Source organism: Phoenix dactylifera, unplaced genomic scaffold (genome assembly GCF_009389715.1).
Source record: "Phoenix dactylifera cultivar Barhee BC4 unplaced genomic scaffold, palm_55x_up_171113_PBpolish2nd_filt_p 000654F, whole genome shotgun sequence".
In the NCBI taxonomy this organism is placed as follows: Eukaryota; Viridiplantae; Streptophyta; class Magnoliopsida; order Arecales; family Arecaceae; genus Phoenix; species Phoenix dactylifera.
The window spans coordinates 15,819-87,907 of NW_024068044.1; the positions used below are offsets into that span (position 1 = coordinate 15,819).

Sequence of the window (72,089 nt, forward strand, 5' to 3'; positions counted from 1 at the left end):
GACGCCAGAGGACGCCTAGCTGCCGAAGGATCGTTCGCGCCCCAAAGGCGAATCGACGCCATTAAGGAAGGATGTCCGCCGAAATCCGCAGACTGCCAGATCAGCGACAACCGCCATACGCCATAAAGAAGGCGGGGAGCTCGGAGCGCGCGCGCCTTTCCGAGGGATGGCAGCAATCTCGAAGCGTCACTCCCTTCACCCGTTCCCTCCTGGTTCCAGGCTCGGAAGTGGGGGGCTATTATTACGGGGGAACTTAGCCACCATGCCCCACGTGACCGGCACGCGCGCCCAGGAAGACTACGGCTGCCCCTTGATCCAGCAATCCGACCTCGGGTCGGATATCTTCGGCTCCGCAGCCCGACCCCGACTACGGCTGCCCCTTGATCCAGCAATCCGACCTCGGGTCGGATATCTTCGGCTCCGCAGCCCGACCCCGAGTCGGCTGCTCCTTGATCCAGCAATCCGACCTCGGGTCGGCAATCTCTTGACAACAACAGACTGTTCCCCTGAGGCACGCCGCGGCCCCCTGCTCCACTACTCCCTGCAACGGCCGAATCCGGCGCTGCCCACGATCCCCTGTAACAGCCGTACAAAGCGGAGCTCCACTACGCCCTGCCATGGCCGTACCCAGCACTGCCCCACGACGCCCAGTAACGGCCACGTCAGTGGCAACCCCATCGTGCCACACGATGACCAATCCCCAGAAAAACCCCCCAGCCTGATATATATGGGGCTGGGGGGGGAAGGGGGAGAGTAAGAAAGATTTTCCAGAGTATCATCTTACCTGCTACCTCTCCTTCTCCTTCTCCTTCGATCTCCCCTGACTTGATCGTCGGAGGGCCCCCACTACCCTGGTAGTGGTGCGAGGCTTGCTTGCAGGTTTTCCGGCGGAGGGCGGAGCGCAACCAAAGCAATTCAAAGGGAACCCCGTTCACACCGCTGTGCCAATCGTTCTCGGTTTGGACCCCCAGCAACAATAAGATATGACAATAGTTGAATATTGAGTCATTTTACTCAAGAGATTGCCTAAATATAAGCAAGCACATATCACTTGAACTAAAGAAATAGTTTCATTAACGAAGATGGTTCAAGGACAAGCATGTGAGGCACTAGGAAGATTTATCAAGGTTAAATCAGTTTCTTATTTTCTAAATCAATTTAGTTTAGATTTTATTTGCTTAAGATAATTATCAACAAGACATGCTAGCTAAGTCTTAATCAACTTATCTTAAACAGTTGTTTCTTTCAAATTCAGATTATGATTTATTTGTTATCAATAAAATACGATTCATTAAAGTTAGAATGAAGTCTTTCATAAGGTCACATAATGAGCATACAATCTGGTCTACTAGCTGTGTGATAAAATAATTATTCTATCATACTTCAATACAGCTTTAAAACAATAGATCTACTTTGCTCATCCTTTTCAAATTCTACAAGATGGGGTCATAGACATACCTTCTTCATGCCAATCTTCTATGAGAGTTTCTTGTGGACTAACTTTGGTCAATGAAGATCCCCTTTCTTGTTTGTCTTAATTTGGAGTTTGAGAGAAAATGTTAATTCATTCATCATACATATTTCAAACTCACCTTGCATGAGCTTAGTAAAATCTTCATATAAATCCTCGTTTGTAGAACCAAGAGTGATATCACAAATTCTTCTTTTTGATGCATAGATTTATCACTATTACTTTCTATCAAAAAGTTACTCAAGCTTTTATATCATGTTTTTGGTGCTTGTTCCAAATCACATATTGCTTTATCATATTTGTAATGAGTGTTTTCTACACATTCATTTGACAGAATATAAAGCTCATGAAGCAAGCAAATGATAATAGTGATCTTTACTTCTAATTATGCAAGAATTTCATCAAGATCAATTTCTCTTCATTAAGTGCATTTCTGAAAAACTCAATTTGGTTCTAGTGATTAACAAGTTTTCAGATTGTTATATGTAAGAGATTAACCATATACATATATAATTAAATTTCAGTTTCTTGATAATAAATCATTAATCTCATAAAGAATAAAATGAATTGATATTTCTACAACTCGAATCTTTTCATTGAATGTTCTATATGCATTGCTTGATGAATGATATCCAAGAATAGAAATATCTTTATCAGATTTGGCATTATTTCCAAAAGACCATATCAAGCATAACATAAACTACTGAAAAATATGAAAGATATGCAATAGATCATTTTCAATTTTTCAGAAGATCAAAAGGAGTTTTCATCAAAAATAGATTTAATAGAAATCATATGTATGACAAGCAGTGATGATAGCTTTAAAAAAAATATTTAAGTAGGTGACTATCATACACAATTGTCTTTTTCATTTCTTCAAGAATTCTATTAACCCTATTTTATTTAAGGTGTCCTTGGTGCTGAAATAATTAATTTCTGTATAAACTTTATCAGGATTTTAGTTTTCAACACTGTGCCATGATACTCTTTATCTTCACAGTTTGGAAACCTTTATCATTTGAAACACTTTTACAAGATTTAGCAAATACAGAAAATATTTCAATTTTATTTGCCAAGAACAAATCCAATGTAAGCTTTTGAAAACTTAGTGATGGAAACAACATCTTTAGATTTAGAAATTGATTTTTTAGTTTGTTTCCTTAGTTAGCATGCATAGCAAACTTTGACCTTTCGGAAGATAATCTGAGTAAGCTAATGGTAAGGTCTTTTGAGATTCAGTACATACTAGCATGAGTTGATTTTATATGCCAAAGATGGTTTCTTTAATCTTGGTATTCATAGTGCATATATTCAAAAGCACACCAAGTACACATTATCATATCTATGATCAATAAACAATAATGCCATGGATAAAAACTCTCAATCAAGCATATAGAGAATTCATAGAGTTATTCTTAATAAATTGATTAATCATTTAGCAACTTATCCAATGGTGAGTAAAGTATACTATAAAATGAAGTGATTATATTTCCAAAAGTATTTTCTATATCTCAAAATTGGTCAATACTTGCAATTCATATTTTAAAAGAAACAACCAAGACAGGAAATTGGGAAGCCCCCTCGAACTCAAATACTAAAGCAAAAATAATGATGAGATGCAAGGATTACTGATTTCATTATTATTATTATTATTATTTATTTTTTATTTAAAATTACTTTTCATAAGTATGTTTTAAGTTTCATTTTTTGACGTGTGTCTAGAACACCCATTTGTATGAATCTATTTGTTCCATGGGTATCTTGGCACATCTATGTCTACATCCTCATATTTTCATTTTGGGTACCCAAGCTTGCTTGGGTCCTTGAGAGTTAGGACATATGGTTCCTTTTGGAACCCAGATTTGTTTAATTTTAATAACTTTACCACTTGATTTAATTATGTTAGAACGATAGGTAAAGTTGTTATGCCCATTCTTTTCATGTTTGAAATAAGTTATCTTATTTAATGATTTGCTTGGTGAATTGATAACCTTTTCCTCTAGAGATTTATTATTAAGTAAAGGAGTCAAGCCAAATTTTGATTTATCATAAGCAACATATTGGCTTTCAAACATTATTTTTAATCTTTCTGAACTTACAGTGAATTTGTTAATAAAAGATTTTAATTGGTTAATTTCTTCACTTAAGTTTTTGATTTTCTTTAATTAAATTCTGATTTTTCTGAATCAATTGTTCTGAATTTAACCTTAAGCTTTCATTTTCAGAATTTAGTTTGTCATATATTTCAGCAATAGAATTTTTTCCTTTTGAGATTTCGAGATTTAGCTTTTTAAGATTTTTATTTTTGATAGCTAATTTTCTACATTCACTATACAAATCATGAAAAGCATTTAATAGTTCATCATAAGAATATTCTTCATGAATTCATTAGATTCAGATTCTACTTTATCTTCTAGTGCCATAAAACACAAGTTAGTTACCTCTTGTAGTTCCTTGGAGCTAATATCATCATTGTTGCTTCCTAACTTTTAATTTCTTGCTTGACTCTTTCTTGGTCAAGGCTTTCTTTTCCTTTTTATCTCTTTCTTTCTTTCTTCTAGCTTCCTCTTCTTCTTTGTCTTTAGGAAGCTTTTGAATCTTTCTTCCTGATTTAGAGTGTTTCCTGCATGCTCAATATTAGTCTTGCAATTATCCTCAAGTAAACTAACATGGGGTTCTTCGGAAATATCATAAGTTGCTTCAAGAGTATCCCATATTTGTTTGGCAGATGAACATATACAAATTTGGTTGAAAATATTTTTATTAAATGCACAGTAGAGAAGGTTCATAGCCTTAGCATTTAGTTCAGCCAAATTTTTTATCGAACATACTTTCAATTAATTTTTGTGGGTGTGTGTAGGCCATTTGTTATGACATTCCATAACTCATAGTTTTGTGATTGAGTAAAGATTTTCATTCTAGCTTTCCATTGAATATAGTTAGATCCATCAAACAGTGGAGGTCTGTTTGTGGAAAGTCCCTCAGCAAGTAATACGTTATGTGGGGTTGTCATGATCTTTGGCTCTAGTCGGTTAAGACTACAAATAATATTTGAGCACCTGCTCTGATACCACTTGTTGCCCAGTAGATACAACCCAAGAGGGGGGGTGAATTGGGTCTTTTAAAACTTTTATACTACTTATAAAACGTTTCAATTAATTATGCTAAGTTGTATAGACGCACAGTGGAATTTAAACTTAGCAACAGTTTGATTTATTGAATGAGACTTGATTAAGTAAATTGAATATGCTTGCAACTTAAAGGATGCGCAGATAAGAGTTAAGCAAGCAATTTATCTAAGTAAGTAAGTGAACAAGTTAGACAATGACAAAAAGCATCACAAACACAACAAACATATAGTGGTTCGGTGCACCCCAGCACCTACATCCACTCCCCAAGACCTCTTGGGAATTTCACTATAATCCTCCAGATTACAGCCGGTTGTTTTACAAGCTCTCAACCCAACTTGTTTGTTTTGCGAGATCACAACGAACTCGGTCGGTTTTCACAGGCTCACCGACTAGAACCAACCGATTGTTTTCTCGGGCTCACAATCCAACCCAGTTGGTTTTCCCAAAGGCTCACCAACCACAACCTTACAACGTTGGTTTTCCCTTTGGCTCACCAACCAACCTTAACACCGTTGGTTTTTCCTTTGGCTCACCAACAAACCTTAACCCCTTGATTCAATCCCTTGATTGAATCAAGTTACAAGATATTAGACAAAGAATTTAAAGGAAATACAAGCTTCTTAACTTAAGCAAATATAGCAACTATAAATAAGTAAAGTAAAGAGAAGAAGCCCTCAAACTGATTCGTAGATGGAGGAACTCGGCTTCTTCTTCTCTTGACCCTCTTCTGATTTTGCATGAAGTAGAGGATCACGCAAGGCAGCACACAGTTGAAGAGGAAGCTTTGGGATTCACTTGGATGCTCTTCTTCTCTCTATTTTGCTTTGAATGGCCCTTTTGTGCTCTTGGGAGATTTTTCTTTGAGATCTCTTTCCTAAGTGTTCTCTCCCTCTTCTATATTTTCTCCCCTTGCTCTCCTCTTGATTTTATAGCTTTAGAGAGTGTGGGAACACAAATCTAGCCGTTAGAGACAAAAATAGAGCCGTTCTGCACATTCTGCAACTCCTGACAATGTTTCCGTTGGGATCGGAGTCGACTCGCGCGATCTGGAGTCGACTCGCCTGGTGCAGGAGTCGACTCGTGCTTTTCTGGAGACGGCTCAGCAATTGTTCCAGATTTGAATTAAAGTGCTGTCTCGACTTGGAGTCGACTCGACTCAACCTGGAGTCGACTCCCCAATGTCCGGAGCTGACCTGGCATCTTTGGAGACGACTCGTTCCAAGGAATCCTGAGATGTATTTTCAAGTTTGCTCACTCGAGTCGACTCGAAAATTCTGGGAGTCGACTCGGCGCTCAGAGTCCGAACTTCCGATCTTCTGTCTTTTGACTCGTGCCGTCCTGGAGTCGACTCGAACTGTTTCGGAGTCGACTCGGTTCTCAGTATCCGAAAAGCAGTCTTCTGTCTTTTTGAGGTAGCGCTGCCTTAGAGTCGACTCGGACTTTGCGGGAGTCGACTCGGCTCTCAGTGTCCCGAAAGTTGCTCTCTGACTTTTGCTTTGTATCACACTGGGAGTCGACTCTCGCTTCCTTTGGAGTCGACCTGCCAACCATCGGAGTCGACTCGAGTTCCTCCGGAGTCGACTCGGCTCTTAGGGTCCAAAATAACTTCTCTATCTTTCTATCTGTAACTCCCTGGAGTTGACTACCCTGGAGTCGACTCGAGTTCCTCCGGAGTCGACTCGTACTACCCTGGAGTCGACTCGGCAAGCATCGGAGTCGACTCGCGCTCTTCAGGAGTCGACTCGTTGACAGATTTTGAGATGAATCTTTCTGTCCGGCTGTCTGTTGCTCCTTGGAGTCGACTCGGAACTGTAGGAGTCAACTCGAGTGCCTTTCCTTTGAATTTTTTTTAAAACTTGCTCTTCTAAATTGAAGCCTTTGAACTTGAATCTTGGGCCAATGAGGTGTGGCTTTCTTCTAACTTTTCTTGAGAGCTTTGGAGGCCTTCTTGAATTCTTCCAACTTGCTATGTTCCTTGCAAAATAAATAATCTTTCTTCTTGCAACACAAACATTAGTATTTATACTTCAAGGTTTTGTGATCATCAAATCAATCTTTAAATCAATCTTTGGGTCAATCAGGCCTTTTGGTCCTTATAAAGTCATATGAAGCTCCTACCTTTTAGGAGCTTCATTATATTCCTTTTAAGAACCAAGAGGAGGGGCGCACGCCCCTCTTCTTTTCTCTTGGATTTCGGCCAAGCCCTCTTCCTCACCCCTCATCACGCACGCCCCCACTTGATCTAATCAAGTGGGGCGTGGGTCCTAACTCTAGGTGATTCAATCCTCTTCCAAAGAGGATTGGGTGCACTTGTTTCCCTTCAAATCCTAATCCAATTAGGATTCGTTTGAATCATGACTTAATTGAACCATTCAATCCCAATCAAATTAGGAGTTATCATAATTCATTAGATTAATAATTAATTAGGACTTAAGAAGTCCTAATCCAATTAGGACTTATTTAATTTTAGTCCTAATCCAATTAGGATTCTAATTTTGAATCCGAAGTCCTAATCCAATTAGGATTTCTAGGAATCCTATTCTAAGTAGGAATCCAAAATAGATTCAAAAATTCTAATCTTATTAGGATTGCAGGAATCCTACTCCAAGTAGGACTCCCAGTCCTACTCCAAGTAGGACTCCCAGTCCTAATCCAATTAGGACTCTAGGAATTCCACTCCAAGTAGGATTCGTGTTTTAAGTTCCAATTAATCAATTCTCATTTCTTCTTCAACTTATTATCAATCGAATTGATTACTCGTGATTCATAATCACTTTCCAACCATCGGATCGGTCAATACTTCTAGTGTGTATGACCCCATAGGTTCTACTCTGACTGGTAGTGAGATATATTGCGATCTCTATCACAATATCATTGAAAACTCGTTTCAATGGGTTGGAACGATTCCAACTCTACTTATTAGGGTTAATCGATCATCGAGATAATCCCTGTGAGTCCCACCATCCACCAGTGGACACCTAGCAGCATGTAGTGGCTACCCAGCAGAATAGAATGATGAACCTCTAGGTGCAGTTATTATGTGATACAGTCCTACTATCGTGGATCTCTACAGGACGGAGGTCATAGACAACTCGTCAAACCCCATCGTCTGTCATATGTGAAGATTTATTCGACTTAAGTTCGAGAGCGGAGAACTCTTTCTCTACTGTGCAATCTGCCCCGGCCGAGGTCTTAAGAACTCAGTCTTATAAATCACATAGGATCTCTCCTTATCTATCAAGGTCGATAGATTTCTTATAGGTACATACCCTACTCCTACAGTGAACCTACTGCAGCCAATCTACACTGCATGGACCCATATGGCTAGAGACCATGTATGTGTGCAGTCAAACTACAATAACCTCACTGTGAGTAGACGAAGCACCGCAGGTCAAAGGACCAGTCACACTACTGCAACATCAAGCAAGTCACTGACGAGTGGATAGACATCCAAGTGACTTCTTGTATTGGTCACGCTCAGTACCCTTGTTCTCTAACAAGCACCTGCACTATTACTTCAGTATCCCCACACCGTGGACTCGAGTCTCGTCCATCCATAAGGAAAGTAATGTGTGCACTGATCTCATCGGATCGATCACCGCCCTCGTGATGATCCATCGATCAGGAGCATTCAGAAATTAATCACCAATGATGCATGGCTCAAATTCTTAACTCTTAAGAATATGCATCATCATCTTATTAATTCTTGGACGATTCATAGACACATAAACAATATGAATGAAAAAGATGCATTTTATTTATTCAATAATAATAAAGTCAAGTACAAATTATGTCCTAGAATTAATAATGTGTCAGCCAAAATTGGCTTCTAGGGCATACATCTAACATTAGAGGTATTGACCGATCCGATGGTTGAATTGTGATTAGAAATCACAAATAATCAATTTGATTGATAATTGGTTAACCCGCTAAGAGTTAGTGAGTTGAAGAAGGAATAATTACAATCGGATTGCAATTTAATTTAATTAATTGGATTTAATTAATTGGACTTGATCACGAGTCTTACTTGGAATAGGATTCTTGGAGTCCTAATTGGATTAGGATTTCAAATTAAATTAGAGTCCTACTTGGAATAGGATTTCTAAAGTCCTAATTGCCTTAGGGCTGAAATTTAATAAGTCTTAATTAGATTAGAATTTTCTTAAGTCCTAATTAATTTTAATTTAATTAATTAAAAAACTTCTAATTGGATTAGGATTGAAGAGTTCAATAGAGTCATGGTTCAATTAAATCCTAATTGGATTAGGATTTGGAGGAAATTAAAATAGGTGCACATAATTCTATTTTGAATAGGATTGGATCCAACCTTTGGACTCAACCTTCTCCACTTAATTTGATTAAGTGGGGGCCAACCAAATGGGAGAAGAGGGAGGGGCGTACGCCCCTATTTTTGCTGATGGCGTGAGGGAAAAAGGAGGGGCGTATGCCCCTCCTATTTTGAACATTGAAAGGATAAAGATGAGCTCCTAAAATTGAGGAGCTCATCTCTATCCACATGCCATTAAAAGAAGGGTTCAAGAGGCTGCGAATTTTTCATGCTTTTCTTTCTCCTTTTCAGCCGTGAACACCTCCTCCCATCTCCTCCTTTGAGCCGCAAGCAACAAGGAAAAAGAAGAGCCTTGGCGGCCCTCCTAATTCCTCCATTTGGTTCCAACACGAAGAAAAATAGAAAGGCTGCGAAGGGCCTTCTGGATCTTCTTCATTGAACCTTCCTTTTTCTTCCTCCTCTCAAGGCAATCAAGAGTTGATTTAAAAGAGAGGACCTCAACCATCAATAGCCATCTCTGCAAGGGAGCTAGCACCCCGGGGAGATCAAAAAGCTTCGATCGGTTCACTATCTCGTGTGGATATCCGTAGAGGCCAGACGCGTGTGCGGCTTCCATCGAACCTTCAACAAATCCACGAATATCAGATTTGCGGAGACCATCTACCCACACAAGGTGAAGATCTGATCTTCTTAATGACTTAAAAATGGTTCATAAGAATTTAATCCTAATCTGTCTAAAACGAAGTTTGTAAAAATACGTTCATGCGATGAATAGGATCTCGCATGCCTTTCCGCTACAATCTGAAAAAATTTTGAAATTTTCTGCGGCATGTGAGAGATCCTAACAGTTGGTGCGGACCCCCAGCTTGCGATCTCGGGCCGGGGGTGTGACACCAAGTCAGGTACCCCTCTCTACTATAGTAGTAACTACTGGTCGCAAGATTGATTTTGAATTTTTGGAACGAAAGGATTTCTCTATTGGAAGCAAACTAAAGCAGATGGGTTGGGAGTTCATATGCTCTAGATGTTTCTACGTACCCCAACCTAGTAAGAGAGTTCTATAAAAATGTAAAGTTCAGGGTAGGGAGCATGGAGTCCATAGTCAAAATGGAAGAAGTCAGTGCAAGCCAACTTTTCATAAAGATGAGACTTCTTCATCATATGATCAGCATAATCTTTTTCTTCAAGATGAAAAGGTTTGATTGTCTCAGAAAGAGATATTTTGGTGATATTTCATGTGCTCAGGGTGAGTCTCCTAAATCTACCGTCACTAATGTTTTTCCATATGCACGAGGCAGCCAGCAGGTCGAAGGTATCTTTGCCTTACGACATGATTCTAACCTTAGTGTTTAGGGAACATAGTGTTGTGCTTGAAGGAGAAACCTCGAGAGCACTATTATACATTGACACCTACCGTGATTGGTCTTTGCATCAAATGGGTTATTCCAAGATAGACGGTCATTGGCTGCAACATGGTGCTGCTGGGAAACAAGATAAGCCTATAAAAGCTGGACCTAATGAGCCTGTACCCTCTAGTGATGAGCATACTGAGCCACATGCCCCCACAAAGATGCATTCAATTGACAAACATAGAGGCGAGAACTTCATCGCATCTTTTGACTTTTAGCTTCCACATCCAAAGAGCAGATTGAGTCAAACTATTATGATGGATGAGGAGCAGATGAAGTCTATTGTTGAGTAAGTGCTTGTCAGACTATGGGCTTTTGGATTTACTGGACAGAAGGGACAACAAGCCCCTGAGTCACCACATGGTGCTTTTCCCATGAATCATAGATTGGAGCCTTATATTTCTTCATTGACCCAGATGGTTGTTGAGTTGTGGCATGATATCTGTAACATTTGGTTCTTGGTGACTAGTCAGTTTAGGAGAACTGTAGATATTGAGAGGGAGACAAGACACTTGTAGGCATCAGTGAAAAGAGAAATCAGTGAATTCATTGCAAGTGTTCAGAAGATCTGAGAGTAGATTTTGGGAATGCTTAAAGAAGTTCGAGATGAATCGAGATGTCTAACAAAATCACTTACTCTGTGGCCTCTACTCTTGTTGAGATGATCAATCGCTTCATGCGAGAGCTGAGATCCAGTCAAGCCCATCAACTTGGTCCATCTCCCCCACCTAGTCCTGCACCAGGATTTAGATCTAGAAGATCCACTATAGATCGCCCTTATCATGTCTCACCTTCATCCTCATCTTCATCTACTTCATCAAATGAGTCTAAAACCCAGGAATTTTTCTTATCCTCTAATTTTGTATAGATTCCTAAGCTTAATTTGAACTAAAACTAACTCCTATATTTCATGCCCACAATTTGAATGAATCATATTTGTATTTAAACTCTTTTACTTAATGAAAACTTGCAATTTAAGTTCTAAGTGACATGTGTTTATCTATTTGTTTCTTTGATGTGCTTCAATATGGCAATTTTGTTTAATGAATGGATATTTACAATTCAAGTTAAAAGGATATGTGTTGATCTATTTGTGATAATGCTTCAATATAGCAATTCTCTTTGATGAGTGGATATTTAAGCTTGTACGTTTAAGTATTTCTCAAATGTTTATCTTGTGAAATGTTCCTCTCTCAAGTTTCCTCCTTATTGATAATGACAAAAAGGGGGGAAAAAGTTCAAGCAAAAGAAGAGTAAATGAAAAACAAGAGTAAAAAAATGAGAAAAGTTAAAGTGAAAGAGGAATCAATGGAAAATAAGAGTAAAGTCATAAGTATAAAGGCATTGCATATGAACTGCTGTTGAACTAAGAGAAGCAATCAAGTAGATATAAATTCTCTAAAAATGGCAATTTGAAATCCTCTTTAAAAAGTTCTATATATACATCAAAAAGTGGGAGAATTTCTTATAAAGTCATCATTGTGGTAAAAGTATATTCAATTTCAATATAAGAGTGAATGTAAACTCTGTTTCAAAAGATATTACTCTTGTTTAAACAACTCCCTAACTTTTGCAAATATAAACTCAAATGTTATTCTTCCTTATACTACTATTTGAATTTTGCAAATTTAAACTTAGTTCTAAAAGATATTATCACTATTCATACTATTCTCTTTTGGAACTTAAATATTTTGTCATCATCAAAAAGGAGAAGATTGTTGACCCTAAATGGTTGATTTTGATGATGCAAAACAATAGAGTAAAAGATTTACTAATCTATTGCTTTGAGTAAGTTTGATTGATATCAGAAAGCCAAGAAGAAAGCCTTCAGTAACTCTCTAAATGAAGATCATTTATCTAATGCTCTACACTAAGAAATATAACGTCAAAAGATTTTAAAACAATCCTTGCAAGCTCACATGAAAATACAAAGAATTTATTCCGAGCTGTCTTAAAAGTAGACTCTTAGTTTGCAATGAGTCGACCCTAGCACACTCCCGTTGATTGATATTTTTTTACGAGCTGACTCCAATAGATCGTAAGTTGACACCAAAATGTCTCTAAAGAATCAATCTAACAAAAGTCGACCCTAAAGACAAGCAAGACGACCCATGAATGGCCAGAGAGAAAAAAACAAACAAGAGTCAACCCTAGAAACAAGTGAGTCAACCTCCGAAAGGTTATAGTGGAAAGACAGAAAGCAGTAAAACTTAGTCCGTTGAAGAGCCGTTCATTCACCATCCAATGTTAACTCGTGGGTGCTTGACATTAGGATCGTCACTGGTCAAGTATAGTGGCCATCAGAACATCACCATAGAGGCGTACTGCGATCCATCCGATCGCTCCAATTTGGATTGTAGACAATGCGAGATCTCTAGCGACACCCAGCAACTTAGGCCCTGTTTGGGGGAGCTTTTGGAGGGCCAAAAAGCACTTTCTGGCCCTCCAAAAGTACTTTTAGATAAAAAATGGTGTTTGGTAAAATTTTTGAAAAGTTGTTTCAGCTTTTGCGGGAAGCTGAAAACAGCTTTTGGGGAGAAGCTCCAATTTCGAGCTTTCCAAAAATGCTGTTTTCAGCTTTATCGGGAAGCTGTTTTTTGGACCAAAATACCCTAATTTAAATCACACTTTTTCCTCCAAAACCCTTATCCCGCCTCTTCCTTTCTTCCTTTCCCTCTCTATATTCTTCTTCCTTTCTCTCTATTTGTTAGAAGGATGAAAAATTAATTTACACTAATAATTATAATATTTTATATATTTATTATTGTATTATACTATAAATATAATATTATATTACATTATATCATAATACATTGATATGTTGTGTTAAATAATTTAATATTATATTAAATTATTATTCTATAATACATAATATTATAGTACTATATTATAATAATATTATATTATATTACATTAATATTATACTATATCATATATTTATGTATTTATATATATTATATTTTATTATGCTCTGTTATATGATACTGCTAATATTCTTTAAGGTTATTTTGTCACACAAAAGTACTTTCTTAGTTTGTTTACCAAATACATGTTAAAGTGCCACAGCACTTTAGAAATGTAGTTACCAAACAGCAAACAGCTTTTTATAAATGCTCTGCTTCAGACAGCTCTACTTCTAACAGCTCTACTTCCAAAAGCTCTATTACTAATAGCTCCTCCAAACAGGGCCTTGGTGTCTAGATTGGACCTTTTCCTATCATTTATATATATACACACACACACCTATGTACACACCTAGATTTGTATAAACTTTAGGCTCGAGGCCTTCTTGACCTGAATTTTTTGTATAAATACCTCCGTGAGCCGAAGGCGGACGGCAGGAGGGAATTCCAAAATCCACATCTTTTCCCGCCATGGAAGACGCAGAGATGGGAGACGGAAGCCCGAAGCACTTCGATAGGAAGCAGGCCGTCTATCAAAACCTTGTATCTTCTCTTCTTCTTTCCGTGATTCTGTCTATCCTCTTCCTTTATGTAGAGATTTCATAGCTTGTCCCCTCTTTTCCCTCTTCCTTGACCTCTTTCCACTTCTTCCTATTGATCCCAGGACGAGAGGTATGTGATCCATGGAGAGAGGTATAGAGGGCAGCAATACAGCCAAATCTACTTCACTCGCCTCCATCACATGAGGAATCTCCTCAACTCCCTTGTCCCCAAGTGGAAGCCTCACCTCCCTGGTAATTCGTGCCTCCTTTTCATTGCTCGCTTCGTTTTGATTTCTTGCAGGTTTCTGAGGATTTTTATTTGGTGTTACTTGATGGCTGTAGTTTTTGAATTTGTTCCGCCTTACTTGTTTCTGTAAGGAAACCCTAGAAACCTAGGGTTCTCTTGCTCTAAATCCATGATTCAGTGTATAGATGCTTCTTTTTTTGAGTGAAATCCATTATATGAGACTAATTGGGTTTGTGTAAAGGCTTATGAGACTGATTGTAGATTTCCAACCTTCCAATTACAAGCAGAAGAATTCAAGAATAGCATCTTATTAAAAAGAGTTTGGTGTAAGGTCGTTTGGATTATAGCCAACAGCTGGGATGAAGTATAATGCTAAGTAGACCAGTAGAGAAAAATGACCAATTTATGGATTGAATGGAGTGATGGCATTAGAGTGCTAATCCATATGAAATTTGTTCTTTCACTTTATGAGCTCAAATATGATAATATTTTGCAAGGATGCTGATAATGGTTTTGAAGGAGATGCAAAGAAGAAACCAGAAGTAGTTAACAACTACAAGACTCCATATCCTTCTATTATTACATTTTTTGGGAGGAAATAAGAGGGATACCTACCCAGTTCCATTTAAATTGTAATATTTTGCTTTATTGCCCTCCTCTGGAAATTGGACAAAAGAAATTAAAGAAACTGGGCCATCAATTTTCCTTCAAGTTTGCATTTGTCGTGAAATCGAACAAGACTAGGAACTACACACTATTATTTTGAGGCAATACTTAAAAAGCCTCTGTCCTTTGTAGATATTGCTTCAAAGAAAGAGGATACCAGAGTTTGACACTGAAAAATGAAATAGCCCTGCAGTGTGCCATAACCCTCAGTCAATAATCATTTGACTAGGCTTTGTGTTATTATTCAATGAGTTAAGGTTTATATCTAGGTAAATCTCTTTCTTCATTTTTACTTTTTGCTTCTAATTGTGAGAAGGATCCTGAAGTGGCTAAAGTTGGTGGACTGGGTTAGAAATTCTGGCCAAATTCAATCTTAGATTACAACTGTAAATTGAATCATTCTTCGTGTTAACATTTTCATGGGCCTAAAAAGTCAGGAACAGGAGGAATATGACAGGTATATTACCTTTATTTTGTAGTATTTTGAGAACATTTGACGTTATAAATTTGCCTTATAGGAATGAGATAAGCATGGCTAAAAGTTTTAATTGTAGGCACATGGGTCATCGGCAAGAATTTCTAAACCATGCAGTAAGAGGGTTCAAGTCTCGCACTCTCAGGACAGTCTGTCTTTGGAATGTTGGAGAGATGATGAAGTATGGCCAACACATGTTTTCCGACATGCCCATGGAAGAGATAAGTTAATTTGGTGGAGTTGAAAATAAAAATGTTATCGTACGGAGAAGCTCACTAATGTTAGTTCAGCCATACTAAGTAGCCTCATCCACGTCTTAGGCTGCTGTTTCAAATTCCATCATTTTTTGATGCTCATCGGGAGTATGTAATATTAGTGGATCAATTGGTGGATGTCATGTCTCCTTGCATGAACCTTACTACGGTGAGCTTCTTGACAATAATAAAAGCTAGAAAAATATATTACCTCATACAAGAGTAAGTGATCCATATTAGGACTGACAGTGATGTGTGATGGTTGGATCGGCCCTATCAGACAGAGTATTATCAACTTTCTGACATATTGTGATACGAAGATTTTCTTTTTCAAGTCGGTTGATACTTCTGATCAAGTGCATGATGCCACGTACATCCTCAAATTGATGGAGAAGATGATTGATCAGGTAGGAGAGGAGAATATCGTGCAGGTTATTACTGATAATGGGCTACAATATATGGCCGCCAAGGAGATCTTGATGGAGCGACGACCATATATTTTGTAGACTTTATGTGCTGCACATTGTATTGTCCTCAAGTTGTTGGACATTGCGAAAATTCGTAGGGTGTAACGGACAGTGGAGACTGCCTAAACCATCATCGAATATACTTATAACCATACATGGGTCATTTTATTGATGAGGAGATATGCAGGAAAAGAGATCTTGAGACTAGAAGTCATACGGTTTGCTACCAACTATATTGCACTTGATAGCTTTTTTAAGAAGAAAGTAGCCTTGCGTCAGATTGTTGTCCATCCCGAGTGGCATGAAAGTAGATATGCGAGGGCCGACACTGAAGGAAGCATTATCAAGGACTTGGTGATGAAGCAGACATTCTTGAAGCGGACCACTACGATAGTGAAGCTATCGGACTATTGTATGAAGTGTTTCAAGCTATGGATAGTGAGAGATACTTCCGGATGGGTTTCTTGTATCACATGTTGGAAAGGGCAAAGATTCAGATCATGAAGTCAAATCCAACGTATGCCTTGGAATACATCGACATCATTGAGCGGCGGTGGGACTACCAGATGGGTAGAGAGTTGCATCTAGCAAGTAAGCAAGAATATTGAAAATTAGACTGCTCCTATATTTGTACAATTTTGCTAAGACTATAACGAACTCTATCTGTGGCATACTACCTGAACCCTTGGTTTTAGTATACTGTAGTTGGAATTGATATAGATGATAAACTTCTGGCCACTCTGTGTAATGTAATTTACAAGATGGAGCCTAATTTAAAAGTCGGGGTCCTATGTTTAGAAGAGGTAAGTTAACTTAAGTGACGTGTAAGTTAACTGGTATTTGCAATTATTAACATATTATAACATATTTTTTTTTCACATATCAAAATATTTAGAGAGGGTACTGACAGCTTTGGAGTCTCGACAGTTGTCGTAAGTAAGAAAAGTATGAATCTAGGTTTATTACACATTATGAGGACATTTATATGGCGTAAGATTGTTATTAATATAGCACTATCTTATATGTAATTTTTTTCAATATTTTTGTAGCTGAATGGTGGATTCATTTTGGTTTGTTTATGAAAAATTTTAAGCGGCTAGCTGTTCAAATTCTTTTTTAGATGGTCTCCTCGAGTGGCTGTGAGCACAACTGGTCCACTGTCGCCCTTATGCACAGCAAGTAGAGGAATCGTTTGACAAAGAAGCATCTCAAATGACCTTGTATTTGTTCACTACAATCTGAGATTGAGGCTGAAGTGCATTTAGCAGGAAGTGGAGCTAAAGTACATAGATCCGATCGATAGTATTTTCGTTGATGATGAGGATGATCCTATGATTGGATGGCTTGTGGGCTAGCAGCAGGAACCGAAGCTTGATGAGCGAGGATCGCCTCTACGACCGGCCACTTTCGTAGCCAACAAGACTAAGGTCGATGCAGAACAATAGGCAGAGAGCAATATTCTACACATTTTTTCATCTGATCAGTCACAGCCACAGGGGAGCTGGTCACCACATGACTCTTTGTTCAAGACATCCTCTTAGAGATATGATTGAGAGATGCTTAGATGAAGCCACTATGCTTATCGGTCGACTCGATCAGGAGGGCGATATACATCCTTCTAATATGGCCAAGCAGAAAGGGGCACGAAGGACAAGCAAATAGCGAGTGGCACGAAGGATAAGAAAGCAGCTGCCCAGCACACCAAAAAAAAGGCACCTGCAGCCCCAATGAAGAGTGTCGAGAAGTCAGTTCACTCAGATTCAGAGACTAGGAGCAGCAATTCTGGTGGTCGTAGATTTGCTGGCCAAGGAGAGAATGGTAGACATGAGACCATCGTTTATGAGACAACCGCCGGATGGTCTTTGATTTATCGGTGAGTTCTAGTTTACGCATGCTATATAGGATAGAGACTAAGGTGCACAATTTAATGGAGCCCGTGAGGATGGATTGCATATAGGAGAAGGGCTCCTCGAGGTCATTCAGGATGATACGATGTAGCTGCAGATGATTTTGCACGTGGAGTAGGATCCATAAACGTATCAGGTTTCGAGTTATATACTGAATCCTATTACCGCAGCCACAGGCAGCCTATAACCTATACGAATACGGATATGGATATGATGCATGAGGCATCTTTCGGTAGCTACTACTCTACGCAGCCCGGAGCATCTTACGGGTCGGCAGAGGATACCTCTCAGAGCCAGAGCTTTAGCGAGGGATTTGAGAGTTCTTATAACCCGGAGTGCGTTTCTTATGGGATGAACATACAAAACTACAATGTCACTCGGTTAGAGGGATGGGTTGATGTGCTTTCTGACTATGCTAATGATCCGGATATCTACGAGAGGCACCGTCATTCAACGAGATTTTAAATATCGATATGTATGTTGTACTTTAAATATATGTAATTGATTGTACTATTTTATATTTTTTATCTCACTACTTGATTTGAGAATATTTCATATTAATTCTTGTAGCATACAATATTTCACTCATCATTTTATGATTTGTATTATTTTAAAATAATAAGATGCATCATTTAGATTAAATCGGGATCATACAAACATCAAGAAATATCAAAAAATATCAAAAAAATAAAAAATATCAAAAAATATCAAATTAAATTTAAAATCATTAAAAAAGTTCAAAATGATTGATTACCAATTAAATCAACTTGAAAAATTCTAGAAAAAAGGGCATGCTGGTATGGAACCGACACGCCCAAGTGTATCGTGTGTCGGTACCGGTACTGTACCAACCCGTCGCCGACTGGTACGGGTTCCGATATCGGTTCGGCGGACCTTGGCGGCTACAGTTAGGCTGTCCTGAGGAAAGGATCAAGAGAGTAGTTTCAACACCCCATCTCCTACCCCTTCTAACACCTCACTCGAAATTATATCATCTTGGATTCTAATTTAAAAATATTTCTAGACTGTGCTATCTTCAGTTTTAGAAGGCAAGATATTACTTTCTGAACCTTTCTATGATGTTACTTTCTTGACCTTTTCTTTTTGCAGTTCATACTATTTTAGGACTTGAAGAAGGCAAAGAGTGCATTATAATTGGAACTATGTACAAGCATATGAAACTCAAGTCTTCTATTCTTGATGAGTACTCTAAGGAGGTATTATAATCTTCAAATCATCATCACTGTCTTTGTAATGTCTAAAGCTGATCATTTGATTTATAGAGGTCTACATTTCTAATGCGTTATATTATATCCAGAGGTCTACGGTTCCTCTTGTCAAGCCTCATAATTTTATGCATCCTGATGATCATCTTATTTTGGAAGATGAGAGTGGAAGGGTTAAACTAGCTGGAACTTTCCTTGCCCCTTCGGTTTATGTGACAGGTTTTCACATTGTAAACTTGCATTTAAAATGGTATTAAATAACCCAAGGTTGATCAACTTCTTTATTTAAAAATTGTATTTATTTCTGTCTAGCAGGGATTGTAGTCGCTCTTCATGGTAAAGAAACAAGTGATGGTGATTTTTTTGTTCAAGATGTTCTGGAAGCTGGTCTACCACCCCAAATTGAGCAACCACTTGACTTAAGTATTATTTAAATTCATTTGATATGGAAAATGACTATGCCAAATATTATTTCATAATTTAACTGCTGCTATTTTTTTGGGAATGTTGGTCCTTCATGTTGCAATTTTGTTACTATGGGATTGTAGTTGATTGTAGAAAGTGATCTTTTTTTTTATTTGGTGCTTGCTGTTGGCTTTTCCTCTTTTAATTTGTTTCTTGAAGAAAGGGAGTAGTATAGATATTATATTAATTTTTTATTCCGTATGATTTCCTACTCAATATAGGATTTTTAGAAATCATACTGAAAAAGGGCTCGTACTTGCATTAGAATTTGCTCTTAAAATATATTTCCTGGTTAGTTAGGACTTACTGAATGATTTTTCCTTTATCCTAGAACTCTGTGTTAGCAGGATTTTTAGTTTCATTTTTCTTGCAATTCTAGGATTTATTTTTAAAGCATTCTTTACTTTTGATTTTTGTCCTAGGATTGATTTGGAGGGGTTTCCATGATTCATTCGAGGATTGATTTTGAGGAGATTCTGTATCCAGAAGTACCTCTTTTTGGGATATCAGCTGCATTTGCTAATTTCTGAAGTCAGTAGGGTGGCTTACAAGCCTGTCTGCTTCTATCTTTCTTGTTTAGTCTCTTTACACTCGTCTCTCTCTCTCTCTCCCCCCTCCCTCCTCTCTCTTCTATCCATCCATCCATCCATATCCCTCCTATAATATTGTACCACAAGCTCTATCCATCTAGGTCCAATTTTACTTTTCACTGTCATCAATGAAATGTATTGCTTTTCTCTATACCCTAAATCTTGGATACTAAACTTTGTAGCTATCCACCCCTTTTTGAAGTCAGATCGAGTCCCCGAAAATTCCTATTTCGCATGTCATCACTGCTTGTGGCATTAGAGATTCATTCCCAAGGGTTCAATCTGCATCAGACATCAAATTTGGTAATATTGTTCTCATACAGGTGAATTTTCCAATAATTCAGCATGGTGCTATGGCCATGTTCATTTTGTTACTTTCGGTGGGATCATATATGTTTTCTCAGAAGCTTAATGCCCATAGTTCATGAAAACTAAGCCAGCGTTAAGTTGCACGTATCAGATAGCATATGGTCCCTTTGAAGTTTGAAATTAAGATACTTAATATGCTATTAGTTTTTAATCTGAAAAAATGAAATATTTTGTAAAGAATAAATATTAAGCAATCTTCTTGGATATATAATATGAAGGAAGAAAAAGTTCTGTTTAGGATCAATCATATGAATTAAGGGTTCTAATCTTCTGATAGAGTTTGGATAGCTTAAAGAAAGCCTCCTGCTGGGGAAAATTTATCTTATAAGAATTATGCAGAAATTTTGCTCCATTAGATTCTAGAAAATGCTTTTTCATCAATACATGATTGGATGAGTATGGGCTTTGATTCAGCCCTTTGCATCATTGGAGATGTCCTTCACTCTCCCATAAAATTTATTGATAGAAGAAGCTAGGCAATGGAAAATGTTGGATTTGTGATGGCAGGGTTGTGGCACTTTCTTTTTCTCAGGGTTACATAATATTGATGCTGCAAGCGAATGTACTTGAGAGAGTATGATAATAAGATACAATTTTTAATATGCATACACGCATACGTGCATATACATATATGTGCATATGTGTTTTATTTTTTCAAATGTGCATGTGGTGTTTCCATATTCATGACTATGTTTTAATGTGAACCAATGCTGTGTGTTTTATTTTATAAATATGCAATAACTGTTAAAGCCATTTTTTGGGAGGTTTTTGCATTTAATATCTTATATTTTTGCCTACAATAAGGATGCAACTTGAGCATGCTGGTTCAGTTGAGAACCACTCCAAGATTAACTTAGCCAACAATATGCCCCACCTTAGCCTCATCCAGAACCGAATTGAACTTGCTTTAAAATTCAGCTAATGCAAACTTTATCTTGGATAAAATCATGCTAGTCTGGATTGTATCTAAGTAGGATTTTCATTTGAAATCTACAATTTGATTTGGGTATGTTTTATGTTGTCTAGATTGGTAGTCCTATAATAGAAATATGCATTAGTTCTTGGTTTCTTTTCATGTAGAACCTCAGTGTCGAAGTTGAGTTTGGTTGCCCAGACTTTCAACTTATTGGATTGATGTCTTATGGGCCTTTCTGATCTAAACTATGGGTTGGGTTGGGTCTCTTTGTGTTAGCCCAACCCAAGTTGAATGCATAATTACATCTAGATAAAACTGTGTTTCAATATTTTATATACCACTAAAAGTTTTCAAATTCTATTTACCTTGTTATTTTGTTCCATTGAAACAAAGAGAAGTTGTATAGATCAAGTTTAAAAAACATGAAAATTGGAAACAATCATTTCTACTTCCAAAATGGTTAAGGCATGGGATGTGGACAAACTGCACGAGGACAATAATAAGGACCATCACAACTTTGCCAAAGTAAGACATTCTCTTTAGTAGAGGGGGCGGGCGGGGGTGATGTCAAAGTTGTGGGGGCTCATGTGCTCATTGTTGAATTGACACCACCGGGGTGCAGAATAATTGGCATATAGGATTTGCTAGGGAGTACTATTTATGGTGCCAACCATGCAATCATAACTTTCACTAGATGATGAGATCTGGATGGAGTTAGTTAATGTTGTCTTTTTCTTGACGTAAGCTAATAAATATAGTTGCAAGCAATATGTTGTCAGTAGATAACCCTTAAAACCTTTTAACTGGGCAATATTTTATTCATTTCCCTTGGGATGCTAGAAATGATGATGTGAAAATACAGTAGGACGAATCAACCTGCAAAATGGTAGTGGAGAAATTATGTCTCATTTCTTTTTGCACTAAAGGATTTTTTGGCAAGGGAATTGCAAAACTGGCTTCAGCCAATGTTTCCTAACTTCCATGCATTTGGAGGGCAAAGAACTAAATGTGTGACATTGTCTAAACATAAATGTCAAACATCTCAAGTTCAAAGATATAAAAGTTTTGACTGACCTTACTGGCTAGTTGACACACTTTATATATATTATTGGGACATTTGTCATAAGACAAGATTAACAGTATTGACTGCTTCCATAGGTGAGTGAGACACACAAAAAGAAAGAAAGAAAGAAAGAAAAGAAAGAAAGAAAATGCAACTATAGAGCAACCTAAGCTTACTGCCCACTCAAAGGCATAATCCGAGTTATAACTGCTCATTTTAACATGTGAATACTTGCGCAAAAACTGACCTTGAGTCCAACAACTGTCAGTTTTTAAGTTTTTCAAATTCAGTTATCATGGGTTTCTAGCACAAATATTTAGCCTGGGATCTTAGTAGGAGTTCTGTAACCTTGTGATACTACTACTATGTTACTTTTCCTTAGTTTCATGTTAAGGATGCTTAGGTTAGTTTGATTTGGTGAGTTTAGAGTGTACATGTTTAATAGGGATTAAGGAACCTGCAGATTGGAGATTATTTCCATGATAATGTTATAACTAATCTCTTCATGATTGAATTTTAATCATCCCCTCATTCCTCTAGTTAGGTTACTTTCCATCCAAACGGTATTATTTTGAATAAAATAATGACTACTGAAAAGACAATGAAATTCATTTCTCACAATTAGAATGACAGCACATGCTTATTAACAATGCTTTCCTAGTTTTTATATATGTAGAAAATCCATACTCTGAAACTTGAAGAAGACTATTGCCAAATTAAATGATGTTAGTAACTTGGTAGGAAGATGATAACAGTGACTGATTGCAAAGATTGACAAGGAGATTGTAAAGAAGTTGATCACAAGGAGAAAGGAAGAGCTGCAGGTGGATGGACTATGGGAAGGAAGACCGGCGAGGGGTGCAAGAGTTTCAATTGGGGGAGGGGGGAAGTTATTGGTTTTATTACTATATGTCCCTCCGCATGGGACTAACCCTAACTCAATTTTGGTCCGTTAGGTCGAGTAATTGTATCCAGGTCATTATTGATTATCAGGTTCTAAATCGGTACTGATTGGGCTTTTCCAGGTTAGGATCCAATCCATGGAGAGGCCTAGCTATTGTTATATGTTCATGCTTCTTGCTGGAAGTCTGTATCTATGTAGATGTTGAGTTGGTGAATGGGGTTAAAGTATCATTTGATGTCTCCCACAATTGTGAAGGCTATTTTATATCCATTTGTTGAGCGGGGCGAAGTAAAATTTGATGTCTCACACTCGTGAAGGTGAAGGCTACAATTTTTTCTTTTATACCCAATTTTTAAGCTGCTCTTACTATTTTGGTGTGGTTGCATAATGATACAATGTCTTTAAGATCATAGATTGTTGAACTTTTTGACAAGCTCATGAAGCACATTGAGATCAATTTTTTATTTAGTTAAACTTATCAGTTTAAATACTCTTGTTTCCTATCTGCAGTTTACTGAATATCTTATACACTAGTCCACGATGACAAGAATACCATAAGCTTACATTATAAACTTGGCAAATCCCAGGCACAAACAGAAAAATTCTGATTTTTTTTTTTTTTTTTTATACATGAATTCAGAGTACATTAGAGGAATGTTATATTACAATCTGAGTTGAAAGAGAGGATAAACTTTTATGTCAAATTGGACATGTATTATGTAGGCTGAGTAACAGGAGTGCCAAATCAGGTTGACATTAAAAGGGGGAGAACGGACTAGGTGTGATTGAAGTAGTTAAAAATGATGCTAAGCTATTTTCTGTTTCATAGGACCTAGCCTTGGATAAAAAATAGTAGAAAAAGAAGGATCGAGCGATAGGACTCAGCCTTGGATAAAAAATAGTAGAAAAAGAAGGATCGAGGCAATAAAGCTTGTCTAGATTTTCCTCCTCATTTTGTTATCTTTCAAGTGTTTTTTAATTCATTTAAATTTTTAAATATTTTTACTAAGGTTTGCCGTCTTGGTACTGGATCCCATATCGGTGCTATACTAGCACAGTATCGATACGGTACGGTATGAAATTTTTTTGGCGTACCGAGTATCGGTACTCCACCTGTACTGGATTTCGGTCCCGAACCGGTATGGTATGGTATGCTCCATAGCGTCTAGTTCGGACTAGTACGACATACTTTGATTCTTACATTCTTCTCTTGTTATCATTGTATTTCAAAGAGTATGAGATGTAGGACCTACAATGCGTGGTAGGACCTAGGAAAAGGATTGGATTAGGAATATATCTAATTTGGTGTATATGGGACAACAGTGATCAATTATTTCGACTAAAGACAAATAAAAGGTAAATAAACTTGTTCTAGGGTTTTGATGTTGGGACAGAGAGGAGGAATAGAGTTGTAAAGGATTCTAGGGTAAATAAGAGGTTCCATAATTGATGTATAACTAAAATTCAGAAAACAGTGCATGCAGAATAAAGGTGATATTGATAAGAAAATAAAGACAATCGAAGAGATATCATGAAGGGAGAGAGAGAGAGAGAGAGAGAGAGAGGGGATAAATGGGCCGAAACTGGCTAAGAGAAATCTTTCATTCGTTCAAAAGGTCCGCCGTACCGACTGTACTGACGTACTGGTAGGCACCGGTACCGGTTCGGTACTGGTTTGGACCGGTACCGAACCGGTACCACTGGTTTGGCTTGGTTCACACATCCAAAAGTTCGAAAAAAATTTAGAACCGGTACGGGCTGGTATGATTGGCCGGTATGGGGCGGTACCGATTTTTAACACCGAACCGGACCGGTCAGAGCCGGTATTGGTTTGGTACGGGCTGATCTGGTTCAGCATACCATGGTTCAAAGCTAATCATGTACGTTGTTTCTAGTGGCCAACCATAAGGCCTTTTCATAGCTTTTTATATATGTTGGCTTGCAAGTAAACTAGGGTTCTAAGGAATTAACTAAGATCTAAAATCTTCCTTGAAAAAACAAAATTTAGAATCCCACCCTATGTAAAAGAGATCAAATCCTAAAGACTGACTTGCCCAACCCAGAATGTACCTAAAGCAAAACTTTTTCACACCAATACCACTTAAAATAGGACCCTAAAACCTTTTTTTACAAATGATCCAAATAAAAGTTCTGAAAGTACAATAAAATATGAGATATACTGATTTTCGTTTTTTGTTGGTATGGATTTTCTCTCTGCTGTTCTTTCAGTTGTCGGTCAGTCAATTACTTGTTTTGTCATACTGACTTTTTGGTTTTATGTTTCTCTGTTGTGTTTGCTCAAATATAAACAAAAAAGCTTTGTTAGCAGGATTTATATGTATTGGATACACTATCAGCAATCCATTTGTGTGGTTTTTTCAGTAGTTTCCTCTTTGCAACTGGTTCCTACTCATCTAAATATCCTATTCTTGAAGTGTCTTTGTTTTCCAGTTTTCCTTCTTCTCTTCATCCTTTGTTGTGACTCATTAATTTGAACCTTGGGTCCCCAGCTGACTGGTGCCATCTGCAGCTTAGTTGAACTGCTAATTCAGAAATCAGAATTTCTGCATTACTGGTCATAATCCTGAGCTTCTATCCTTGTACTATTCTCTTATTTTTTTCATTTCATGTTGACTTCTCACCTCTGTTACTACATCTTATTCTATTGAACATTCTCCATTGCCTCGTGCGGATCCACTCAGAAGTTTCAGCCTTTCAACTGCCCTGCAATATCTTTATTGCCTGGGACTATCATATCCTATATCACCAGAATTTCTGGTCATATAACTTGCTAGAGCATGATAATCAGTATTTTGATCTTTCAATTTTATCAGGGTTTTTAAGTTTTAAATGGTTGGGGCTTGTCTCTCCTCTCCGACACCAACCTTGTAAGCTTTTTCTACCTGAAATTTTCCTTCTATATTCTTGTTTATAGTATGTTCTTTGGTTTGCTAGGGTGCTCAATATGATTGCCATTAGACTATTAATATTTCTGTCTATGATGTTTTCTCATAAAACTATGTTGTATCACAAGGCCAGTTATAAGTTTTACGAAAACATTATTCTACTGCAACAGATAATCCTATGTTGGGCTTTAGCGGTATGTTTCAGGCTTCAATACATCTGAAATCTGATACTGCAAAGCTTTGACTACACTGCAGGAGAAGACAAACATGTGGTTTTCATCTCAGGATTGAGTGTTGGGAGTAGCATGTTCAATCCTCTTCAATTCCAACTTCTCGTTGACCATATAACCGGGCATTTGGGTGATGAAAATGTATGCAGTTTTTCTTTAAGAAAATTACTTAATTTTGGAATCACTCTTTGTATTTTAACATGGAGCAGGAGCAAAGCATTGCATCTCAAATAGTTCGTGTTGTAATTGCTGGGAATTCTGTACAAATATCACAGGGCATTCTTAGTGGTCAGGTAAAATGGTTATTTATTAGGTAAAGAAGTTCAGCAAGTACTAAATATTAATTTCTTGAGATGGTATCTTTCTTAGGTTTATTATGCAATGAATTACTGTTCCCATCATATTATTGAGGTATATACTGACAATATGCACATGAATTGTATGTTTTTGAGGACTTGCAGACATTAGCTCCCAAGGATCAGTCTAGGCTAACAGAACCAATCAAAGAGTTTGATATATCATTGATTCAGGTTTTAATTCTCATCATTGAGTTCCTTAGTGATGTGTAATCTCTAGAACAGTTATGGCCTCTTTTTCAAAAGGAGCTCATTGAAGTTTTTAATGCTCTGAGTTTTTTATAATATTCTTTTTGAGATAATTAATTGGATTTACTTATTTTACTTCTGCAGCTTGCAGCTGCTATGCCTGTGGATATCATGCCAGGGCCTAGTGATCCAGCTAATTTTTCCTTGCCCCAGCAGGTTTTTGCTATTTGCATGGAAATATTACTGAAACACAATATTTTGCACTTATGCAAACTCTTTTTTTACATAATAGTATAATACCCTTTTAATTTACTTATATTCTACTCTTGTTCAGCCTTTGCATAGGTGTCTTTTTCCAGGAGCATCAGTCTATAACACTTTCCTCTCATGTACAAATCCTCATCAATTTGAACTGGATGATGTTCTGTAAGCAATGAGCATCCCTTAAATTCTGTTTCTTCTTGAGTTACTTAGAGATCTAATTAAGAAACATGCTGTTTAGGTTTCTTGGGACATCTGGTCAGAACATAGATGATCTTAGTAAGTATTCTGATGCCAAAGACAAGCTTGAATTTATGGAAAGAACATTAAAATGGAGGCATCTGGCACCAACAGCTCCAAACACACTTGGTATCACTTTGCTACTGCATAAAATATATCCTTTTCTTCTCCTGCTTCCCGTATTCATTCAAACACTTGACAAACAAGCTGAAGTGCTGCTAAAATTATCTTGCTATTTTGGGTGTAACTTAACAGCATTGTCATAACAAAAATTAAGAAAGAGACGAATAAAGTATCCAGTATGTGTCATTTTTTTTGCAGAGTTTTTATTACATCGTTGCAGGTAGTTTTACTTATCAAAATGTTTTTATCTATTTCTACACTGTCAGGATGTTATCCCTATACTGACAAGGACCCTTTCCTCATTGAGAGCTGTCCACATGTATACTTTGTTGGCAATCAGGATAAATATGAAACCCGTTTATTACAAGGTAATTTTGACCCTGAAAAGGCCTTCCTTGAAGTTGTTATCATGTTCAAAAGTAATAAGTCAGTCTTTCTTCCATGTAGGACCTGAGAAGCAACTGCTAAGGCTAATCTGCATTCCCAGATTTTGTGAGACTGGAGTTGCTGTTGTGGTATGTTCTAATATGCAATTAAAGTATATTTCAGGTCATCTGAATAGTATAAAAATGAAGATATACCTTGGTCTATAATTGAAAGAAACCAAGATATAGTAAAATCAATACTGACATGCCTATATAATTTAGCATGGGGAGTTGTGAAGGACTGGCATAACACCATTGTTTGCACTTAATTAGTTATTGGATCGTTGCTCAAAATATAGGTTGCTAACCTCGGTTATATGATTTTCTTTTAGACTATATGGATGTATTGTCATATAATTGTAAATGAACTTTGTTGGTAACAATTTGAGAGTTGTAAATTCAAACTGCAGTTCTTAAAGTACTTTTAACTCTTTTGCTAGTTAATTTTTAGTCAAAAAGTGCAAGCAATAGGATGTATTATCCATAGATGCCATGTAGCTGGGAAAATGCTTGATGGTTATGTTTATGGGTGGACAGACAATATTGAGCTCGAGCTGTGTGACATAAGTCAGATTTTTTTGTGACATGAAGTGCCCCAATAGTGCATATATTTAGGTGACCTTGCCTTGCGATACAATGGGCCCATGCTATGCAGAATGAGTACATTTTTATTGGATTGAGGCTCATCCATGCTACTTGGTGCCACTAGACATGTATTGTGCTAGGACTGGACTGACATGGGGCACAGGCATGGTGCTGTGTACGGAGGGAACAGCTTAAATCTCTTGGTATTGATTCAAACAAAGTCCATACAGTTTGATGTAGCTTAGGATAAGACTCTGATTCGGTAGACAGACTATTGAAGACAAACCTTATATGCACAGAATCATTTAGCTAAATGCCATAAATTATCAAGTGATGAGTTTGGGCTGATTGGGTTTATGAATTTTACACTTACAACTTCCTAAACTTATAATCAGGTTGATTCATGTGAAAGTTGGATACGTCTATTGGGCCCAAACAATGGAGATGAAAACTCTTATACCTTATGTATATTCCTTTGGAGCCCTGACCCATAAATAAATGGATCTAGATTAGGTCCAAAATAGGGTCCAGGTTAGTTGAGACCTGCGGCCCTAAATGGCAGGCCCAAAATAATGTTATAGGTCACAGAGGTATGAGATTATGCATTTTGAGGCTTGGGTAGCGTAACTTAGCTTCAACCCTTTCAACCTTACGATAGAAAAATGCACACATTGCTGGCTGATTATGGAAATTAGATGACTATGGCTGGATCAGAGACAAACTCAGTTCTGATGGAAGGATATGGAGTGGCAGCAAAACTAATTGGTATGGTAATTTGTTGATTTGGCGCAAACCACCAGTCTGGCTAAACTAGTGAGGGGGAGGCTAACATGGGTAGGTCCTTACATAGGTCGTGATGTTGAAAAGCCATTAGATAAAGTCTATATTGTTGCACTCAAAAGAAACATGTTAAAAAATGAGTATGATTTAGGTAAATATTGTAACTGCACATAAATTGAATTGACGGCATGTAACAGAATCAAGATATAAGAACTGTGAGAGCTTTTGTATATCTTATTGTACCTCTCATCAAGATGAATAGTTAATTGAGACACGAGGAAGTCTCTTTTCATTTTGAGCTCTAATGTTTCCCTTCTTGTTTCAGACCAGTCTTTCTCTCCTCAAGTCTGTGCTTCTCCTGTACTCCCCTATCATGGAAAAAAGGCTAAAGACCAATCTTAATGCCTGCTCAACCTTGAATCTCTCGAACAAATCACAACCCAACCCCAAGATCCTTTATAAGGTGTTTCAGACCAGCCATCCAAGACAGAGCTTCTGAGCATTTTATCAAGTAGCACCTAGAAATCAAGCGAACCCCAAGATCCGCTCTTAGAAATTTCAGACCAGCTGACCCAAAACTGTTGGACAGAGCTTTTGAGCATTTTATCAAGTAGCACCTAGAAATCTTTGTCAAGCCCCAGGAAGTAAATCTTTTCGCAATGCTACCGTGGACCACCCCGACGTCATCAAGAGGATCAGCTGGCTTGCCGAGGTCGACAAGAGGCAATGCTAGTTTTTTGTCAGTCGTTGTGTGGACCATGACCATTCTGAACCTCGAGGAGTCCTTCCAGCCTTTAGGAGAGATAGAATGCTACCATGCGTTCCGAACATCTGCAGCTGGTCCGAATGCTTCAGGAATGTGTGTTTCAAGGATGATGGCATGGCCCAACTTTTGCTTTTATTGCCCCATAAGAAATCGAGCATGGCTATGGCTTGTGACACCTAAATCCTTGACCGGATCTCATGCAACACCAGCTTATGCTCAAGGAGACCATCCTTGAAAGATGCTAGTGAGTCTTTTAAGACTGCACACATGAGAAAAATTTAGTTAATAAGTAGGAAAACAAATTGTGCCCATATTTGCAGCAAATTAGAGCAAAGTTGCTAACTCATGCTTAGAACAACAATAAATGGACTCTTCTCACAGATCAGATGCAAACTTCACTTTCTCCTGGAATTCTTGATAATAAGAGTTCTTTTGCTTATAATTAGTAGCAACTAAAACCATAATCAGAAGGCAAGTCACCCATTAATTTTCAGCAAAAATTGCTATAGAGTGCTGACGCAGTCGGAGATGGGTGTTGCTGGATTTTTTTTGTGGATGAGGGCTGAAACTCTCTCTCTCTCTTTTCCTTTTTTTTTTTTTGCTAATGGCGGCTAAGGTTCTTTGTGGGTGGAAGGGAGAAGGAAGAAGATGGGTTGCTAATAGGGTTTAATTGGGTTCAATGGATGGGAACTGAATGAAATGATTAAACTTCAATGGGGGGTGGCGGCTGAAATTGGTTTGGACCCAAAGCTGAATTGGGTTAGGCGTGATTCAAGGGGATGGCATGATTAATGAAGAGGAGTCCTAATAGGATTATGACTCTAAGGTATTAGGGCTAGGTGGCAAGAGTAGGAAGGGATAAATATGGGTTTAAGGAAAGAGTCTCACTTCCACTTAAATACCCACAAAGCTAGGCGAAAGAGAGAAGTCGCACCTTCTTCTTTCATCTCTTCTTGGCATCTCACCAAGGAATGAGAAGAGTCTCTCTCCTCACGTGAAGGGCTCTCAAAGCTCTCAAAAATTCAAGAAAATTTCACTCAAATTAATTCTGAATTTTATTCTTCAACCTCTTCTTTATATAGAGGAGGTTGGAAAAATAAGGACTCTTACAACCAGAAATTTTAGAGACACCTAAATATGGACTCCTACTAAACATGGACTCTTTTAATTTAAATTAAACAATTGACTCATTCAAATAACTTACTAATTAAGACTCTTACCTAAATTGAATCTTCTCTTGGCGCATGGGATAGAATCCAAGTTGGCTTGGACTCTTCATGCCGCATGACCAAGAGTCCAACTCAATGAGGACTCTTCATGCCGCTTGAGAAGAGAGTCCAATTCTTTTAGGACTCTTCCCCACATGACACATGGATTCATCACACAACTCTTAAAGAAAATCAAGACCCTTTAACGCCTTGGACTCAATTAAATTAGGCGTTGGAATAACTAAACCCAATGTAACTTGACCCACTCCAGACATGGACTCAATTCTCACACATATGGACTCAATCTAACATTGGACACACCTAATGTTGGACCTAACTCTTTAATTCAAGACTCTTAATCAACTAGAACTCACGGACTCAAAAAAAACTAGGACTCTTTAACGCCTAAGGACTCAATTGATTTAGGCGTTGGAACACTTGAACTCAATGTAACTAGGTGCTGAAAATCTTGGACCCACTGTAATTTGGTGCTGGAACTTTGTGGACTCAATGTGATCTGGTGCTCACCCAAGGAAGAAACTCAATCTCCACGCACGCCCCAGGCTTGGACTCATGCTCCTGCATCAAGTGAGAAGGTTTTGCATATGACAGATCTCAAGACTGAGAACCGAAGATGAAGAAAATCATCAATTATCTATTTGCAGTCCTTTATTGATACAGAGTAATTGAAGTAAATAGTCAAAGAACTTTGCATAAACAAAGAATAAGTTAGAGACACTTGACTTCTAAAGGAGAGTGAAATGCTCTCAATTTGTTTATGGTCGGAGTTGAAAGCCTCTCCTTTTCTTTTCATGGAATTAGAAATATTAGCACTATAGTAAGACTAGTCATGTTAAAGTGTGTGTATGTGTGTGCGCGAGAGAGATTTCAAGGTCTTCCCTATTATTATAAAGAGAAGCATCTATTAGCTGAAACAATGGGATGCATGCCCCATGCAAGAAGCTAAACCTGTTTCCTACTAAGTTTAAAGGTGTAACTGGATTTTGGTGGCCTAAGGAGCAACATGAAGCTATTAAATGAGTGTATAAAAGGGCCTAGCTTCTTATTCTCATTCATCATCTAATCAGTGATGTGGTCAAAAGAGGTTTGGGTAGCCACCAACCTGGTAACCAACGCAAATAGTTTTACCCTTTCATTATTCATAGTCTCCATGTTTCTCCCTTTCCCTTCTTTTGACTAGTTTTATCCCATATCCTTAAACCCTAAGTGGCCAAATGCTAGTGGTTGGCAGTGGTATGGTTGGAGATTGGTTAGCGGTGAAAGATGAATTTCGAATGATGGGTGGACTTTGCACTTATAGGTTTTTTCCTTTTCCTTTCTTCTCTGTTCATTTGATGCCCTTTTTCTTTCTGTTTTGCTCTTTTGCTTCACAGGTGCTAGGATTGCAACTTGTAGCACTGGTTGCTGCTGGTGGTGATGCCACTAGCATCAGTGGGTGCTGCTCGTATGGTGGTTCTTCCCTACAACATTGGCTGCTACTTGTGCTGCAGGTGCCTCTAGCAATAGGGTGCCAGGTGCTAGCTAGTGGTGCCGCCAGAAGCAGCAGCTGCCGCTAGTTGTGGTGGTGTAGCTGGCGCCTCTAGCAACAGAGTGTTGAGCCAACATATGGGCTGTTGTAGATGGAAGGACAATGAATAATAAAGCCAACAAAAAAGAAATAGATACATGAAAGAAGTTGTTGTCTATTTGCATTTGATGTTTTTCAAAATACTTTGATCTTGAAGTCAAGTAATTTTGATGCATTGTTTTTATATCTGATGATTTATGTTTTGCCAAAATTGTGCTTTTTTTTTAAAAAAAAAATGTCATCAAGTAAAACTCTTACTCTTTGTCTATACTTATTTCATGGTTGTTTATTATAATGCTTGATATCATAAAATAAAATGTTTAATATGATTCTTGATAGAATTTTTGTACTGGTTGTTGATTGTACAGATCTGATAGGAATGTATTTATATATTGATTACATTATTACCGTATTTATTCATTGCTTGAATGATTGCCAAAATTTGTATATTGAAACTTGATACTTCATACTTGGATATGAATTACGGTATTTAATTGTATTTTGCTTGCTAATAATCCTTTTCTTGACAAAACTCAAAAGGTCGTGTAACTTAAGAAAATGAACAAATTGCTACCTATATATTGCACTTATATACTTATCCATAACCTCCATGACGTGATGTTCCAAATCTACTGGAAGCACTCCTTCTAGCATAGAAGCCACCCATTTACCACTGCTTCTGATTCCATTTCAAATGTCTCAAGAAATAATTAAATGATTGAAGTGGGGTTTAGGACATCCATGTGAGAGAAGGCAAACCTGGGTAGCCTAAAGCAGGTGCCGGCATGGGTACGGGTGTAGGTATGTGGAAGCGGCAAGGTTTAAAAACTTAGGAGATGGAACCATCTAGGAAGTACGTGCATGTGTATGTGCATGTGTGTATATTGTACACATGCACATATACATGCATATACATATATATACACACATATTGATAAATAACTGATTTTTTTTTTGACTACTTATCCTCTTTGTTTAAAATAATTCTTGTGTACGGACAAGATAAGAGGATAAAAAGATTCTAGGTGGTGCCAAATGGTGCAAACTATTCCACTTGACCATTGCATCCTAAGGAATGAGATAGTGGAGCAGAATTTTTTATGGTGACTCCATCTCTTTCCTCAATCATGCTTCTCTCACTCTCTACCCATCAGTCTCCCTCATTATGCCTCCAGCGGCCCTGCCTCATCTCTCTCTCACCCCATCAGCACCTCCCTCGTTGTGCCTCCAATGACCCTACCTCTTCTTCTCTTGCTCTCCCCCTCTTTGCCCCATCACTGCCTCATCATTACCCCTTTTACGGACCCACCTCTCTTTACACCTCGCCATGTCAGTTTCTTCCCCATCATCACCATCCACCATGGCCCCACTTCTATCTCTTTCTTGGGTTGGAGAACCCACCTACTCTGGTCTACCATGGACATCGAGAACCCTAAATATTAAGGATCACCTCCAAGCAAAGAGAGATCACATCATAGATGGTGGAGCACGCATCCAAATAGGTAATTAACTCACTTTTATACATTTTTATTCTATTAAGGAAAATATTAAAGCAAAAAAATATTTAGAAGAAATCTTGGATCCTCACCCAAGGAAATATGGAAACCAAAAAATTGAGGTCTCAGTTTGCAATTCTTTTTATATTTATGAGTGAGAGAAAAGGATTACAGTGATGGAGTGTTCTCACTTCTGATATGCACTTCGGGATATCTGTAACCCCTTTCCTAGCTGAATACAGTTCCAAAATGCTGAAATATGGTTCCGGATGGGTGCCATGGTGGGATTAGATGTCCTGTGCTTCGAAGAGAAGCATTCCAAGAAGGCTTCTAATGCCAAATGCTTGTAAGTGGATCTCATTTTCAAGAAAACTCACCAGGAACTCAGTTCCATTGCTTCTTGCAATTACACTGAGAAAGCAAACTTACTCATTGTGAGAAGAATCCATGAGTTAATGTGTATAGGTAAGAGGTAAAGAACAATTTCCTCTAAATTACTGCACCTTCTGTTTTCCTGCTAGATAACTCAAAAGCTGCCATGTGCTAAATAGTTTGATGAATGTTTATACCCCACATCTAAAATAGCCATCTCCCTGAGCATAATGCTAGCAATTGGGTACTTTACGTAATATTGCTTAGTTGTGTGCATCTCTACAATAGAAGTGGATATGATGGTTATCTTGTTTGTCAAAGGCTTATTGAATCCTGGTAGCAGCTTCATCGTATCCCATGCGAGTTTCATGCATGATGATGTAAACATGCCTCAAGCTTCAGGTGACTATCATTAGTTATTCGTATTTCATGTTCAAATCAACTCAGATATGAGTTGAAGCGCCTTGAAGATGCACTTGTTTAAATTTAGTACCCTTAAATTGTTATCTGAAAAAAAAAAATGTGCATATATATGTATTTGTCTATCTAATGCACCAACATTTTAGTACGTCAGTATTGCTATTTTTGATTGCTTGCTCAATTTCACAGATATTTGACATTCTGTGTGCAGCTTAATTTGCGAACTCTTGAATGCCATGCTCTCAGTATCTCAACGAAGTTGGACAGCTAAGTTGGCATGTGTGCTATATTTGGAGCAGCATAGGAGCTAGTTGTCTCCTACCCACATTATGGCTAACTTAATCACAGATTTTGAGGGGCATGCTATGATCCTGACATCATTGAAATCCTTGTGAAAGATTTACCTTGCGTTCAATCTAAACAGAGGAATTAACGAGGATTGCACTCATTTGCAGACTGTAAAATTTGCTCCATGTCTAATCCAATATATAGTGTATTAGAGCTTCCCTTTGCTCATAGACCAGAACCACTTTCGTTACCAATTTGCTGTAACCCTCTCCTTTGTCAGTGCCTATATTAATTTATGCCAGTTGAATCTTGGCTCTTTTTTTTTTGGGCGTAGTGTTGAACCTTGCATCTTGTCAACTGTACAATAATTGAGTCCATGGAATCAGTTAACTGCCTATTTATATTTGAATTCATTAACATCTTTTGGTGTTTCTCCAATATCTGTACTTGGATTGGAACAGCATTTGGTCGTAACACCGGATTGTGCTACTTGATTTTAAATTTGCATGTGGGTTTCTCGAGCTAAAATTACTGCTATTGAAGATTCTATATTTGCAGCAGTATTCTTGCAACTTATAATTCATTAAACTATGATATGATCATGCTGGCCAAACCCCCATTTTAGGTGCAAGGCTCGACAGTTATGGCTATACGTTGTCAAGTCTGGTTATCTGGGTTTATCAACATCCCAACATGTGCAATTTTATTTCAAGCGTATGTGGATTGATGCAGGGAAGTCTATTGTTCATTACGATGTTGTAGGTGTAACTACTAGCTTCTTGGTACGGAGTGGATTCATCATGGGCATTTGTTATTAACTTTCAGCTGCTAATGAAGAGTTTTTGTAGCTTTAGACAAGCTATTAGCGATTGGACCAAGGAATAGGTTGAATGGAATGAACTTACGTAATTTCTATTGAAAACTGGAGGATAATAAGCAAGCAACTTCAAGATGCTGTTTGGGTGGCGCAGGATGGCAAGTGCAAACATCGAACCTTAAACCAAAAGGAAGGTGTCTAATAAGTTGGTTTCGCTAACTATTTGCATCCTTCATGCAACTTAGGAACAAATGATGTTAGGTTATAAAGAGATACCACCAGTATGGAACTTGAGTGAGGGCTAGAGTGGGGTTATTTCTGAGCTGAGCTTGACTGAGTCCCGGTTATCTGGGACTGCTCTAGCTTCGCTTGAAATATCTGAGAGAAGGATAGATGCAGAGGCTGATCTTTATGGATGAGGTAGAAATTTAGCAAGGTCTCTAACATCAACTATTAGGGACTTTACAACTCCATTGGCACATTTACAGCTCAGCTTGAAATCAATTTTCAGCTTGAAGTTCGAAATGAAGCTCGATTTATTTGCTTTTTCATCAAGCCTAATTGAGCTTAATATTGAAAGGATTAGAACTTGTGCTTCTTTCAATGGCTTGCCAATCCTAAATTGAGCCAAAATCAACTCAAGCTGGTATCAATCTTGAATTAAAGCTTAATCTGATCCAAACAATTCAAATAATCCATTGATCAGAACCTTAAACATGAATGACATTCATATACACATATACATACAAAAGTGTGTACATTTGTATTTATATGTGGGTGATTCTATTAATTATGATGGATCACATTTAAATGGTCTAGAAACTAAAAGTCACAAATTTTTGAGATCTTTGGCTGATAAATTAAATAAAAAAATTAAAAATTTCAAATATGTTTCAGTTTGATTACAATTCAGAATAATCTAAATTACCGAAAATTTCATCTACATATAGTTTAAAATATCTAGATCAAGATTGATGGTATGGAATTGTAAATTATACAATTTATACTCTGTTTATGCTCACTAGCTATTCTAGTGCCATTTATTTTTTTCTTGGCTTGATGAACAGGCAATAGAGTTTTAAAATAAACAATTTCTATTTTATGAGTATTTTTTATATTTTATATCATGATTAATGATATTGGTTTTCATTTTGAGAGGTCCATTGATTTTGATTGAAAGTCTTTGAAACAAATATTCTGAAAAAATATTGGCTCTACATATACACGTGCTGTTATTTAAAATGATAATATCAAAATTATAATATTCTTTTCTGATTGTTTGTCTTTTTTATATCGAGAATACCATTCCATGTGTTTGTTTTCACCTCCATATTGATCATTATACATGCGCTCTTACCTCCCCATGCCTTCTCTGACCGGATTGGAGTAGACTCTCCCTTCCTCTCTCTATATATATGTGTGCGCCTATTTGGGTTCCCAATTGGACTATACACTCTAATTCCACTTCGAAATATACTCTAGCTCTTTTTGATATAAATTAAAACATATCTAGTCCTCATACCTCCCACCTCCCTACCAATAATATCCTCCCCCACTTTTTCACTTCCCAACCTACCCTCTCTCTACAAGTCAAATTAAGCTCTCCTCAAAGCCTACTAATTGAAAATAACTTTAAAAATAATATGAAAAATAAAATATATAATTTATATTCTTCTTACTTAAAACTTGTTTGTGTAAACTCTCTTCACTCTTTTCTAATAGGAGCATTCCACATGCTCAATTGCCTACATATGTGTATATATATTTGTCTAGAATTGATATCAATTTTTGAATGTAAACAAAGAACTGATAGGCCTCTAAGCTATTTATTATATAAAGCACTTCTGAAAATCAGGGGTGAGGAAAGCAAAAAAAAAAATAGAGAGATAAGTGCTAGAGAGAGAAGCTCTAGGGAAAATACTAGAAATCGCCTAGAAATCTCCCCATATTCCTACCACCTACAAAGATTGTCTCTGACCAGAGTAAACACCCCCATCTTGGAGGTTGAGGAACCTTCCCTCATCTCCAGCCACACTCCTCTTATCTCCAGCCACCCTTCTCAGCTACCCACCTCTCTTCCCCTTGTAGTTTCCATATCTATTGCCCCTAATCTCACCACTCACATATACACTCCTTGCACCTTCCTTCCTCACCACAAAACCTTCAACCCACTCTATATATGCAAGATCACAATACAAAACTCCACCAAAATGTTCATACTTCATCATCCCATTCAAGAAACGTTCTCTCCACCTCCTACTTCCTGAAAGTGCCTTGCATTGCTGCCGAAGGAAGATGGACTAAAATCACTTCCATGCGTAGGCGTGGGCCACTGTCCTACCACTTTATCCTTCATCTTGCAGCGGGATGGATGAGACATTCGACTTTGAGAAGGATTCGTCCTTCAACTAGCACAGAGGACTCTCATTCCATACCCTCGATGTCCACTCCCCACTGTGCTGAAACTTGGATCCCAAAATCTCTCAAAGCTCGTGCTGAAGGAGCGGTCAGACAACAAAACAAGTCATATGCTGAAATTGTTAAAACCTCTGCACCAAGATGGACTCCCTCTTCCTTTGACACCTCCCACCTCCATCAAAGCTTAGCTCAACCACTCCCACATTTCTCTTTCGACAATAAGCCGTCCATACCTTCGACCCACTCTCAAACCAAGCACCCCTCTCCTGTGTCACCTACCCACTCCTCCTAGTTTCCTTTCTCTCCCTAGATCAAACCCTTTAAATTGGGCCATTGCTTCTGTTGTGGTGATAGAGGATATCTAAAAGCCAATTATAGAAATTTCTCTCGGAGTTTCCTTTACTCTTCACTTGGTCACATTCTAAAAACTTGCAGGCTCCTAAGTAATATTAGCCGAGCTTCCAACCTCCACATAACAAAGTCATGCAAGATCCTTATCACTCTTCCAAAAATTCCATGCAGAAACCCGTGCAAACCCCACTGATGAGAGCACAAAAGTGCAATCGTCAGACCATCTTAATTAGTATTTTAGCTAATCATTAATAATAAAATTAACTAATTAATGTCTCATTTGTGCAAGTAGCCCAATCAGCTCGTTCCCCACATTGTTCTAGCCATCCCACGGTTCATCATCAGCATCACATCTTCAACATGTAGCGATGTGCCAGCATCCGCGCCGTCCATCAGATCACCATCATCTTCAGCCTTCAATCCCAACGCCCCAAGCCACGTCATCTTCCGCGATCCATTCCAGCAGCCGATGATCCAGATCCCACGATCAGCAGCCGTCCGTTTCAAGGAGTCCCTCAGCTCCTTCCCAAATCAAGCCGAAGCCGCATCCCAGCCGTTCGTGGTCCCCGTTCCTTCTCCATTTGAGCATTCCGGGCAAGTTCCAGCATCCTCCCCTCTTTCGGATTCAAGCCGTTCGCGTCCCCCTCTTGGCCCAAAGAAGGAAGTTCACAGCCTCCCAAATCAGCGAATCCCCTCACGCGCCCGTTTCTTCTGTAGCCATGGCATCCCTTCCAAATCCTCCATGTTAGATGTATGCCCTAGAAGCCAATTTTTGGCTGACACATTATTAATTCTGGGACATAATTTGTATTTGACTTTATTATTGAATAAATAAAAGGCATCTTTTTCATTCATATTGATTATGTGTCTATGAATCGTCCAAGAATTAATAAGATGATGATGCATATTCTTAAGAATTAAGAATCTGAGCCATGCATCATTAGTAATTAATTTCTGAATGCTCCTGATCAATGGATCATCACGAGGACGGTGATCGATCTGATCAGTGCACAGATCACTTTCCTTCTGGATAGATGAGACTTGAGTCTACAGTGTAGGGACACTGAAGTGATAGTGCAGGTGCTTGTTAGAGAACAAGGGTACTGAGCGTGACCAAGACAAGAAGTCACTTGGATGTCTATCCACTCGTCAGTGACTTGCTTGATGTTGCAGTAGTATGACTGGTCCTTTGACCTGCGGTGCTTCAGCTACTCACAGTGAGGTTATTGAAGTTTGACTACACGTATACATGGTCTCCAGTCATATGGGTCCTTGTAGTGTAGATTGGCTGCAGCAAGTTCACTGTAGGAGTAGGGTATGCACTTACATGGAATCTATCGACCTTGATAGAAGAGGAGTGATCCTATGTGATTTGTTAGACTGAGTTCTAAGACCTTGGCCAGGGCAGTAATATAAAGTGGAGAAAGAGTTTTCCACTATCGAACTCGAGTCGAATAAATCTTGACATATGACAGACGAAGGGGTTTGACGAGTTATCCATGACCTCCGTCCTGTAGGGATCCACGATAGTAGGACTGTATCACACGATAACTGCACCTAGAGGTTCATCATTCTATTCTACTGGGTAGCCACTACATGCTGCTAGGTGTCACTGGTGGATGGTGGGACTCACAGGGATTATCTCGATGATCAATAAACCCTAGAGAGTAGAGTTGGAATCGTTCCAATCCATTGAAAGGAGTTTTCAATGATATTGTGATAGAGATCATAATATATCTCACTACCAGTCAGAGTAGAACCTATGGGGTCACACACACTAGAAGTATTGACCGATCCGATGGTTGAATCGTGATTAGGAATCACAAGTAATCAATTCGATTGATATTCAGTTGAAGAAGGAATAAAGAGAATTAATTAATTGGACTTGAAATAAGAGTCCTACTTTGAGTAGAATTCCTAGAGTCCTAATTGGATTAGGGCTGGGAATCCTAGTTGGAGTAGGACTGGGATTCCTACTTGGAATAGGATTCCTACAATCCTAATGAGATTAGGAGTTTTGAATTAAAATCGGATTCCTACTTGGGGTAGGATTCCTAGAGTCCTAATCAGATTAGGACTTCGGATTCAAATAGAGTCCTAATTGGATTAGGACTAAAATTAAACAAATCCTAATTGGATTAGGATTCCTCAAGTCCTAATTAATTATTAATCTAATGAATCAACATGACTCCTAATTGGGTTAGGATTGAAGAGTTCAATTGAGTTATGGTTCATTCAAGTTCTAATTAGATTAGGACTAGCATAGATTGAACCCGATTGATTTATGATTTAGTTAATCCTAATTAGATTAGGACTAAACCATGAGAGGGGCACCTAATCCTCTTTTGAAGAGGATTAGGTTAACCAAGTAAGAGGGGCATCAGCCCCTCTCCACTTGGTTAGGGCGACATGAAGAGAGGGGGCCGGCGCCCCCTCTTGGAAATAACTCAATGGCTCCTAATTGTTAGGAGCCCTTCATACTTATTAAAAGGGAGCTAGGGCCGGCGCCCTAGAGAGTGCTTTTCCTCTTCCCTTGGAGCCGTGGCCACCCTCTTCTTTCCTTGGTTCAGCCGCAAGCAAGGAAGATCAAGTCCAAGGTGTTGGCGGCATCCTCTTCCTCCCTTCTTCCTTCCAACGCAGGGAAAAGAAAGAGGGCTGCAGGGGCTGTGTTCTTCTTCCTTGGTTGCTTCTTCTTTTTCCTCCTCTCAAGCACATTCATAAGTTGAAAGAAAGAGAGGAGATCAGCCATCAAAAGAAGTCTTTGCAAGGGAGCTAGCACCCCGGAAAGACTAGAGAGCTTTGATCAGATCTCTGCTTCGTGTGGATACCCGTAGAGGCCGGACACTTGAACGGCTTCAAGCGAACCCTCTTCCTAAAACCATGAACTCAGATTTGTGGTGATCATCTACCCGCACAAGGTGAAGATCTGATCTTCAAATTAGTTTAAAAGTTTTAATCCTTATCTAACTACGAACGGTTCATGAAACAACGTTCATGTGATGAACGTCGATCCCGCACATGCCTCTTCCGCTGCCATCTGATTTTGTTTTGAAATATCAGCGGCATGGGCGGGTTCTAACAGTGGTATCAGAGCCTAGGCTTCGTAGATTAAGGTAAGAATTAATTATTAGTAGGCTTATTAGATCTGAAAATTGAAAGATTATGCATGCTGAAAATTTTCTGCATGCAGATTTTTCTAGGGTGCTGATTTTTGCATGCTGATTTTTATGTGATAAGATGATGATTCTAATTGCATTGTTAATGAGATTACAAAGTTTGGAATCATGATTAGCATGATCAGCAACCTATGTCATAAGATAATCAATTAGTTTTCAGATCTGAAAATTATAATTGCTGCATGTGGTGATGATCATAGGATTCAAACCCTTTTGGTATTAAATGTAAAGACCTGCGATGTGATCTGCAATGTCATGTAATTTTTTAGATGCTTGCATGCATCTTATTTGATGTTTTGAGAGGCCTGCATGCCTCCTAAAAGAAGATGTAATTTATTATTATTTTTATTTTACATCTGGTTGTATTTCTGTGATGTGATGTACGTCAACGATCAAGTTGAAGACAAGGCATGAGATGAACAGGTGATCTAAGCGGTTGATGGCGATTGGATCAAGAGTTGATCAAGGATCGAATCAAGGAGGCTTGGAACCAATTTAGGAGTTGAAGACCAGTTGATCGATTGACGTGCATGTGCTTGTAATACGACCTAACTAGAATCCATGATCATCACCTATTTAAAGTTTAGCTTTAATTATTGCTGCGATTATAACTGCCTGCAATGTGCCGTTTGCATGTGATGTGAATGAGAGTCGGGTAGATAGGTTTACATGTGATGTAGCAAACCCAATTGAGACCTAAATTAAAACCTCCTCAATCAAGTCGAGAGTGAACCGACATGAGCAAGTCATATTAGATTAATTGATCTAATTGGTGTCTAGGAAAGCATGAAAGGTGGTTACTTAATTAGGATCTTACTCTCTGAGTAAGGAGAGCCTCCCACCTGCTTACCTGGCCAATTATTCGATTATCTCTTATGAAGAGCTCAAGTTGCAAACACTAAGACCTGATTAACCAATATTAAGTCAATAGGTCTTCCACCGTAGTAGAGCTGCTAAGGTCTTTCTGATATTGATTTGTCTCGGCTGGATACAGTGGTCAAGTTGCATCGGGGGGCTGGACCTCTCTATAGACATGAGATGTTGTAGGGTAAAGGTGGGGTTGGGCACCAATAACTGTTAGGTGAGGACCCAATGACAACTTTATTTCTATGGTTATACGGTGGGTCTGACTTAACTAAGAAATGGGACCAATAACTGTTAGGTGAGGTCTTCATGGCTTAGAGACCAAGTTGCACTACAACATGCTTGAGAAGCATTGTACAAGAGTTGTACCATCTATGTGTCACCAATAACTGTTAGGTAAGGTGCCATGTAGATTGGTGAGACCGCAGTACCTACTAGAAACCCTAGTCGCGTAGGATTTCCGTTTACTTACCATGGGAGTGTAAGGGATTCAAGAAAATAGTGGGAGGAACATTTATTCTAAAAGACCTTAGAACAAATTAATGATCAAGTACAAAAGTCTAACTAGAATCTTTACTCTCTGCAGATACAATGTCAGCTTCTTTTGATCCGTATTCTTGAGACCAACCGACTGACTGGAACCAATTACAAGGACTGGCTTAGAAACCTCAAAATTGTTTTGGACTGTGAGAAAATAGGCTACATACTCGATTCAGATATCCCCACACTACCAACACGTCCTACTGATGTTCAGCGACAGATGCATCAAAAGTGGATGGATGATGACATTAGAGTTAAATGCTATATGATGGCATCCATGTCAAATGAACTCCAATGCCAGCATGAAAATATAAAGACTGCTAGGGACATACTGACACACCTGCAAGAGTTGTATGGTGAGCAGAGTCGCACAGCTCGTTTTGAAGTGTCCAAGAGGCTCTTCAAGATAAAGATGCGCGAAGGGCAGTCTGTCCATGATCACGGTCTGACTATGATCAAGGACCTTGAGGAGCTTGAGAAGCTCGGTATGAACATGCACAAGGAATTGCAAGTGGATTTGATCCTACAGTCACTTCCTGATTCATTTGGTCAGTTTATAGTAAACTACCACATGAATAAGATTGAATGCACTAAGACTGAACTGATAAATATGTTGGTAACTGCTGAGGGAGCCTTGAAAGGTTCAAGGGGCTATGTCCTTGCTGCTGAGTTGACTTCTGGTTCCAAGAGAAAGTCTGCTTGGAAGAAAAAGAAGCCTGCTAAGAAGCAGAAGAAAGACAAGAAGCCAAAGAAGGAAGTTCAAAAGAAAAAGGCTAATGACAAAGGAAAATGTTTCCACTGCAATGTCGATGGCCACTGGAAGAGAAACTATCCTTCATACCTCGAGAGCCTGAAGAACAAGAAAGGTGACACACCTTCAGAAGGTATAGACTTGCTCATAATTGAAACTAATCTAACGGTTTCTTCTACTTCTAGTTGGGTTATAGATTCTGGTTCTAGTGCTCATCTGTGCACTACCATGCAGGGTCTAAAGAAAAGTAGAAGGCTGGCGGAAGGTGCAGTAACCCTTCGGGTTGGCAACGGGACAAAAGTTGCTGCTGTGGCTGTGGGCACCTACCATCTGCGACTACCGTCTGATTTTAGTTTATTACTTAGAGACTGCATTTATGTACCTGCTGCTAGCAGAAATTTGATTTCTGTTTCATGTCTAGCACAGGAAGGTCATGTTTTTACATTTGACAAAGACTGCTGTTTTATTTATTTCAGAAATAAAATAGTCGCACGTGGTTTTATGATTGACAGTCTCTATCATTTGCATATGGATATATCTATAAATGTGTCTGAGCAAGAAGTGAGTGCCAAAGGATCCAAAAGATCCAGGGATGAGATAAACCAAAAGTATTTGTGGCACCTCAGGCTTGGCCATATTGGAGAGGACAGAATGAACAAAATGGATAAAGATGGGCCTCTTGGCTCATTGACTTCCGAGTCATATCCAGTTTGCGAGTCTTGTCTTCAAGAAAAAATGGCCAGATTGCCCTTTGTAGGACATGGGGAGAGGACCACTGAAATACTTACCCTGGTACATACAGATGTATGTGGCCCATTCGATGTGCTAGCCAGGGGACGTTATTCATACTTCATTACCTTTACCGATGATTATTCACGGTATGGGTATGTGTATCTTATGAGACACAAATCTGAATTTTTCGAAAAGTTCAAAGAGTTCAGAAATAAAGTAGAAAAACAAACTGAAAAACCTCTTAAGGCTCTTCGATCAGATCGAGGAGGAGAATACCCTAGTGGAGAATTCCGGGACTATCTCAAGGACAATGGCATAGTCTCACAATGGACTCCTCCGGGTACACCTCAACTCAACGGGGTGTCAGAGAGGAGAAATCGGACTCTATTGGATATGGTCCGGTCCATGATGAGCTTCACTGATCTACCGATGTTTCTTTGGGGAGATGCCTTACTTACCACAGTATATCTACTGAATAGGGTTCCCTCTAAATCCGTTCCTACCACACCGTATGAGATATGGCATGGTAAGAAACCAAGTCTTGGTCATCTCAAGATTTGGGGATGTCCGGCCCACGTCAAAAGACTACATGCGGACAAACTAGAGGCTAGGATCATAAGTGCTCGTTTTATAGGATATCCTAAAAAGTCATTAGGATACAATTTTTACATCTCAGAGGATCACAATGTGTTTGTGAGCCGTCATGCCATCTTCTTGGAAAATCAATTTATCCTTGACAGAGGCAGTGGGAGGAAAACTGAACTTGAAGAGAAAGTCTCTGAAAAGCAACGAGTCATGGATCCTATCGAACCCATTAATACAGAGCCAGTACACGATGTCCCTCAACCACCTCGCAGATCTAGTAGGGTCTCCCATCCTCCCGATAGATACTTAGGTATACTAGAAGAGGATACCGAGGAAATGTTCCTAGTGGGAGATAGGGATCACATACAGGATCCCAAAACCTACAACGAGGCGATATCTGATATCGATTCCGAGAAATGGTTGGAAGCCATGAAATCAGAGTTAGACTCCATGCGTTCCAACCAAGTCTGGACCTTAGTAGATCCACCAGAAGGTATTGTACCTATTGGATGCAAATGGATTTACAAAAGGAAAATAGGTTCGGATGGAAAGGTAGAGACCTTTAAGGCAAGGCTGGTGGCGAAAGGGTATAGTCAACGCGAAGGCATTGACTATCAGGAGACCTTTTCACCTGTAGCCATGCTGAAATCCATCCGAACATTGCTTGCCATTGCAGCATTTCATGATTATGAAATCTGGCAGATGGATGTGAAAACTGCTTTCCTAAATGGATATCTTGAAGAAGATATCTATATGGAACAGCCTCTGGGTTTCACTTCCAGTGATAGAGATCACAAGGTCTGCAAGCTGCAAAGGTCCATTTATGGACTAAAGCAAGCATCTCGGAGTTGGAACACTCGTTTCGATGACGCAATCAAAACGTTTGATTTCATCAAAAACGAAGAGGAACCGTGTGTTTACAAAAAGGTTAGTGGGAGCGCTGTCGTATTTCTCGTACTGTACGTGGACGACATCCTCCTGATAGGGAATGATATTCCCATGCTAACCTCGGTCAAGGTCTGGTTGTCAAAAGAATTCTCCATGAAAGACCTTGGGGAAGCATCCTATATTTTGGAAATTAAGGTCTATAGAGATAGATCTAAAAGGATGCTTGGCCTATCACAGAAGATGTACATAGAGGAAGTGCTGAAAAGGTTCAGCATAGAAAACTCTAAAAGGGGTCTCTTACCCCTAAGACATGGAATTCATCTCTCCAAGAAGATGTGCCCCAACACATCTGAAGAGATTCAACGCATGAGCAAGATCCCTTATGCATCGGCAATAGGGAGCCTCATGTATGCCATGCTATGTACACGACCTAATATAGCTCTTGCTGTGAGTGTCACAAGCAGTATCAGTCGAATCCAGGTGAAGAACACTGGACAGCTGTGAAGAATATTCTTAAGTACTTGAGAAGAACTAAAGATTTATTTTTAGTCTTTGGAGGATCATTAGAGTTAAAGGTAGAAGGGTACACAGATTCAGACTTCATGACTGATGTCGATGATAGGAAGTCAACATCTGGATATGTGTTCTTGTGCAATGGTGGTACGGTGAATTGGAAGAGTTCTAAACAACCGATCATTGCTGATTCTACTATGGAAGCTGAATACATTGCCGCCTCTGAAGCTGCTAAGGAAGGCTTCTGGTTCAAGAAATTTATTGCGGAATTGGATGTAATGTCATCAGATGCCATAACACTCTACTGCGATAATAATGGCACCATAGCTCTTGCTAAGGAGCCAAGGTCTCATCAGAAGTCCAAGCACATAGAGCGGCGCTTCCACCTCATACGCGACTATGTTGAGAAGAAGTATGTCGAAGTGCAGAGAGTAGACTCCGCGGACAATGTGGCAGACCCATTCACTAAACAGCTAAGTCAGCAAAAGACTGAAGCCCACCTTGAGAAGATGGGACTAAGATATATGACTGATTGGCTTTAGTGCAAGTGGGAGATTGTTAGATGTATGCCCTAGAAGCCAATTTTTGGCTGACACATTATTAATTCTGGGACATAATTTGTATTTGACTTTATTATTGAATAAATAAAAGGCATCTTTTTCATTCATATTGATTATGTGTCTATGAATCGTCCAAGAATTAATAAGATGATGATGCATATTCTTAAGAGTTAAGAATTTGAGCCATGCATCATTAGTAATTAATTTCTGAATGCTCCTGATCAATGGATCATCACGAGGACGGTGATCGATCCGATCAGTGACAGATCACTGATAGTCAACTTTAAAGACCACGCAATAGCACGTATCTGGTAGGATAGTGATTACGGGTATCGATCCACAGGGATTGGGGTATAGTTGTTTTTCTTTTAAAAAAATAAAATATTTAAAAAGGAAGAGTTGGTGAAGAAAATTAAACTAAGGAATTTTAATAAAGCAAAATGCAATTAAAAAGATATCAGTTTGGGAGAAACCTAGGGCAAGGAATTCGCCACTAACATCGGAACAAGGGTTATTTATATTTTAATTTATTCTTGGATTAACATGCAAATTGGCTACAAGCCTAATAAGCATTCGAATAAAATTTTACAGAAGTAATTTAGGCATAATCCATCTTTAGTTTAGCATGAAATGTCTACCCTAATCTAAGGTGGTAGCACATCGCATCTTCCTTAAGCATGAACTATCTTATTTTTACTTCAATGATCATGAAGAGCAGTTGTATAAACTTCATATTTAAAATCACAGAAATTAAATATGAAATGAAATAAAATATTCATTAGAAGCAGAATAAGGTTTATACAACTCCAAGAATAGAAATTAAAATATAAAAACCCTTGGCCCTTTGTTAGGGCTACATCCGGCCCTGGAGAAGAGATCAGCCCTGCATGGAGTTGGAGACGGCAGCAGCAGCACAGCAGCAGGCTCCCATCTCTTCCTTCATGATTTCTTTTTTTGAAATATTCCCAAAATAACAAAACTCTTCTCTCTCCTCTTATTTTTTTATTCTCTCATGTTCCCGTGGCTCACTCCCTCCCCTGTTTCCTCTTCTTCTTCCCGTGGGACTTGCCTCCGAGAGATTGATAGATGCCCCATTGAAGAGGAGTCTTCTCCTTTTATAGCCTCACGAAGCTCTCTTGCGGATGGAGTCGAATCGCGGATTACTCGGATGCGTCATGGGTGCTGACTTCGCTGAGATTTGGAGCTGATCCGAGAGTTGGTATGCTGTTGGGATTTGATTCCGAAGCAGAGGAAGGTGAGCTGGTAGTTGATCCGGAAGTCTGTTGTTTGATCTTCGGCTGCAGGGGGTGACGAGGACGTGGAAGAAACGGGATGGGGTGGAGTTCGGATTCGGAGGTTGGGAGGAAGTTGGGATCTCGGGATGAAAGGGAACTGATCGAGTTGTTGGGAAGAACGAGATCCTGAGGTTTGCTTGGATAAGGATTTAAACTGATTCGGATGAGAAGTTGGTGATAATGTTGGGATGCAGAGTGTTTCGGAAGGGATAAAGCTGGTTCTTTTCCATGGATGAAGGAGTCAATCTGCGAACGGGATGAAGGTTGGAGTTGGTTGGAAGATAGGACAAGGATGTTCATCCGATTGACGTTGGTGGGGAGATTCCATCGTGGGTGGCAACCGATTACAAACAGAAGGGAGATTAACTTGATTCGGAAGAGAAAATCTGGGAAGACGTTGGAAGAAAGTGATGAACCGCGAGCTGGGATGTAGATTTGCTGGTGGTTATTCCGGAACAGAGGAAGAATACGTGTGGTTGCCGTGAAGCTCGCAAGGATGAAGCTCATCCGGTTGAGATGCGGCTGGGGAAATCTAGGAGGTGGGTCAAACAGTGACGTGGATGGGAGCTTAGTCGTGGGGAGCATGGAGTTTGGATCAATCCGGAAGAAGTTTGGATTTGGAGTTTATCCTACAGGCGAAGAGGATGCTCTGTTCCGTGAAGCTTGGATGGAGTGTTTGATTCGAATGGGATGAAGCTTGGGAACAGTTGGATAAGGGATAAGGATGATGAACGGTATGAGGATACAGTATGATGGGATGAGATCTGGGAGATGTGTTTGCGGATGAAGTTGTTTCGGGAAGAAGATTGGAGTTGTGAACGGCTTGAAGGGGAGATAAGCCGTTGGGAAGAATACGCGAAGAGAAGGAATTGGGGTTTGATACGTGAGGAGTGAAGGAGAGCTTTAGGATTCGTGCAAATATGATGGCATGCTTTAAGATTTGAGGAACAAATAATTGAAGGGATTTTATTGTTTTTGAGATTAAAATTGGATCACGTGGAAAAAGAGTTAAGTGACTGAATCAGGGGGTTTTGATTTGCAGGGTGCATGTGGTTTAGGTCCAGGAATAATCCCTAATGAACTTGACTCAACCTGCATACATTAGACTCAATCAGTAAATAAGTAAAACTTGAATTACCTTTAATAATTTATTAAAATGCAATCATGAAGGTAATACAATTTTCAGTTAAATTTACAAAATATGTGAATTAAAATAATGGTAAGTGCTATAAATAAGATATTAATTTATGAATTATTTAGCACTTATCACACCCCCAACCTACGTTTTGCTAGTCCTCGAGCAAAATAAAAACTAACTCACTTTCGCAGGAATCGCGATTGCTTTTACCGTATGCAATAAGGCTTTAAACCCCTAGGTGGCCCTAGTGGACGAGTTTTGTCTCGTGAGGGTTTCCGGCTCAGATACCCACAAACTGCGGTCTCTACTCAGTTTATTTTATTATTTTATAAAATCTAATTTCAAATGCATAAGTGCCAAGAATTTCAAAAGCACACAAAGTTTTATTACTAAGTCAGCCCAAATCCTCAGTCAAGATGCAACTTAAGTTGAAGTCATTAAGTTTCCGTTAGAGAGTTGTAAGGCTAATTTATACTTGGGTGCTTGGTGATATCTGGACCATACACAAGCTAAGACTTTAGATCCCCCAAAATACTGCTAAAGCTAGTAGTTCCAAGAATTGGTCAGATAAGACCTAATTACTAATTCAAAATCATCCTATCTTGCAGGATTTCGAGAGTTGTGGATGTTTACTTTAATACCTCATGGGCTTTATCTGTAATATTCCAGTTTACTCGAATTTTTACAACGATGGCTTTCACACTATCGTCTTTTTCAAGGTCAATATTATATTCTTTTTCTTTTTCTTTTTTTTTTGATTTTGATTTTTTTTTATTTTGTATTTATAAATAAATTATGCACTTTTACTCTTGTAATGATTCCTCCATGTAGCGAGCATTCAGTCAACACTCCCACGCTAGATGGCATAAGGTGTTGGGCATCAAGACTCCCCTACGAACCTATGCTCGGGTTTATCATCACAAGCCCGCTGACCTTTGACAATAGGTAGCCCTTTTCGATGTACCTGACTAAATTCACTTCTTCTTTTTTTTTCTTTTTTTAATAGCGAATTAGATAGGTATGATTCATCAGGACTCAAGGTTGCTACCAGACTTAACAACATCATGTTAAACCTAACCCTTAGAAGTGCAGGCCATACGTGTTGTGAAATTTCAAAGTAAAAATTGTCTTACAACTCGCTAAAAGAATTTTTAATGAAAAGAACTCAAATTGACTTATTCTGACTAATCATTGGGCTTTTTAGATTTTATATACTTTGTGTGATTATCATTTCAGCACTAAGGCATAGAAATTAGGTTTTTTTTTTTGAAATTCACTTTTTTTTTTGAAATTCACTTAAAAATGTGAAAATGCGAAAAATTCCTTCAAAAATTTAAATCCTATACCCCCAACCTAGATCAGACATTGTCCTCAATGTTTTGTTTTTTTTGAATATTATATTATTATTTTTATTGTTTTATATATATTTTTTATTTTGGACGAAAATATGATGCATATGGAGGATAGAAGCATTTTACCGTAGTTGCATCAGTAATATGAGGGATCCTATTAAGAAAATAAAAAAATGCGACAAGAAAATATGCAAAAATAACCTACGAGAATTGGGTTGCCTCCCAACAAGCGCTAAGTTTAACATCTTCAGCCAGACGCAGTGCATCCTTATCAAATCATACCGGGTTCATGCGGGGTTCTCCAAGGAAGAAAATTTGTGGAAGACTGATTGTTAAGCAGGAAGTTGACTGCTTCTATGGCCTTGTCTATATCAAAGTCAAAATGGGCCAAGTATGTTTTCAGAGGGTTATCTGCCAAAATATAGGGAAGGGCTTCTTCTACAAGATCATCTATTTTGTCTATTTGAAAGCACTCAACTGTCCTCGTGGGTTTATCAGAGGCACGAAATATATTTAACTTGACCTTCATATTCCCAAAGGATATATTCATCACCCCAGTTCTACAATTTATACTTGCATTGGCTGTAGCTAAAAAGGGGCGCCCAAGGATCACGGGGATTTGTTTCTTAGGATTAGGCTCATGTTCCATATCAAGGACGATAAAATCTACTGAAAAATAGAATTTGTCTACCTTGACAAGAACATCTTCAATTATTCCTCGTGGTATTTTTACAGATCGATCAGCCAATTGAAGAGATACCGAGGTTGGTTTTAACTCACCTAACCCAAGTTTCTCATAAACTGAGTAAGGTAAAAGGTTGACACTTGCCCCTAGATCTAAGAGTGCTCGATCAATGAAATTATTTCCTAAGACACAGGAGATGGTGGGAGCACCAGGATCTTTGAATTTTGGAGGGGTGTTGTGTTGGAGAATAGAACTCACTTGCTCAGTTAGGAAGACCTTTTTAGGCACATGTGTCCTAGATTTTCGCTTTTGGGTCCAAAGGTCTTTGAGAAATTTAGCATAGGAGGGAACTTGTCTAATAGCATCAAGAAGCGGGAGGTTGATTTTGACTTGTTTGAAAACCTCCATCATCTCCTCTAGTGAAGTTCCTTTCTTGCCAAAGGGAGTGGGTGCATTAAGAGCTTCAGGAAATGGAGCCTTCGGGATGTGAGTTTTGGCCGAAGGTGGATAACTGAGGAAGAAGAAGGTTTTGGATTTTCATGTGATACATTTCTCTCCTCCTCTTTACCTTCCTTATTGTTTCCCTCCCCAATCGTATTGTCTACTACACGTCCACTCCTTAGGGTAGTCAAAGCATTGGCTTGTTCATGATGAATTGTATTTGGTTGATTTTCTTGAGCCATGTATTGTCCCCTAGGATTACTCACTGGTTGGCTTGGAAGCTTTCCTTCATCTTGCTTGTTCAGTGCATTAGCTAGTTGCCCCATTTGGGATTCTAGCTTGGCGATGGATTGCGTATGAGAGTGCACCAATTGTGTAATGGTTTCCTAACCTTGAAGGGAGGTCAACACTTTCTCCTCAAAGGTTGTATTTCTATGGGGTGGAGGAGGAGTGTGTTGAAATTGAGTCGAAGGACGGTAGGGAATAATATTCTGTAATGGTTGAAAGTTTTGGGAATAAGGTTAGGAATTATTGGGAGTCTGCTGCTTCCAAAAAAAATTTGGATGGTTGCGCCATCCCGGGTTATAAGTGTTAGAATACGGATCATTACCCGGTCTAGGCTGTGTTTGAGCAGCGTTGACTTGTTCTTGCACAAATTCAGGGAATTGAGCTGCCGAAGGGCATTCATGTATAGGGTGAGACGGGCTAGAACAAAGAGCACAGACTTGTGCTTGGGAGAAATTTGGAAGCTGTTCTCTAGACATTAGCTGGTCCAACTTGCGGGACAGTGCATCTACTTTGTCAGATAGACCTATGGACTGGCTAACTTCATATATGGTCCCTTTTCTTTGAGAACTCGGGGGTGCTTGACGAGCGGAGGAGGCATGGTGGAGGAAATTTTCATTAAGGTTCTCAAACAATTGCCATGCCTCATGTTCACTTTTAAGCATGAAAGTACCCCCACAAGAAGCATCAACCATTTGACGATTTCGTTCGGATAGTCCGTCATAAAAGCATTGCACTAATTGCCATTTGGGTATTTGATGATGCGGGCATTTTCGGAGTAAATCTCTAATTTTTTCCCAAGTTTCATGAAATTCTTCCCCGTCAGATTGGGAGAAGCTCGTGATAGCACGCCTAAATTGGTTTGTTCTTCCTATGGAAAAATATTTCTTTAGAAATTCATGTTGCATTTGAGCCCAAGAGAGAATTGAATTGGATTCTAATGAATGGAGCCATTGTTTAGCTCTATCCTTAAGGAAAAAAGGAAACAGCCTAAGTTTCAAAGCATCATCAGTGAAGTTCTGAATTTTGACAGTAGTCAAGGAACTCATCCAAATGTTTATATGGGTCTTCATTGTTAAGTCCATAAAAAGAGGGAAGCATTTGGATGACACTAGACTTAATTTCAAAATGTGCAACAGCGGTGGTATCAGGTAGTCGAATACAAGATGGAGAGGTATAAATGGAAGGAGTAAAGTACTCCTTTAGGAGTTTGGGTTGCTCTTCAGCCATCTCTATAAGTGGAGCAGATCCTATGGTTCTATAGGTGCAGATTTCAGCTCGAAGGGCCCTAATAGAACGCTCTATTTCAGAGTCAAAAGGTACTAATTCGGGAGATTTGGAACGACACCCTAGCATACACTAAGACTCCTTTGATCAGTACAGTCAAGCATGCACTAAAAAGAAAAACACAATTCCTTATGTTCACCCTAAAATCACTAGAAAGCTCCTAAGTGGTTTGAAGAGGGCACCTAAGCCTCCAATCCGGTCTAATGACTGAGCTGACCAGGTAAGCTCCCAGGTAAGTGGGGGGGTCACGATGCGTTGCAAAGGTCCCACTTAAAAACCACTTGCCTCGAACAGATGAACTGTCTCCCTTGGGACAAAGCTTGCCTAGACATCAACTGAGCCACAGAGCGAAATTGGTGCAACTTTCGGTGATCTTCGTCTTATTGAGCTCGAATGTCCCTAGGGGCCAACGTCTAATTGATTTTAATTAATGTGATTGCTATGTGAGAATTGATTCACCTAATTTGGGCAAGAATCTGGTGATGAAATCCAGTTCTTATCTTGTTGGGGTGATTGCCCTTACTATGTGCGGATTAATTGGTGTATGTGTATCAAGCATGCATTCACACTTTTGCTGAATTTAAAATCAAACAATCACCACACAAGAAAATTTAAATAAGAAAGGTTTAGATGTTACCAAAGGGAATTTCTCCAGCAATTTCTTTTTTACTTTTAAAGCAAACCTCTACAGCATTCTTTTTCCAGTAGTTCCCTTTTGATCGTCCCAAACTTCCTCCTCGATTCCTGATCAAATAATATGAAAAGAAAAATCAAAAATTAGTAAGAGAGAGAAAGGAGATAAGGAAAGTAAAAAAAATTGAAAATATTTTTATTTTATTTTAGATATATATATGATTATTATTATTATTATTTTATTATTAATTTTTTTTAAAATTTTTTTTATAAAAAGAAAAACAACTATGCTAGCAATCCCCGGCAACGGCGCCAAAAATTGATAGTCAACTTTAAAGACCACGCAATAGCACGTATCTGGTAGGATAGTGATTACGGGTATCGATCCACAGGGATTGGGGTATAGTTGTTTTTCTTTTAAAAAAATAAAATATTTAAAAAGGAAGAGTTGGTGAAGAAAATTAAACTAAGGAATTTTAATAAAGCAAAATGCAATTAAAAAGATATCAGTTTGGGGGAAACCTAGGGCAAGGAATTCACCACTAACATCGGAACAAGGGTTATTTATATTTTAATTTATTCTTGGATTAACATGCAAATTGGCTACAAGCCTAATAAGCATTCGAATAAAATTTCACAGAAGTAATTTAGGCATAATCCATCTTTAGTTTAGCATGAAATGTCCACCCTAATCTAAGGTGGTAGCACATCGCATCTTCCTTAAGCATGAACTATCTTATTTTTACTTCAATGATCATGAAGAGCAGTTGTATAAACTTCATATTTAAAATCACAGAAATTAAATATGAAATGAAATAAAATATTTATTAGAAGCAGAATAAGGTTTATACAACTCCAAGAATAGAAATTAAAAATATAAAAACCCTTGGCCCTTTGTTAGGGCTACATCCGGCCCTGGAGAAGAGATCAGCCCTGCATGGAGTTGGAGACGGCAGCAGCAGCACAGCAGCAGGCTCCCATCTCTTCCTTCATGATTTCTTTTTTTGAAATATTCCCAAAATAACAAAACTCTTCTCTCTCCTCTTATTTTTTTATTCTCTCATGTTCCCGTGGCTCACTCCCTCTCCTGTTTCCTCTTCTTCTTCCCGTGGGACTTGCCTCCGAGAGATTGATAGATGCCCCATTGAAGAGGGTCTTCTCCTTTTATAGCCTCACGAAGCTCTCTTGCGGATGGAGTCGAATCACGGATTACTCGGACGCGTCATGGGTGCTGACTTCGCTGAGATTTGGAGCTGATCCGAGAGTTGGTATGCTGTTGGGATTTGATTCCGAAGCAGAGGAAGGTGAGCTGGTAGTTGATCCGGAAGTCTGTTGTTTGATCTTCGGCTGCAGGGGGTGACGAGGACGTGGAAGAAACGGGATGGGGTGGAGTTCGGATTCGAAGGTTGGGAGGAAGTTGGGATCTCGGGATGAAAGGGAACTGATCGAGTTGTTGGGAAGAACGAGATCCTGAGTTTTGCTTGGATAAGGATTTAAACTGATTCGGATGAGAAGTTGGTGATAACGTTGGGATGCAGAGTGTTTCGGAAGGGATAAAGCTGGTTCTTTTCCATGGATGAAGGAGTCAATCTGCGAACGGGATGAAGGTTGGAGTTGGTTGGGAGATAGGACAAGGATGTTCATCCGATTGACGTTGGTGGGGAGATTCCATCGTGGGTGGCAACCGATTACAAACAGAAGGGAGATTAACTTGATTCGGAAGAGAAAATCTGGGAAGACGTTGGAAGAAAGTGATGAACCGCGAGCTGGGATGTAGATTTGCTGGTGGTTATTCCGGAACAGAGGAAGAATACTTGTGGTTGCCGTGAAGCTCGCAAGGATGAAGCTCATCCGGTTGAGATGCGGCTGGGGAAATCTAGGAGGTGGGTCAAACAGTGACGTGGATGGGAGCTTAGTCGTGGGGAGCATGGAGTTTGGATCAATCCGGAAGAAGTTTGGATTTGGAGTTTATCCTACAGGCGAAGAGGATGCTCTGTTCCGTGAAGCTTGGATGGAGTGTTTGATTCGAATGGGATGAAGCTTGGGAACGGTTGGATAAGGGATAAGGATGATGAACGGTATGAGGATACAGTATGATGGGATGAGATCTGGGAGATGTGTTTGCGGATGAAGTTGTTTCGGGAAGAAGATTGGAGTTGTGAACGGCTTGAAGGGGAGATAAGCCGTTGGGAAGAATACGCGAAGAGAAGGAATTGGGGTTTGATACGTGAGGAGTGAAGGAGAGCTTTAGGATTCGTGCAAATATGATGGCATGCTTTGAGATCTGAGGAACAAATAATTGAAGGGATTTTATTGTTTTTGAGATTAAAATTGGATCACGTGGAAAAGGAGTTAAGTGACTGAATCAGAGGATTTTGATTTGCGGGGTGCATGTGGTTTAGGTCCAGGAATAATCCCTAATGAACTTGACTCAACCTGCATACATTAGACTCAATCAGTAAATAAGTAAAACTTGAATTACCTTTAATAATTTATTAAAATGCAATCATGAAGGTAATACAATTTTCAGTTAAATTTACAAAATATGTGAATTAAAATAATGGTAAGTGCTATAAATAAGATATTAATTTATGAATTTTTTAGCACTTATCAATCACTTTCCTTCTGGATGGACGAGACTTGAGTCCACAGTGTAGGGACAGTGAAGTGATAGTGCAGGTGCTTGTTAGAGAACAAGGGTACTGAGCGTGACCAAGATAAGAAGTCACTTGGATGTCTATCCACTCGTCAGTGACTTGCTTGATGTTGCAGTAGTATGACTGGTCCTTTGACCTGCGGTGCTTCAGCTATTCACAGTGAGGTTATTGAAGTTTGACTACACGTATACATGGTCTCTAGTCATATGGGTCCTTGTAGTGTAGATTGGCTGCAGTAAGTTCACTGTAGGAGTAGGGTATGCACTTACATGGAATCTATCGACCTTGATAGAAGAGGAGTGATCCTATGAGATTTGCTAGACTGAGTTCTAAGACCTTGGCCAGGGCAGTAATATAAAGTGGAGAAAGAGTTTTCCACTATCGAACTCGAGTCGAATAAATCTTGACATATGACAGACGAAGGGGTTTGACGAGTTATCCATGACCTCCGTCCTGTAGGGATCCATGATAGTAGGACTGTGTCACACGATAACTGCACCTAGAGGTTCATCATTTTATTCTACTGGGTAGCCACTACATGCTGCTAGGTGTCACTGGTGGATGGTGGGACTCACAGGGATTATCTCGATGATCAATAAACCCTAGAGAGTAGAGTTGGAATCGTTCCAATCCATTGAAAGGAGTTTTCAATGATATTGTGATAGAGATCATAATATATCTCACTACCAGTCAGAGTAGAACCTATGGGGTCACACACACTAGAAGTATTGACCGATCCGATGGTTGAATCGTGATTAGGAATCACAAGTAATCAATTCGATTGATATTCAGTTGAAGAAGGAATAAAGAGAATTAATTAATTGGACTTGAAATAAGAGTCCTACTTTGAGTAGAATTCCTAGAGTCCTAATTGGATTAGGGCTGGGAATCCTAGTTGGAGTAGGACTGGGATTCCTACTTGGAATAGGATTCCTACAATCCTAATGAGATTAGGAGTTTTGAATTAAAATCGGATTCCTACTTGGGGTAGGATTCCTAGAGTCCTAATCAGATTAGGACTTCGGATTCAAATAGAGTCCTAATTGGATTAGGACTAAAATTAAACAAATCCTAATTGGATTAGGATTCCTCAAGTCCTAATTAATTATTAATCTAATGTATCAACATGACTCCTAATTGGGTTAGGATTGAAGAGTTCAATTGAGTCATAGTTCATTCAAGTTCTAATTAGATTAGGACTAGCATAGATTGAACCCGATTGATTCATGATTTAGTTAATCCTAATTAGATTAGGACTAAACCATGAGAGGGGCACCTAATCCTCTTTTGAAGAGGATTAGGTTAACCAAGTAAGAGGGGCATCAGTCCCTCTCCACTTGGTTAGGGCGACATGAAGAGAGGGGGCCGGCGCCCCCTCTTGGAAATAACTCAATGGCTCCTAATTGTTAGGAGCCCTTCATACTTATTAAAAGGGAGCTAGGGCCGGCGCCCTAGAGAGTGCTTTTCCTCTTCCCTTGGAGCCGTGGCCACCCTCTTCTTCCCTTGGTTCAGCCGCAAGCAAGGAAGATCAAGTCCAAGGTGTTGGCGGCATCCTCTTCCTCCCTTCTTCCTTCCAACGCAAGGAAAAGAAAGAGGGCTGCAGGGGCTGTGTTCTTCTTCCTTGGTTGCTTCTTCTTTTTCCTCCTCTCAAGCACATTCATAAGTTGAAAGAAAGAGAGGAGATCAGCCATCAAAAGAAGTCTTTGCAAGGGAGCTAGCACCCCGGGAAGACTAGAGAGCTTTGATCGGATCTCTGCTTCGTGTGGATACCCGTAGAGGCCGGACACTTGAACGGCAAGCGAACCCTCTTCCTAAAACCACGAACTCAGATTTGTGGTGATCATCTATCCGCACAAGGTGAAGATCTGATCTTCAAATTAGTTTAAAAGTTTTAATCCTTATCTAACTACGAACGGTTCATGAAACAACGTTCATGCGATGAACGTCGATCCCGCACATGCCTCTTCCGCTGCCATCTTATTTTGTTTTGAAATATCAGCGGCATGGGCGGGTTCTAACACTCCAGACGATCATGCTCCCAGCCATCCGTGCTTTCCTTCCTTGCACCCACGATCAGCCCCTCCTCCGCATTCATCTCCCTCCCAGCAAGGTAGATCCCAGCGCCTCCCTTCCACATCAGCCAGTCCGCACCGGATCTCTTCCACGATCAACTCCTCACCGCATCCCGTGAAGGAAATCCACGGATCTCGCGCTCGTCTATCCTCTTCCTCCTCCTAGCGATTCCGCGAGTGAGCCCAAGCATCGATCCAGCGGCCAGCCCCTCCTCTGCGATCCATCCCAGCAACTTCTTCCATTTCCAGCCGGCCGTGATTCTCCCCCAAATTGCAGCATCACGTCCGCAATCTCCCGTCGATCCCGCTGCAGCCTCCAAGTGATCCCGTGATCGGCTCCTCCCAGCAGCCCCTCATGCCATTTCTTCCACCCGTCTGCGTTCATCACGGAAGCCGCATCCTCCCAGCAGTCCGTGATCAACGTTCCCCGAGATCCCAGGCGCCCGTTCTTCCTCCTCTTCATGTGGCTGATCTCTGGTGGGGACCTATAAAAGGGAGGGGAAAAGAAGAAGGAGGGGGTGCTCGGTAGAGGCAAAGAAACAGGGGAGGAAGGCATGTTTGGTGGGGTGGTCGGCTGGTTCCAAAGAACAGAGGGGAAGAGGCCGTCGGTTTGGGAGAGAAGAGAGAAAGAAAGAATAGGGGAGCTCTGTTTCTTTTGGAGAAGAAAGAAAGAAAAAAAAAAAGGCATATATTTTATTGTTTCTTTTAGTGCTCCACCGGGAAAAATTACTTGTTCCTTTTATTTCATTTGTTTTATGTTCTTGTAATCAATTTTCCTTTTATGAAATCCATCAATTTTCTTTTTATGCAATTCATGTCTAAGTTTTAATTTAATTTCTGCTATTTATCTTATGTGTTTTGAAATTCTCAGTCTTAAGATAACTCTGAAATTAGTCTTTGCTGTTTGATTGACGATTTTAATTCATATTCTGTCTTTAGAAATCGACTCCTACTTTGCATCCAATTTTAATTGCAAAGTTTTCTTTCTTCCCTTTTGTTTATTTTCAATTAGAAAACGTTCAACATCCTCGACGTAATGTTTTTCTATTATTATTCAAAAATCGATTTTGAATCCGAATGAATGTTTTAATTTTTATGCAACTCCAACCGCCTCCCTGTGGATCGACCTCTTACAACCACTATTCTTCGAGTAGAACAGGTAAGAGTAAAATTAGTTTAAACTTTGTTTGTCAGTTCTAACAACGATCTGTTTAGCATATTTTTAGGTAAACAGGAATTAGACAACAAAATTTTGGCGTCGTTGCCGGGAAGGCAAATCGAGAAGCAAAAACGATCACGAAGATCAAATCGGATTTTGGATACCCGGAGTGAACGCACTCCGGTAGTAAGTCTTTATTTTTATTTTTATTAATTTTCCTTATTTTGATAATTTCTAATTAATAATTTTGTAGTTATTAAATTCTGAAATTTGAAATTCAAAATTTAAAAAAAATTAAAATTAAAAAAAACAATTCCAAAATTCAAAAATTCAAAAAAATTTTAAATGCAAAATTTTAATTCTGAGATTCAAAATTTGAAATTTAAAAAGAAAAAAAAAATTAATTAAATCAAAAAAAATAAAAAAATTATTATTTTTGCTAGTAATTGATAGGGTGCAATCCTCCGAGGTTATCATACCTCTATTGGGACTCCTCATGGAGTAATCTCCAGAGCTTATTCAACGGGCATTCGGAGATTGACTGACGTATAAGAATTATGTTTAGTTTACATTCAAGTTATTGCTATATAAAAAAATAAAAAAATAAAAAAATAAAAAAAAATAAAAAAATTATTTGCTCATTTAATCAGTACAACCTAATGACATTGCATAAACTTTAAAAATTATTAATTATTTGCTGTATTTAGTATTAAGCATTTGCATAAAATAATTTAAGGGCAAAACCCATTAAAAAGATAAGGTCAGGAAGTCATTATCTGTCCTTAGCCCAAAAATCACCACCTTGCATACATATCCTAAGCCAAATTAAATTAAAATCAAATTAGACGTTGGCCTTAGGATTTTCAAGCTCAATTAGGCTCTTGGAAAGAAGCGGCTGAAAGCCACTCCAGTGAGAATTTAGTAATTGGTGATGTCTAGGAAAGTTTTACAACAGTGAGAACTGTTACGGATATTGTGGTATCGGTGTATCCCTTCTGGCACCACCACACACCCCGGGACTTTTCTGGTCATTGGTTACTGGATTGCTTAACTGGTAAGCTCAAGCTTAATCTGAAAGGGAGATTAGGAGCTGTCTAATATAGAGAGAATTTCAGAAACTTTTTAACCTGATAAATCTCTGTGCAACTAGATTTAAGAAGCTACCAAACCTTACTTAATTCTAAGACTAATAGGGTCAAATTGTTGTATGGTGTTGGTTGTGGTCATCTGTGTCTAGCCCTTCTCTTCTTTTAGGATTTCGTTCATTGTAGGAGTCAAATCTAATGAAGTGTTGATAATGTATGCATGGTAGAAGGTCATTAAGGGATAAGTTAACTCCATTTAATCCTGAGATTGACAGAACTTTTTATCACAACTTGCGAACTGTAAACCAACTGTCAATCTCTACAATGGGCGAACACATTAGAACTTTGAATGAGTTGTTCGCACCCGCATCTGCTAGTCCCCCTACTTGCATAGTATTACCAATCAATAATGCAGCCCAATTTGAGATTCGGGCTGCAATAATAAACATGTTACCCAAGTTTCATGGGTTCGAGAGTGAACAACCCTACATTCATCTAAACAAATTTTTGACAATCTATCAAACGTTTAGAAATCAAAACTTAGATGAAGAGGGTATTAAATTAAGGTTGTTTCCCATGACTTTAGAGGATCGTGCTGCTGCATGGCTGTATTCCCTTGCTTCAAATTCTATCACATCATGGGAACAACTATCTAGGAAGTTCATGGCTAAGTTCTATCCCATGGTAAAAACTGAAAAAATTAAGGATGCCATCAGAATTTTTAGAGAAAAATCTGAGGAGGAATTTTTTCAACTTTGGAAAAGATTCCATGATCTTTTGGTCAAGTGCCCGCACCATGGGCTTGACAAGGCTGATCTAGTACATTTCTTTTACAAAGGACTACCTCCGGCACATAGAAACATGATTGAGTCCATGCACAAGGTAGGTTCATGGACCAAACCCCGGATCAAGCCTATGAATTTCTTGTTGACTTAGCCGAGAACGCCCAAAATTGGAGTAGCTATGGTGAGAAAGTAAATAGAGATGAGTTCGGGTCTAGAAAATCAGGTAATTATGAAATGAAAGCAGATCCAGAACTCAAAAATGTCATGTCCAATTTGGTGATTGGAATGAACAACTTAAGCAAAAAGTTTGATGCTTTCACTGTTTCCACTAGCTCAAGTTTATATAAAGAGTTAAATCCCATCATGAAAGTGGATCACGAGTCACAAAGTTTATGTATCTTGTGTAACAGTTATGAGCATCTAGTGGAGTGTTGTTCTAGTTTACCCAACATTAAGGCTGAGCAGGCAAATGCTCTAAACTCATATAGTGCCTTCAAGAAGCCCACTCCCAATTCATTCAGCCCAGTCTACCATCCTGATAATAGGTTCCACCCAAATTTCTCATACAAGCAAAATGAACCTATTCAGCATCAAGGTGGTCCACCAGGTTTTCAGAAGAATTTTCCCAGGATAGATCCATCACAAATAAACCAATCATTGGCTCCACCTATTCCTACTTATAGTGCCCCTATCCCTCAGCAAACTTCATCATTGGAAGCCATGATGGCTAACATGATGAAGCAGCAACAAGACTTCATCCAACAGCAACAATAGACCAACATGGCACAAACCCAGACTAACCAATTCCATGCGCAAGCGATTGCAAAACTTGAGGTTAGTCTGAGCCAAAAAGCTAACTCTCTATGGGATAGGAAGAGAGGTGAATTGCCCAATCAGCCAGTGCCTAACCCTAGTAGGCAACAGAATCAAGGGCCGAGAGGCCAGTTTCAGATTGATTCTAATGGAAACCCTACCCATGAAGTTCAGGCAATTACCACTTTACGGTCTGGCAAGCAAGTGGACAACAAAGTCCAACTTCCTGTGCAAGAAAAAGAAGAAAAGCATGAACCAAACCCCATCCAGAAAAAGGCACAAGAACAGGGAACACAAGGAATAGAGGAGAAACCAATAGAGACGTACACACCCAAGGCTCCCTTTCCTAGTAGACTACAAGACTCAAAGAAAAAATCTCAGTACGATGAAAACATGGAAGTCTTTAAAAATGTCCAAATAAATTTACCCTTCCTAGATGCCATCAGACAGATCCCCTCCTATACAAAATTTTTAAAAAACTTAACCATGGTGAAAAGGAAAACCAGTATTCCCAGACAAGCTGTGATGGCGGCACAAGCCTCATCTCTTATTCAATAACAGATTGCCCCAAAATATAAGGACCCTGGTTGCCCCACTGTTGAAATTAAAATAGGAGAAACCATCATTCGGAGAGCCCTATTAGACTTAGGAGCAAGTGTGAACCTATTACCCTATTCTGTCTACACCGAACTAGGTTTGGGGGAATTAAAGCCCACAAACATTACTTTGTCATTAGCAGATAGGACTGTGAAGTATCCTAAGGGAATTGTAGAGGATGTAATTGTAAAGGTAAATGAGTTTTACTACCCTGTGTATTTTGTAGTCCTCGAAACTGAATCAGTGAAAAATCCAGGTAGTCACATCCCGGTAATCCTTGGTAGACCATTTTTGGCCACTTCAAATGCTGTGATCAGTTGCCGAAATGGGATAATGACCTTAGCTTTTGGAAACTTGACCGTCCAACTCAATGTCTTTCACAGTAGTAATCAACCATCTGAGACGGACGATTTAGAAGAAATTCACATGATTGAAAACATAATCAGTAAGTCTTTCGAGGAATCAAGTTATTCTGATCCACTAGAAAGATATTTGGCCCAATTCAGTCAAGATTCTGAGGAAAGAGAGTCGAATCAGGAGGTTAATGCATTGCTAGATTCCATTCCTGTAATGGATACTAGCAGATGGGCTACTAAATTTGAATCATTACCTATACCTGAATCCCAGCTAGTACCTTCAAGTGTCAAACCTTCCCAGCTTGAACTTAAAGATCTGCCTGAAAACCTAAAATATGCATTTCTAGGGGACAACAACACCTTACCTGTTATTATTGCATCAAATTTAACTGAAGAACAGGAAGAGAAGTTGTTAAATATCCTTCAGAAAAATCAAGAAGCGATCGGCTGGTCTATAGCTGATATTAAGGGGATTAGTCCTACTGTGTGGTCCAACATAAAATCCATCTAGAAGAAGATGCAAAAATCTCTAGAGAACCACAAAGACGACTTAATCCAATCATGAAGGACGTAGTTCGAGCCGAGGTCATCAAACTTTTAGATGCAGGGATTATATATCCTATTTCTGATAGTCAGTGGGTAAGCCCAGTTCAAGTCGTACCTAAAAAGTCTGGCATCACTGTGGTGAAAAATGATCACAATGAGTTAGTCCCTACTCGAATCCAAACGGGATGGCGAGTATGCATCGACTATAGGAAGCTTAATGCCATGACTAGGAAATACCATTTTCCTCTACCATTCATCGATCAAATGCTAGAACGGCTAGCTGGCCACTCCCATTACTGTTTCCTCGAAGGTTATTCTGGATATAACCAAGTCCCTATTGCACGTGAGGATCAAAAGAAAACCACATTCACCTGTCCTTATGGCACTTTTGCCTATCGTCGCATGCCTTTTGAGCTATGCAATGCACCAGCTACATTCCAACGGTGTATGATGAGCATTTTCTCCGACATGGTGGAGAAATTTTTAGAAGTTTTTATGGATGACTTTTCTGTATTCGGATCCAATTTTGATGAATGTCTGCACCACTTGACACTTGTTGTAGAACGCTGTAAAGAGGAAAACTTAGTTCTTAACTGGGAGAAGTGTCATTTCATGGTAGAATCAGGTATTGTTTTAGGACATTGTGTCACAAAGGAGAATTGAGGTGGATAAGGCCAAAGTAGAATTAATTGCTAAATTGCCACCTCCCAAAACTGTTAGGGAAGTCAGATCCTTTCTAGGGCATGCGGGTTTTTACCGCCGCTTTATCAAGGATTTCAGTAAATTGTCAAAACCCTTATACAATTTGTTGGCGAAAGATGCTACTTTTAATTTTTCGCTAATTTGTATAACTGCTTTCGAAAGACTAAAGTCTGAACTAACCTCAGCACCCATCATAAGGTCCCCGATTGGAATCTGCCATTTGAAATCATGTGTGATGCATCTGATTATGCAATAGGTGCCGTCTTAGGACAGCGAGTAGAGAAGCTTCCCCATGTTATTCATTATGCGAGCAAAACTCTGAATGACGCCCAACTCAACTATTCCACCACTGAAAAAGAATTGTTGGCAGTTGTTTTTACTTTAGATAAATTTCGTCCCTATCTGATAGGATCCAAGGTCCTCATTTATTCTGATCATGCCGCCCTTAAGTACCTTCTCACAAAGAAGGATGCCAAGGCAAGACTCATTCGTTGGATCCTATTGCTTCAAGAATTTGATCTTGAAATACGAGATAAAAAGGGATCTGAAAATGTTGTAGCTGACCACTTGTCCAGATTAATTGTTGAATCATCTGGAGAATCCATGCCTGTGTCCGAGACCTTCCCTGATGAACAATTAATGATGATTTCCCATACCAATGTTCCATGGTATGCTGATGTAGTCAACTATCTAGTTACTGAACGAATGCCCAGTTCATGGACCAAACAAGAGAAATTCCACTTCCTAGCTCGTGTAAAGTGGTATTTTTGGGATGAACCATACCTATTTAAATATTGCCCTGATCAGATCATCCGACGGTGTATCCCTGAATACGAACAAAGGAAAGTCCTTTCCTTTTGTCATGACCATGCTTGTGGTGGTCATTTCAGTGGTAAAAAGACGCTGCAAAGGTTTTGCAGTGCGGATTCTATTGGCCCACACTATTTTATGACTCACACGAGTATTGCAAATCATGTGACCGATGTCAAAGACTAGAAAAAATTTCAAGAAAAAATGAGATGCCCCTGAACCCGATTTTAATTGTAGAAATCTTTGATGTTTGGGGTATTGATTTTATGGGTCCTTTTCCTATGTCATTTGGGCACCAGTACATACTCCTAGCTGTTGATTATGTGTCCAAGTGGATTGAGGCTGTCGCATATAAGACCAATGATCATAAAGTAGTGATCAAGTTTCTTAAGGAGTCTGTCTTCGCTCGCTTTGGCACCCCTCGTGCTATCATTAGTGATGGGGGGAAACATTTTTGCAATAGAATTTTTAAAGCCCTTGCGAGGAAGTACAACATCACCCACAAGGTCGGTATCATCCACAAACAAGTGGACAAGTTGAGATTTCCAACAGAGAAATCAAGACAATCCTTGAAAAAACTGTCAATCCATCTCGAAAGGATTGGTCCCTTAGGTTAACAGATGCATTGTGGGCATATTGAATGGCCTACAAAACACCAATTGGAATGTCCCCATATAGGATTGTCTATGGCAAGGCTTGCCATTTACCTGTCGAGTTAGAACACAAGACGTATTGGGCAATCAAATGCCTAAATTTCGATCTCGACAAGGCAGAAGAACATAGAAAGCTTCAGCTCGACGAGCTTGAAGAAATTAGGAACGATGCTTACGAGTGTGTTAAGAAGTACAAGGATCGCATGAAAGTCATGCATGATAAAATGATTACTCGTAAAGAGTTTCACCAAGGACAAAAAGTTCTTTTATATGATTCTCGATTACATCTATTCCCTGGAAAACTTAAATCTCGTTGGACTGGCCCATACACGGTAGAGAAAGTGCATCCGCATGGTGCGGTAGTAATATGCAATACTAAGGATGGTAGGTCGTTTCAAGTTAATGGACATCGTTTAAAACCATACCTTGAGTATCTGAGTCCAGAAGTCGAGGAGACACTTCTGACCGACCCTGTTTATCATGAATGAATTAGAATTGTCTGGCTGAAGACATAAAACTTAGCGCTCTTTGGGAGGCAACCCAACATATAAATATTATAAAAAAAGAATTTTTTTTAAAAAAAAATTTACTAACATGCAGGTTTGGAGGATTTTGCCCCAACTTTCAATTTACCCATCCATATCAGGTAATTTCTCCTATGTCCTCTTACTGCTTTAAATTTTCTTTAACATTGAGGACAATGTTAGATTTAGGTTTGGGGGTATTTTTAAGCATTTGGAATGTTATAAAAATAATAATAAAAAAGTTTTTAGTTAAAATTTTTGAAAAAAAAAATTACAACACACAAGGTATATAAAATCTAAGAGCCCAATGACTAGTCGGAAGTAGTGCAAAGTGAGTTCTTTTTATTAAGTTTCTTTTAGTGAGTTATAAACTAATTAGTGCTTTGAATTTCACAACACATCTGGCCTGCATTTTCTAAGGTATAGGTTCGACATTGTGTTGAGAATATGGTAGCAACCTCGAATCCTGATGAACCATCTTTTTTCGATCAAAAAAAAAAAAACTATTTGGTGGATTTAGTCAGGTACATCGAAAAGGGCTACCTATTATCAAAGGTCAGCGGGCTTGTGATGAGGAACCCGAGCATAGGTCCGTAGGGGAGTCTTGATGCCCGACACCTCATGTCAACTGGTGTGAGAATTGTCGACTAATTGCTCGCTACATGGAGGAATCATCACAGGAGTAAAAGTGCACAATATAAACATTTTCATGTTTCAAAAAAAAATAAAAAAAAAAGTTAAAAAAAAATTTATTATGACCTTAAGAAAGACACGTGAAAGCCGTCGTTGCAAAAATTCGAGTAAACTAGAATATTATAGATAAAGCCCATGAGGTATTAAAGTAAACATCCACAGCTCTCAGAATCTTGCAGAAAAGATGATTTTGAATCAGCAAATAGGTCTTGTCCGACCAATTCTTGGAAACTACTAATATTAGCGATATTTTGGAGATCCAAAACCTTAGCTTGTGCATGGTCCAAACTTCACTGAGCACTCAAGTATAAATAAGTCTTACAACTCCCTAACGGAAAACTTAATGACTTCAACTTAAATTGCATACTAACCTAGAATTTGGGCTACTTAGTAATTAAAATCTTGTGTGCTTTTGAAATTCTTATCAGTTATGTACTTGAAATTAGACTTTCATTTCACAAACCAAATTTTATTTTGGGATTGAAGTTTGTGGGTAACTTCACTGTAAACCCTCACGAGACAACACTCGTCCACTAGGGTAACCTAGGGGTTTAACGGCTTGTTGCACGTGCTAAGTGCAATCGTAATGCTCTACCTAAGTGAGTATTTATCTTAGTTCATGTATAATAAATAAAACTTCTGCACTCCCATTTTATCATTGTCGCACTAAATTGCTAGAGACTAGCAATAAGCTGGTTGGGGGGGTGTGATGAGAGCACAAAAGTGCAATCGTCAGACCATCTTAATTAGTATTTTAGCTAATCATTAATAATAAAATTAACTAATTAATATTTCATTTGTGCAAGTAGCCCAATCAGCTCGTTCCCTACATTGTGCTAGCCATCCCACGGTTCATCATCAGCATCACGTCTTCAACATGTAGCGATGTGCCAGCATCCGCGCCGTCCATCAGATCACCATCATCTTCAGCCTTCAATCCCAACGCCCCAAGCCACGTCATCTTCCGCGATCCATTCCAGCAGCCGATGATCCAGATCCCACGATCAGCAGCCGTCCATTTCAAGGAGTCCCTCATCTCCTTCCCAAATCAAGCCGAAGCCGCATCCCAGCCGTTCGTGGTCCCCATTCCTTCTCCATTTGAGCATTCCGGGCAAGTTCCAGCATCCTCCCCTCTTTCGGATTCAAGCCGTTCGCATCCCCCTCTTGGCCCAAAGAAGGAAGTTCACAGCCTCCCAAATCAGCGAATCCCCTCACGCACCCGTTTCTTCTGTAGCCATGGCATCCCTTCCAAATCCTCCAGACGATCATGCTCCCAGCCATCCGTGCTTTCCTTCCTTGCATCCACGATCAGCCCCTCCTCTGCATTCATCTCCCTCCCAGCAAGGTAGATCCCAGCGCCTCCCTTCCACATCAGCCAGTCCGCACCGGATCTCTTCCACGATCAACTCCTCACCGCATCCCATGAAGGAAATCCACGGATCTCGCGCTCGTCTATCCTCTTCCTCCTCCCAGCGATTCTGCGAGTGAGCCCAAGCATCGATCCAGCGGCCAGCCCCTCCTCTGCGATCCATCCCGGCAACTTCTTCCATTTCCAGCCGGCCGTGATTCTCCCCCAAATCGCAGCATCAGGTCCGCAATCTCCCGTCGATCCCGCGGCGGCCTCCAAGTGATCCCATGATCGGCTCCTCCCAGCAGCCCCTCATGCCATTTCTTCCACCCGTCTGCGTTCATCACGGAAGCCGCATCCTCCCAGCAGTCCGTGATCAACGTTCCCCGAGATCCCAGGCGCCCGTTCTTCCTCTTCTCCATGTGGCTGATCTCTGGTGGGGACCTATAAAAGGGAGGGGAAAAGAAGAAGGAGGGGGTGCTCGGTAGAGGCAAAGAAACAGGGGAGGAAGGCATGCTTGGTGGGTTGGTCGGCTGGTTCCAAAGAACAGAGGGGAAGTAGCCGTCGGTTTGGGAGAGAAGAGAAAAAGAAAGAACAGGGGAGCTCTATTTCTTTTGGAGAAGAAAGAAAGAAAAAAAAGGCATATATTTTATTGTTTCTTAGTGCTCCACCGGGAAAAATTACTTGTTCCTTTTATTTCATTTGTTTTATGTTCTTGTAATCAATTTTCTTTTTATGAAATCCATCAATTTTCTTTTTATGCAATTCGTGTCTAAGTTTTAATTTAATTTCTGCTATTTATCTTATGTGTTTTGAAATTCTCAATCTTAAGATAACTCTGAAATTAGTCTTTGCTGTTTAATTGGCGATTTTAATTCATATTCTGTCTTTAGAAATCGACCTCTACTCTGCATCCAATTTTAATTGCAAAGTTTTCTTTCTTCCCTTTTGTTTATTTTCAATTAGAAAACGTTCAACATCCCCGACGTAATGTTTTTCCATTATTATTCAAAAATCGATTTTGAATCCGAATGAATGTTTTAATTTTTATGCAACTCCAACCGCCTCCCTATGGATCGACCTCTTACAACCACTATTCTTCGAGTAGAACAGGTAAGAGTAAAATTAGTTTAAACTTTGTTTGTCAGTTCTAACAACGATCTGTTTAGCATATTTTTAGGTAAATAGGAATTGGACAACACCCACGCTGCCTACTCATTCGCAAAACCCCAACCTTGACCATCCACTTTCTTTAAAAGTCTTTCTACCCTATGTACTAGCGAGATGGTAGGGATTTCAGCATATGTGGATCATGCTGCCTTCATCCAAACTTTTGGTTATTTGATCAAAGTTGATAGCACCGCCACGACTCTAGCTCATAAGGAGAGGAAGGTCGGATCCTAGACAACCCATCAACTCTCTCCAGGAGAGTTCTTCATGGCATGTTTTGACAATGAAACCGTCCACTCATGGCGGGAGGCTATATTTGCGGTGATGGTTTCACACCGATAGTGAACTATCAGTGTGAATATAGAAGTGGTGCCCAACACAATCTGAAACTCAAAATCTATGCCACTTTTGTTAACTTTCCTTTGTATTGCTGGCCGGTTGAGGTCATTGCCTCTATCCTTGCCGGTTTTAGAGTGCCACACGTAGCAAGTAGATCTAGTATGTGTTAGGAGGATTAATTTGATCTTTATTGGTGGTAACCAGACCAAAGACCAATCTTGGAAAAAAATTTGGGCACCTTGAACCTAATCAAACAGATCATCGATCCTTGGTAGAGGATATTTATTCTGATTGTCATAAATAGCTGCAAACTCCCATCATTCTTTTTGACAATAATGATGGTAGCACCTCATGGAGAAACACTAGATCTGATAAGCCCTTATCAAGTAGTTCATGGAGTTGTTCCTTTAGTTCCTTCAATTCAGGTAGGACCATTTGGTGGGAGTTTTGGAGATTTATCGCCAGACACTAGCTTGATAAAGAACTCTATCTCCCTATCTAGAGGTAGCTCTGATAGATCCATTGGAAATATATCCAACAATTTTCTTCCAATCGAGATGTTTTACATCTTTTGATCTTCCAGCTGAGTATTAGTTACAATGGCTAGATACCTTGTATATCCTTTTCTCAGTAGCCAACAAACTCGTATAGAGGAAATAACCTAGATGAGAGCATTTATTCCACTACAAAATGAGCCAAATAATGCTTGCTCTAGAATATGAAAAGTCACTCTATTCCTGAAATAATCTACTATAGTATAGTATGCAACCAACAAATCCATCACAAGGATTACATTGAAGTCTTTCATATTTAGGACTATTAGATCTACTAATATCTCATGATCTCCAAAGCTCACAATGCAAGACATATATATTTTGTCAACTATAATGACACTCCCATTTAGGGTAGAGACATACATCTTAGTGTCCAGGGGCACCTATGG

At 39.1% G+C, this 72,089-nt stretch overlaps 1 protein-coding gene across 3 annotated transcripts; it reads left to right on the forward strand.

Annotated features, from left to right (window-relative positions):
- Positions 1-13,568: 13,568 nt before the first annotated feature.
- On the forward strand, positions 13,569-35,964 carry LOC103697101 (DNA polymerase delta small subunit). 3 transcript variants are annotated; one of them, XM_039119884.1, is made up of 14 exons: positions 13,569-13,745; positions 13,867-13,996; positions 18,871-18,977; positions 19,079-19,205; positions 19,302-19,409; positions 26,455-26,570; positions 26,639-26,722; positions 26,891-26,959; positions 27,119-27,190; positions 27,309-27,400; positions 27,477-27,604; positions 27,865-27,966; positions 28,046-28,113; positions 32,757-33,160. In XM_039119884.1, exons 1-14 carry the CDS (start codon positions 13,674-13,676, stop codon positions 32,937-32,939), a joined length of 1,458 nt encoding a protein of 485 aa, XP_038975812.1. In that variant the 5' UTR covers positions 13,569-13,673; the 3' UTR covers positions 32,940-33,160. The 3 variants fall into 3 exon arrangements, with proteins under 3 accessions (XP_038975812.1, XP_038975813.1, XP_008777109.1); XM_039119885.1 differs by lacking the exon at positions 32,757-33,160 and adding an exon at positions 35,140-35,357 and having other exon boundaries at positions 13,574-13,745; XM_008778887.4 differs by lacking the exon at positions 32,757-33,160 and adding an exon at positions 35,450-35,964 and having other exon boundaries at positions 13,578-13,745.
- Positions 35,965-72,089: the final 36,125 nt, after the last annotated feature.

What these genes read in the sequence shown, in the direction of transcription:
- LOC103697101 (XM_039119884.1), top strand. Translation starts at nt 13,674, where the DNA reads ATGGAAGACGCAGAGATGGGAGACGGAAGCCCGAAGCACTTCGATAGG. An exon ending in GGCATTTGGGTGATGAAAAT is followed by an intron (nt 26,571 to 26,638) that starts GTATGCAGTTTT and finishes AACATGGAGCAG; the next exon opens with GAGCAAAGCATTGCATCTCA. An exon ending in TTGATATATCATTGATTCAG is followed by an intron (nt 26,960 to 27,118) that starts GTTTTAATTCTC and finishes TTACTTCTGCAG; the next exon opens with CTTGCAGCTGCTATGCCTGT.